The following is a 72,089-nucleotide window of genomic DNA, read 5'->3' as shown; positions in this document are numbered from 1 at the left end:
TGGCTCAGATGGTAAAGAATCTGCCTGAGATGTGGGAGACCCAGGTTCAGTCCTTGGATCGAGAAGATCCCCTGGAGAAGGAAATGGAAAGCCACTCCAGTATTCTTGCCTGAGAAATTCCATGGAGAGGAACGTGATGGGCTATAGTCCATGGGGTCGCAAAGAGTCAACGTGACTGAGTGACTAACACATTAATTCATAAACATGTTTCAGGAAACAGATGAGGAGAAACTACTTCTCAATTCATTTTATGAAGCCAGTATTACTGTAATTTCAAACAGATATTTCAAAGAGGAAAAGAGAGCAAAAGCAACAGATAAGTATTTCTTGTGAACATAGATGAAAAATCCCCAACAAAATTCTAGCACATTGAATTCAGCAATATATAAAAAAGATAGCATATTATGACTATATGTGATTTATCCCCCCCCCAAAAAAAAAACACTATGCTGTAGAAATGTGTCTATTTACATAGAAGTACATTGGCAAAGAGACTGGAGAAAAATATCAGGCCACAAAGAGTATCTCTTAAAGGGGAAAATATATAAATGTGTACAAACAGAAAAGAATCTCAGTGACTTCCATACGTTTGATGGAACCGTCTGATTCAAGACCAGAACAATGACATTCCATATGAACATAACTATTGGAAAGACATTGTTAAGCTCAACAATAAGATGTACTAGAAACACAACAAATGTAAAGTTATGAGTGTTGGTTAAAGTCAAAGATGCACTTGGCTCTGGATCCTGAAGCACATAGTAACAGCTGAAAGTCTGTTCCTGGGAAGTAAAAGGAGCACAGAGTTTCATCTAATAAGTATCACTGCTAAGTCACTTCAGTCGTGTCCAACTCTGTGCGACCCCATAGACGGCAGCCCACTAGGCTCCTCTGTCCCTGGGATTCTCCAGGCAAGAATACTAGAGTGGGTTGCCATTTTCTTCTCCAATGCATGAAAGTGAAGTCGCTCAGTCGTGCCCAACTCTTAGTGACCCCATGGACTGCAGCCTACCAGGCTCCTCCGTCCATGGGATTTTCCAGGCAAGAGTACTGAAGTAGGGTGCCATTGCCTTCTCCAGGAATAAGTATCATAGTACTGCATAATCCGCGGATGGTTGAATCCAAGGATACAGAACTTGGGATAAAGAAAGTTGACTGTAGAATTAAATGTGGATTTTCCATGGTGTAGGAAATCAGTGCTCCTAACCCCTGTGTTGTTCAGGGTCAACGGTAGTTAGAAATATTGAATATAAAAAATAAATACAGTCATAAAGGAAAGAAATGCAAAAGATAGAATCAACTCTAAGTTAACACAAAGAGAATATCAGTTCACTATAATGTGCTGGGAAGCTCATTGAAAACATAGCATAAAGAGACAAAGACCTGAATAATTAAGAGAGGAGATAAGAGACATGAAAGATAGGTTGTCAAGCCTCCAAAGAGGAGAGAGAAAGAGGTAATAGTAGAGAAGCAATATTTGAAAGAATAAGAGCTAAGAATTTTCTATGATTGGAGAAGAAGCTGAATCTTCACATTTGAAATTTGAATGTCAAGCAGGATAAATAGAGATAAATCTACCCTTTAGGCAAAATGTGGTAAAATTGTATAACATTAATGATAATTAAAAGTATTAAAAGCTACTAAAAACAACCCAGTCTACAGCAATATTGATTTCCAGAAACAATAAGGTAATTTCTTCACACCAATAAGGAAAAATACCATTAATTAAAAATTTTTAAACAGTTAACAATTAGTTAAGTGAAAGGTAAATTAAGACATTTTTAGACACAAAAGTACCAAGAGAAACTACCTCACCAACCTCAAGAACTATTAAAAGATACGTTTCATCAAGAAGAAAAGCAAACCCATAGAAAGAAGGTCATTGACAAACACAAAACTTATAAAATATGCCAATAAACTTAATTAACTAATAACTTTTATTTTAAAATTGTATTTTGCTTATTTTAGAAGGTAAAAATAAAACTTCACACAATACAAACAAGGATATATTCCTCACAATATATGAGGAAGACGCAGTAGATAAATGTAAGGCATGCTTAGTTCTGAGTCTTGTCTACTATGAAAAAGTAGACATATAAAGCATTGATAAACTTTGAGCTGTCAGAAAAAATTTACACGTGCGTTTGTATGGCAAGTTGTAATTCTATGCAACAAAGTTTTTTCTTCTTGTGAGGTTTCCCTGCCTTTAAAATAATAATACTTCTCTGAATTACTGACATTAGGCTTGGTCATTGGACTTCTTTGACCATTGCAATGTATTTGGTAATAAGATACATTACTTCCAGAACCTTTCAGAACCACTGAAAGGAACTTTCAGAACCATTGTGTACTCCATGACTTTTTTTCCCTCTGCTTTCTTTTTTATTTTTTTTCCCCTCTGCTTTCAAACTGGCATTGCCAGATAAATTGCAGTCTAGCCCATTAAATTTGATTTTCAGAAAAAATAACCTACAAGTTTTAGTATATGTCCCATACAATATTTATTACATACTTACACTAAAAAATTACTCACTGCTATTTGAAATTCAAATTTAACTGACATAAATATCCTTCCCTAAAATTAACTCAAATGTATCACAGAATTAATGTAAAACACAAACTGTAAAATTCCTTGAAGATAATATAGAAGAAAATCTAGACAACCTTGGGTGTGGTAGTGACTTTTAAAATGCAAGATCAAGGACCTGATTTGTGAAAGAAATAATTAATAAGTTGGACTTCATCAAAACTTAAAACTTGTGCTCTGAAAAAAACAAACAAACAGTGTCAAGAGACTACCAAGACAAGACACACACTGGGAGAAAACATTTGTAAAAGACATTTCTGATAAAGGACTGTTACCCAAAATATACATAGAACTCTTACCAACAAACAACCTGATTTTAAAGTTAATCAAAAACCTTAACAAGCATCTAACCAAAGAAGATACATAAATGACAACTAAACATATGAAAAGATGCTCTACATAATATGACCTTCAGTTCAGTTCAGTTCAGTCGCTCAGTCGTGTCCAACTCTTTGCGACCCCATGAATCGCAGCATGCCAGGCCTTCCTGTCCATCACCAAATCCCGGAGTTTACCCAAACTCTTGTTCACCGAGTCAGTGATGCCATCCAGCCATCTCATCCTCTGTCGTCCCCTTCTCCTCCTGCCCCCAATCCCTCCCAGCATCAGTCTTCCAATGAGTCAACTCTTCACATGAGGTGGCCAAAGTACTGGAGTTTCAGCTTCAGCATCATTCCTTCCAAAGAAATGCCAAAGCTGATCTCCTTCAGAATGGACTGGTTGGATCTCCTTGCAGTCCAAGGGACTCTCAAGAGTCTTCTCCACCACCACAGTTCAAAAGCATCAATTCTTCGGCACTCAGCCTTCTTCACAGTCCAACTCTCAAATCCATACATGACCACTGGAAAAACCATAGCCTTGCTCAGACAGACCTTTGTTGGCAAAGTAATATCTCTGCTTTTGAATATGCTATCTAGGTTGGTCGTAACTTCCCTTCCAAGGAGTAAGCGTCTTTTAATTTCATGGCTGCTGTCACCATCTGCAGTGATTTTGGTGCCCAAAAAAATACAGTCTGACACTGTTTCCCCATCTATTTCCCATGAAGTGATAGGACCAGATGCCATGATCTTCGTTTTCTGAATGTTGAGCTTTAAGCCAACTTTTTCACTCTCCTCTTTCCCTTTCATCAAGAGGCTTTTTAGTTCCTCTTCACTTTCTGCCATAAGGGTGGTGTCATCTGCATATCTGAGGTTACTGATATTTCTCCTGGCAATCTTGATTCCAGCTTGTACTTCATCCAGCCCAGCATGTCTCATGATGTACTCTGCATAGAAGTTAAATAAGCAGGGTGACAATATACAGCCTTGACATACTCCTTTTCCTACTTGGAACCAGTCTGTTGTTCCATGTCCAGTTCTAACTGTTGCTTCCTGACCTGCATATAGGTTTCTCAAGAGGCAGGTCAGGTGGTCTGCTATTCCCATCTCTTTCAGAATTTTCCACAGTTTATTGTGATCCACACAGTCAAAGGCTTTGGCATAGTCAATAAAGCATGTGACATTAGGGAAATGCAAATCAAAACAAGGAGATATCACTACATTTCTATTGGAATGGCCAACATTCAGAACACTGACAACATCAGATGCTGACGAGGCTATGGAGCAACAGGAATTTCTATACATATAGCTGATCCACATTATCATACAGCAGACACTAACAGAACATTGTGAAGCAATTGTACTCCAATTAAAAATTTTTTGAAAATAAGTTGGCCAAGATTAAAGTGAGGGAGAGGAATGACTAGGCAAGCAAGAGATTTTTAAGGTCATGAAAATGCTCTGTATGATAATGAATATATTTTATTATACGTTTGTCCAAACCCATAGAATGTACAGCACCAAGAGTAAATCTGAAGGTAAATGATAGACTTTAAGTGATTATGATGCATCAATATAGGCTCATCAGGTATAACAAATGTAACACTCTGGAGTATATGGGAAATCTCTGTACTGCCAATAGGGAGTCATCTGCATATCTGAGGTTGTTGATATTTCTCGCAGCAATCTTGATTTCAGCTTGTGTTTCTTCCAGCCCAGCGTTTCTCATGATGTACTCTGCATAGAAGTTAAATAAGCAGGGTGACAATATACAGCCTTGACGTACTCCTTTTCACTCAATTTTGCTGTGAACCTAAAACTGTTCTAAAAATATTCTTTAAAAAAAAAAAAAAAGCATGTACTGATTATAGATACATTCAGTTCAGTTCATTTCAGTCACTTAGTGGTGTCCGACTCTTTTCGACCCCATGAATCACAGCACACCAGGCCTCCCTGTCCATCACCAAATCCCAGAGTTCACTCAGACTCACATCCATTGAGTCGGTGATGCCATCCAACCATCTCATCCTCTGTCGTCCCCTTTTCCTCATGCCCCCAATCCCTCCCAGCATCAGAGTCTTTTCTAATGAGTCAACTCTTTGCATGAGGTGGCCAAAGTACTTGAGTTTCAGCTTTAGTATTATTCCTTCCAAAGAACACCCAGGACTGATCTCCTTTAGAAAGGACTGGTTGGATCTCCTTGCAGTCCAAGGGACTCTCAAGAGTCTTCTCCAACACCACAGTTCAAAAGCAGCAATTCTTTGGCACTCAGCTTTCTTCACAGTCCTACTCTCATATCCATACATGACCACTGGAAAAACCATAGCCTTGACTAGACGGACCTTTGTGGCAAAGTAATGTCTCTGCTTTTCAATATGCTATCTAGGTTGGTCATAACTTTCCTTCCAAGGAGTAAGTGTCTTTTAATTTCATGGCTGCAGTCACCATCTGCAATGATTATAGATACTTGCAAAGTTATACCCACAAATGGTTTCTATCCAGCATGTTATTTAAAATGCTTACAAATCAATAAGAAAAATAATCAATGCAATGAAGTATGTTCAAATGACCTGGCAATTTATAGGAAAGAAAACTTGAATAATAATAAATGTATGAAAATGTGCTCAACCTCATTAACATTTGTGGAATGCAAATTATAACAAAAATGAAATATAGTTTCACATCCCTCACATTCATGAAAATTCAAAATTATGGCAATGCCAAGTGTTGATGAGAACATGGAACAATGGTAATATTCATGCCTGTTGGTGGGAGAGTAAATTGATACCACTGCTTGAGAAACATATTTTGGCATCATCTCAGAGAAGGCAATGGCACCCCACTCCGGTACTCTTGCCTGGAAAATCCCATGGACGGAGGAGCCTGGTAGGCTGCAGTCCATGGGGTCGCACAGAGTCAGAGACGACTGAGTGACTTCACTTTCACTTTCCTCTTTCATGCATTGGAGAAGGAAATGGCAACCCACTCCAGTCTTCTTGCCTGAAGAATCCCAGGGACGGGGGAGCCTAATGGGCTGCCATCTATGGGGTCGCACAGAGTCGGACACGACTGAAGCGACTTAGCAGCAGCAGCAGCAGGGAACACAGAAGATATCTGTGCTCTCCAACACAACATTCTAGAGAAATTTTAACACATGAGTGCAAGAAAACATGTGCAAGAATACTTATTGCAGCTTTTACATGGGAGTAAAAACTTGGAAATAGTTTAAATATCTATGAGAAGGATGGGTAAACTGTGATACATAATGGAATATCATTCAGCACTTTAAATGAAGCTGAGAGAGTAGCGCATATATATATATAAGTAAAATATCAATTACAGAATGATATAGACAGCATAAAGCCATCTACATAAAATTTTAAATTGTGCAAAATTTGCTACTTACAGCTTAGAGATGGATACATAGATAGCAAAAGTATTAAATTCAGCATGAGAATTAAGGAGAGTGGTCACCTTTCAGAAGAGAAAGAAGCTAATAGGGGATAGGTACCCAGGGAATTCCATTTGTATCTGTCAATGTAATTCTTTATTTCTCTAAAAGAAAAAAGCCTATATGCTTCTTTGTATTTGAAATATTTCACAATGACTTAAAAATTCAGAAGGAAAAGTAAAATCAAGGAGTTGACAGTACTTCTCTCTGAGTATATGAATTTATCTTATTGTTGTTTTAGGATTTCTCCTTTTCATTGTTGTTCAAAGAAGCAAATTCTTTTTTTTCCTGAATATTAAATAATTAGGCTTTTCTCCGACCTGAATATTTTGGATGTGTATATGAGTATATATATATATGTGTGTGTGTGAGTATCTCTATATATACACACATACATATATGTGTGTATGTGTGATATAACATATGTATATATGTGTGTATGTGTGATACTACACATATTTTTTAATAGTAACAATGACAACACAGTTGGAGACTTTTTTTTCTCCATCAGTTTTCTGGAATGCCTGATGGAAAAGGATTTTTCTGGACCATGCAGATGGTAACCTCACAAAGGTCATGGCATGTGAGGAATGGCCTCACCCATGGTGGTTTCCAGGGTTTGGATGAGAACCAGTTTCTGGCTATTTCACCATCTCAGGAGAGGTGAGAGATGTTGCTCTGAGACACCCAGTCAGCACTGCTTCTACCTGAGAGGCCCTGCCCAACCTTGAAATCATTTCTGAAACTAATGAGATCAGCAGCTTTTCACGAAACCATGAGTCATCTCTATCAGTGAAGATTTCCAGGGGCCTGAGGAGAGCCTTCAAGTGCTGGCTTCACCAGGTGTGCTAGAATCACCAACCCTTCCCCAACACCTAGTGCCACATCCGGCCCATTGCCCACAGTCATGAGGTCACAACAGCCAAAGAAAATTTCTTGGATTTCAGGTGAAGACTGTAAAAGTAACGCAATCCCAATAAAAATTCCAGTCAGATTGTTTTTCAGGAACTTTATCATTTAACACTTACATTAGCTCACAACTAATTAAGACATTACTAATTTTAAGACACATTAGAAGACCAGTAATAGAAACTGTATGGTATTCAACAGAAACAGACAAATCAGTCAGTGGAAGAGAAGAAAGTAGTGTCATATAAAGACAGATAGATAGATAGTCTGAAAGATTTATTGAGACACTTGCTTAATAAATAACATCGAGAAACTAGAAAATTGACTATTATAGGAAAAAATACTGAAGCTAGATTACTAACCCCATTAATAAGGGTAGATTTTAACAGATAAAAACCTCAGATCTGCAGATGACACCACCCTTATGGCAGAAAGTGAAGAAGAACTAAAGAGCCTCTTGATGAAAGTGAAAGAAGAGAGTAAAAAAGTTGGCTTAAAACTCAACATTAGGAAAACTAAGATTATGGCATCTGGTCCCATCACTTCATGGGAAATAGGTGGGGAAACAGTGGCTGACTTTATTTCGGGGGGCTCCCAAATCACTGCAAATGGTGACTGCAGCCATGAAATTAAAAGACACTTGGTCCTTGGAAGAAAAGTTATGACAAACCTAAACAGCATATTAAAAAGCAGAGACATTGCTTTGCCAACAAAGGTCCATCTAGTCAAAGCTATGGTTTTTCCAGGAGTCATGTATGGATGTGAGAGTTGGACTATAAAGAAAACTGAGTGCCAAAGAATTGATGCTTTTGAACTGTGGTGTTGGAGAAGACTCTTTAGAGTCCCTTGGACTGCAAGGAAATCCAACCAGTCCAGCCTAAAGGAAATCAGTCCTGAACATTCATTGGAAGGACTGATGCTGAAGCTGAAACTCCCAATACTTTGGCCACCTTATGCAAAGAACTGACTCATTGGAAAAGACCCTGATGCTGGGAAAGATTGAAAGCAGGAGAAGGGGACGAGAGAGGATGAGATGGTTGGATGGCATCACCGACTCAATGGACATGAGTTTGAGTAAACTCTGGGAGTTGGTGATGGACAGGGAGGCCTGGTGTGCTGCAGTCCATGGGGTCACAGAGAGTCAAACACGACTGAGTGATGAACTGAACTGAAAAACCTAAATGTGACACTAAAACTATAAAATTAATAGACTAAACTATAGAATATGGAGAGAATTTAAAACACTATTATACCTATGCTACCCACTCCAGTATTCTTGGGCTTCCCTTGTGGCTCCACTGGTAAAGAATCAGCCTGCAATGCGGGAGACCTGGGTTCAATCCCTGGATTGGGAATACCCTGTGGACCAGGGAAAGGATACCCACTCCAGTATTCTGACCTGGAGAATTCTATGAACTGTATAGTTCATTGGGTCACAAAGAGTCCCACATGACTGAGTGACTTTCACTTTCACTTCACTTTCATAACTAATGTAAAAAATAATTGAATGAGGTATATAATCAAACATAATTTACATAAAATAGAAGTAATACCCATAGTGTTAGTCACTCAGTTGTGTCTGACTCTACGATCCCATAGACTGTAGCCTCTGTCCATGGACTTCTCAAGGATACTAAAGTGAGTTGCCATCTCCTCCAGGGGATCTTTCCAACCTAAGGATCGAACCCAGGTGTTCCACACTGTGGGCAGATTCTTCACCATTTGAGACACCAGGGAAGCTCTACTATATAATTAAACATAATTTACATAAAATTGAAATAGTACACATACAATATATATTTGAAGAACACGTATTTTTAAAAAGATGTGAATGTGAAACACCACAAAAAACACATAGAATAGAATGGTTATTCATGGAAATGGGTATGAAAAAAAAGACAATAAATAAGTAAGTCAAGTAAAAAAGAAACCCTTGAGGGGCCACTAAAAATTATGTCCCATAAACTGAAAAGTGTGATTAACTCTGCAACTGAAGATACACTTGCCCTGTAAATGTTCATAGTCTCATATGGAAAAAGATACTACAAACATTAAAGAAATTGTATATGTATTAATGAATTCATGTGCCATCCGGCAAAGAAGAGATACTCATTATACAGATGCTCCTATTTAAGCCAGGCAGATTGTAATAAAAGCCATCATATAGGAGGTATTACAGCATAATAAAGAGTGTAAGTAAGTAAGTAAGTGTTAGTCGTTCAGTCATGCCTGACCCTTTACAACCCCATGGACTGTAGCCCACCAGGCTCCTCTGTCCATGAGATTTTCCAGGCAAGGATATGGAAATGGGTTGCTATTTCCTTCTCCAGGGGATCTTCCCAACCCAGGGATCAAACCTGGGTCTCCTGCACTGCAGGCAGATTCTTTATTGGCTGAGTGACTAACATCTTTTTTTTTTTTTTTTAATGGACAAAAGATCCTAGGTGTCTTCTTCTAGAAGTATATTAATGGAACTGTTTATTCAATAAAAATCTAAGCACAAATTACCTGAGGCAATGCATCACAGATGCATGTGTGGGAATTGATGGAAATGCATTAGGGTATTGCCATCTTCATCAGCACTCTGGATAATAAGTGACAGAAATGTGAGCCTATCCATCTTTTGCAGTATCGATAAATAGTATATTACTTACATTTATCTAAGTTTTTAGATTTTATTATTTTGTAGAAGAAAAAAGTACAACAAAGAAAATGAACCTTTCCTTTGTGCTCTTTTTTCTCCCATCTCTAGAATTTCTCCCCCATCATCTTCTAATACTTTTCCTACTTTAATTAAATAAGAATAATCTTAAAGATTTGCTGGGCTTCCTTGGAAGCTCAGACACTAAAAATTCTGCCGGGAGTACAGGAGACCCAGGTTCAAACTCTTGAGTGGGAAGACCCCCTAGAGAAGAGAATGGCTACCCACTTAAGTATTCTTGCCTGGAGAATTCCTTGGACAGAGGAGCTTGGTGGGCTATAATCTGTGGGGTCACAAAGAGCTGGACACAACTGGGTGATTTTCACTTCACTCACTTCATTCACAGTCCTAAAGGAAATCAACCCTGAATATTCATTGGAAGGCTGTTGCTGAAGTTGAAGCTCCAATAATTTGGACACATACTGTGAAGAGCTGAATCATTGGGAAAGACCCTGATGATAGGGAAGATTCAAGGCAAAAGGAGAGGGAGGCAGCAGAGGATGAGATGGTTACATAGCATCATCAACTCAATGGACATGAATGTGAGCAAACTCTAGGACATAGAGAAGGACAGAGGAGCCTGGCATGCTGCAGTCCATGGGTTTGAAAAGAGTTAGACATGACTTAGTGACTAAACAACAATAACAACCTTATTTAAATGGTAAAAAGGTTGAAATAACAAAAATACCCCTAAAATAGGAGAATAGCTAAGCCAATATGGTTCCCGTTTGATAGACTATTATAGACTCATGAAAATTATATTAAAGTAGAAGAGGAAGAATGAGCACTAAGGAGGGGTTGATGCATTGTGGCTGGAAACACAGGTCCATGAACAGAGCTCAGTTTCTCCCCATGAATTGTTCTGGCTGGAACCTCTGGTGATTTGTCTCATCTGCATTGCAAGCATTATTTAACAAATTCCACACTTCTACCAGTTCTTTAGGAATTCAGAATGGTTTTTGCTGACAGTGGGAGGTCATGCAGGAAAAAATAGTTTTTCAAAACTGATTGGGTGGACGAGGGCATAGAGATTTGTAGAGGCATCATAAATAATTCTGGCATAGCACTACTTAATTTCATCTGTGTTAATTGAGTGTAAGATACTCCATTATTTTATGTATCATTAAGTAAGAAAAACACTGTCAATTTAGCTATGACATAATAGAGCCCTAAAAAAAACAATACAACATTCTGGAAAGCTGGGGTGTATGTCCCAACGCTTCTACTTCTAGCTATGCATCTGTGAACACACAAACTAACCTCTCTAAGCCTCAGTGTCAGCATTTGTAATAAGAAAACAGTAATAGGATCCACTGAGAAGTCTGTGTAGAGATTAAACGAGAAGAAAACACAGTGTTTAGCATGGTGTCTAAAACATAATGAAACAATGGAATGGTTACAAATTAAGAAAGGAGTATATCAAGGCTGTATATTGTCACCCTGCTTATTTAACTTATATGCAGAGTACATCATGAGAAATGCTGGGCTGGATGAAGCACAAGCTGGAATCAAGATTGCTGGGAGAAATATCAATAACCTCAGACAGGCAGAAGACACCACCCTTATGTAAAAAAGCAAAGAGGAACTAAAAGAGGAAGTGAAAGAGGAGAGTGAAAAAGCTGACTTAAAACTCAACATTCAGAAAACTAAGATCATGGCATCTGGTCCCATCACTTCATGGCAAATAGATGGGGAAAAAATGGAAATAGTGACAGACTTTACTTTCTTGGGCTCCAAAATCACTATAGATGGTGGCTGCAGCCATGAAATTGTTGCTTGCTCCTTGGAAGACAAGCTATGACAAACCTAGACAGCATAAAAAGCAGAGATATTACTTTGTCAACAAAGGTCCATCTATTGGTCAAGGATATGGTTTTTCCAGTAGTCATGTATGGATGAGAGAGTTGGACTATAAAGAAAGCTGAGTGCCAAAGAATTGATGCTTTTGAACTGTGGTGTTAGAGAAGACTCTTGAGAGTCCCTTGGACTGCAAGGAGATCCAACCAGTCAATCCTAAAGGAAATCAACCCTGAATATTCATTGGAAGGACTGATGCTGAAGCTGAAGCTCCAGTACTTTGGTCACCTCATGCAAAGAACTGACTCATTTGAAAAGACCCTGATGCTGGGAAAGATTGAAGGCAGGAGGAGAAGGGGACAACAGAGGATGAGATGGTTGGATAGCATCACCAACTCAATGGACATGAATTTGAGCAAGTTCTGGGAGTTGGTGAAGGACAGGGAAACCTAGGGTGCTGCAGTTCATGGGGTTGCAAAGAGTAGGACACGACAAGCAACTGAACTGAAATGAACCAGTCCATACAGGCCATTGATGTTTAAAATATATTAGAAATTTTAGGATGAATGAAAAGTTTGTAAGAATTTAGAATGTGCTCCCAGAGTTAGCATGCTCAGTCATGTCTGATTCTTTGTGACGCCATGGACTATAGCCAGCCAGGCTCTTCTGTCCATGGAATTCTTCAGCAAGAATACTGGAATAGGTTGCCTTCTCCAGAGGGTCTTCCTGACCCAGGGATCGAACTCGGGTCTCCTGCATTGCTGGCAAATTCTTTACCATCTGAGCCACCAGGGAATCCCCAAAAGTTGGTAATAATATAGTATGTGTTCATGGTATGATGTAATGAAAAAGCAAGAGATAACATTACTATAATCTCAACCATATTTTTTTAAAGTAATGTATAGGAAAAATACTGCAAAGAAATATGTCAAAATTTTCACATATGTGTTAACATATATAATACACATTTGGAAGGTAAAACTATGGATTGTTTTTTTTTTTCTTTTTGTATTTTTCTGGCTTCCTAACTTCTCTATAAAATTAATGTTAATGGGAAAAAGGTATTTGACTACTTTTATGATTTATTCCTAGGTGCTTTTTTCATACTTGGGTACCACCATTGAATGAGGAAACAAATGCACCCTCAATGTGGCTACAAAGCATCAGTCCTACCACTTCTTATTCTAGCCTGAGGACATTGCTAATTAAACAAAGCCTTCTGTGATTCTCACCCTGAATTCTAGTAATACCTGATATTTACAATCTTTAAAACAATAGTCCAGCTCTTTCCTTCTAATCAAAATAGTTTGAAATAGCACAAACTGGTAAAGCTATCTTTGGTCTCATGCATTATTCCTCCCCAGGATATTTATGCATTAACTATTAACATATTTGATCACTAGATCAAAACTTCAGGCTAAAGACAAAAAAGAAAAAAATCAAGGTGGAATTTTAGGAGGCCAATTTTTGGGAAAGGAGATTTGGAAAGAAGGACCCTTCAACTGCAACACCTTCATTTTCTTTTACCAAAAGACCATAGGCTTACCAGCAGAGTTTCATGTCTGTAAACCTCTGGCAGGATGTCAGATTTTCCTGAGCAGTCCTACTATTGAATGTTCTACCACTTGTGCTGGTCAGGCACTGTACTCCAACCTTGGTTTTACCTCTAAGATCCTGTCAACTCATCCCTTTTTATATTCCAGGCACCTGGCTCTTGGCAGATGTTAAATCAATTGGTTGCCCAGTGATCAATTTCTTCCAGCAAAAAAATAGACCTCTTCCCTTCCTAGCAAAGCCATAAATTTCCCCTCACTCACAGACTTTGTGCCTCACCTCTTCAGACCTCTTCTACCAGGATGGCACAGCCCACTCTGCCCGATGCGTGAGCTAGACTAGTCCTCCCAGACGTGTCCTGGAGCCAGTTTCCCAGCAGATGAGAACAGGTGGTCAGGGCCATGCCATGCCCATGCTGTGGAAAGCCACTGGAAATGACTGGTATGTGAGTCATATAGCTGTGTCACTGTTTGTTCACAGGGACCAAAGCTACATTTGTTCCAAGCCTGTAGATTCAGAGAAGAAGAAAAAAAAATCTCAGGAAAAAACCAGAGGCTCAGATTATTCCAAATTACCTACAAAAGGCAGAGTGATAGGCGGCCTGCAGGTGGAGATAAGACAGCTCTTGAAATTCTACTGAAAGACTGCAGGCACCTGTCCCCAGGTGTCTTGGGTAGCTGGCAGACAGATGTTTCCCTATGAAAAGACTGAAGAAGAAATATTGTCTTTGGTGTGCCCAGAGAGGGGGTTCTTGGACGGCCTTTGGAATTGTTGGTTGGTATGGCAGAGAAAACTTGTGACTTGGTTTCAGAAAGCGTGCATTCATTCTGCTTCTCTCGCCTAATGATGGTATGATCTTGGGTGAGTCTCTTAGTTTCCCTGAGTGTCACTTTTGTCATCTGTAAGCTGGTGGCAGTAATTCCAGGGTGCTGAGATAATTCAGAGAGTTTACATGACTCTCCTGGTGTATACGAAGTGCTCAGTGAAGGTTTCATTCCTTACGCATTCTCTTTCCAGTGTATTCAAGTGTGGAAAGGCTAGGAGAGATTCTGTGATTTGCCAAAGGTCTCCCACATCAATGGTGAATCAATGACTGACTTCCGTTTTCTGTCTGGAAAGTGGGAGAACTGGGATTCGAGTCTAGTTAGTTGCCTGTTTTAAAATCGAGGAATTTCCCTGGTGGTCTAGAGGTTGAAACTCTGTGTTTCTAATGCAGGGGTTTGGGTTTGATCCCTAGTTGGGGAACTACAATCCCAGATGCCATGCAATGTGGAAAATAATTAAGGTAAAAGAAAATTACTAACAAAAATAAAATCAAATGCGTTTTCTGAAAATTCTTTTTGCTCTTGCCAATCAGTGCCAACTGATGGAGGCCTAGTCAGAACCAAAGTTAAGGAGGGGGGAACACACATTCTTAGGGCCGAGAGGGGAAAAAATCTGACAGGCAGAGCTCACTGAAAAAGCCCTTAGTTCTGTGCTGCTGTCATCCTTAGCAGCCAGGGAACCAGGCAGAGGCAGCACATGGGAGCGTCCAGCCCAGCATCGTCACATGTGGGTGCTCCCTGCAGTCACCTGGCACTGCTGACCCAGGACCCTCTCACTGTAACAGCAACAACCATACAATGACAGCTCCCACTTACTGACTGCTTTCCGTGTAGCCAGTCACAGGCCAAACATGTCCCTTCTCAAGGTTGTTGTGAAGATGCAATAAGGTACTGTCTACAACACTGGCCAGAGCAAGTGGTCTATAGTAAGTGTTCAATTAATGGTAGCTTTGGGCACTTTATATACAGGCCCCTTTCATCTTTCCAATGACTTTATAAATTGCTTATTATCAAAGTCTCTGGGCTTTCCTGGTGGCTCAGACAGTAAAGAATCTGCTTGCAATGTGGGAGACTCAGGTATGATCCCTGGGGAAGATCCCCTGGAGAAGGGACTGGCAATCCATTCCTGCATTCTTGCCTGGAAAATTCCATGGACAGAGGAGCCTTGTGGGCTACAGTCTATGGGATTGCAACGAGTCAGACATGACTGAGTGACTAACGCTACCATTGAGGATATTTAGGCTTAGTGGATAAAGGAACTAGGTCACAGACAAAAAGCTGACCATCAGTAGAAATCAGGATTTAAAGTCGATATATCTGAGTCCAAAGCCTGTGCTTTTAAACATTAGGACATAGTAGCTCATAGGTCAGCTAGTGAAAGTTGTGAGTCACGGGATAGTCGCAGTGTAATGTTGCCAGAGTTCCCTCTTTCCCGGGGAAATTGTGCTGAGCCCTAAACAGCACAGCAGGAGGGCAGCAAATGCCAGGCCGGCTGGCTCCCTCCTCTGCATTGCAGGAGCCTCTCTGAGACTGAAGACTGGTGGCTCAGAAGGAGAGAACTGAACTGGGTTTTTATAGGAGAATACTTAGAGGTTTCCTGATCTCAAGGTCAGTAGACTGGTTTGTCTGTTCCAGTTTGATTTGGTTTGATTTTGCTTTGGAACACTTTGCTCAAATGAAATTTTATAGGAAAGTCTGAAGAGTGAAGTCAACAAAAGTGAAACCACTCTGTTGAAAATGAGGCCAGAGCCTCACCTCCTCCAAGGAACTCTGACATATGCACCTCTTAATGTAAGAAAGGAGGCCATGCATCTGGGGACAAAGGACCATGCCCTCTGCACATGGATGGAGACAATATGGGCAGTGCAATGGACATGGGGCTTTGAAATCAGATAGACCTAGGTTCTCATCACATCTCTCTTCTTTAACCTATGTCTGATTTGAGCAAGGGAAATCATCCTTCTGAGCATGTTTTGTCTCATGGAAAATGGAGCCCTGATCCCAACCTGAGAAGGTTGTTGAGAGAAAATGGAATAATCGGTGAAAATGGCCTCAAACAGTAAAAGACACAGAAAAGAAAGGAAACAACTGTTAGCTCTTGGATCACCAATCTGAGGTTTTGCTTCTTTTATTTTTCATGAAAGAAAGAAGACATTTTTATGGGTTAAAATGAATAAAGAAAATATACCTTTAAAAAAGCATATATAATCACAAAACCTGAAAAAAAAAATGCACATCCTGAGACTCCCCTAGTGGTCCAGTGGCCAAGACTTCCCAACACAGGGCACCCAGGTTCGATTCTTTGTCAGGGAACTAGATTCTGAGTGTTGCACCAAGAGATCTGCATGCTACAGCTGAGAGATCCAGAACGCCTCAACTAAAAACCCGGCATGCCTCAACTAAAAACCCAGCATGCCTCAATTAAAAATCCGGCATGCCTCAACTAAAAACCCGGCATGCCTCAACTAAAAACCCGGCATGCCTCAACGGAGATCGAAGACCCAGTGTCCCACCACTAAGACCCAGTGCAGCCGAATAAAGAAATAAATAATAAATAATAAATAAATAAATAATATGTTTAAAATCCACACCCTTGCCTTCATTCAACATTTCCCACGTGTGGTACCAAGATGGAACAAGGAATATGACTAGCGTCTGCCCCAGATCTTACAGTCCAGTGTGAGTACAGCTACACACACACACACACACACACACACACACACACACACACACACAGAGGAAAAATTTCCAAACTCGTCCCAGTGTGGCAAATGATGACAGTGCAGCAGCTTGAAGTCCTGAATCCTGGGAATCCCTCCTCTAGTTCTTGTCAGAGCAGGAAAAACACCAAAGCAGTGAACCAGACCATCACCCTCCCAACTTAGATATGGTAGAATTCCAAGACTTTATGTACCAGAACAAAGGCATTTTTCTACTATTTTTTGTCCAGCGAGACCAGAAAGGTAAATATAGATAAAATATAGTGACCATGCAACTCTTTGTTGCATTTGTTGAGTGCTCACTCTATGCAACGTGCAGACACTACATGGATTATCTTTGGGCGCCAAACTACTTGAAAGCAAAGAGTTTTGTGTTCCCAGAGACAGAGCAAAGGACTAGACTTTTCAGCTCTTTCCCGACTGAAATAATTTTTTTTGTCCCCGAAGAATTCCTTTCAGTATTTGTCTTGGTGTAGCCAAAAATAACTAAAATTATAAATTAAAATAATTCCATCTATATAACCTATCTATTCTTTTTTTTTTTTTTACTGAATAGCTCATCCATTAATAAAGCTTATATGTAAGGTTTTACAGTGAGAAATCACGCTTTCACCAAGATCCTCCAACCCCCCAAGTCCCAGCCCTTAATTTATCTATCTTTTTATTAGTCTAGAAGCCTGGAATGACATCCACCAAATGTGTACATGATTATTTGGAGTGGTAGGATTTGAGTTGGGTTTTTTTTTTCTTCATGTTTTTCCATACTTCTTTTTACAAATAGTGATCAGATATAATTTAAATCCCACTCTTCTGTGAAGACTTTGCTGACTGTGAGGACCAGAAATGACTTCTTTCTTCTCCATCATCCATATCGCTTACTCTGCAGCACGCACACATCATATACATACTCTCTGAGACCAATGCTATTTGTAGACATGCAATGCATTCCTGCTGTAGCAGCTCCCTGGAAGTCCAATCTGTGGTTCCACCATTAGCATTGAGTTCAGTTCAGTTTAGTCGCTCAGTCGCGTCCGACTCTTTGCGACCCCATGAACCGCAGCACACCAGGCCTCCCTGTCCATCACCAACTCCTGGAGTTTACCCAAACTCATGTTCATTGAGTCAGTGATTCCATCTAACTGCCTCATCCTCTGTCATCCCCTTCTCCTCCTGCCTTCAATCTTTCCCAACATCAGGGTCTTCTCAAATGAGTCAGCTCTTCACATGAGGTGGCCAAAATATTAGAGGTTCAGCTTCAACATCAGTCCTTCCAATGAACACCCAAGGACTGATCTCCTTTAGGATGGACTGGTTGGATCTCCTTGCAGTCCAAGGGACTCTCAAGAGTCTTCTCCAACACCACAGTTCAAAGGCATCAATTCTTCAGCACTCAGCTTTCTTCACAGTCCAACTCTCACATCCATACATGACCACTGGAAAACAATAGCCTTGACTAGACGGACCTTTGTTGACAAGGTAATGTTTCTGCTTTTTAATAAGCTGTCTAGGTTGGTCATAACTTTCCTTCCAAGGAGCAAGCGTCTTTTAATTTCATGGCTGCAATCACCATCTGCAGTGATTTTGGAGCCCCCAAAAATAAAGTCAGCCACTGTTTCCACTGTTTCCCCATCTATTTCCCATGAAGTGATGGGACAAGATGCCATGATCTTCGTTTTCTGAATGTTCAGCTTTAAGCCAACTTTTTCACTCTCCTCTTTCAGTTTCATCAAGAGGCTCTTTAGTTCTTCTTCACTTTCTGCCATAAGGGTGGTGTCATCTGCATATCTGAGGTTACTGATATTTCTCCTGGCAATCTTGATTCCAGCTTGTGCTTCATCCAGCCTGGCATTTCTCATGATGTACTCTGCATATAAGTTAAATAAGCAGGGTGACAACATACAGCCTTGATGTACTCCTTTCCCATTTTGGAACCAGTCTGTTGTTCCATGTCCAGTTCTAACTGTTGCTTCCTGACCTGCATACAGGTTTCTCAAGAGGCAGATCAGGTGGTCTGCTATTCCCATCTCTTTGAGAATTTTCTACCGTAAGCATTACAGGGACCAATCAACCTCAAGAAAAGATTATATCTATCATGAGTTTTGAGTTTCAAATTACACTCAGTGCCCCAGGAAGCTGTTTATATTTGCATTTTTGGCAAAATTTGACTTCCTGTTTCTAAGAAAGCCTACTCAACAAAAGAAGGGACTTTGCTCAGCTGTTTAAATTTTAGGATGTTCTTCCTCTAGCAGCTTATGGGTTCATGCAATAAGAATGTCATTGCTTGGGAGCTGCGTTCAAGTCCCAATTCTGCTACCCGGGCAAATTGTTTAATCATACTAAGTCTCCATTTCCTCCTCCCAAGGGAAAGATGGTAACAATGCTTTTTACCTACTTCATAGAGTTAAATGAGATCATATAAGTAAAGTGCATGGTACTCTCCCTATCAGAGTAAGCACTCCATAAATATCAGCCCTCACTGTTACCCTTGAGTCATATTCCCAGGAGCTGCTTTCCCAGGTGGAAATATACTTCTTAGATCCTGAAGGGCAGCTTTCCCTGGAGTTGACCACATATGTCCAAGGATCCAGGCTCTGCGGCTTTTGTCTCGACACCCCTCCCACTTTCACAACCTTACAAAATCATCAGAGATAATTTCACATTTACCTTAGTTCACCAATGCTTCCCAGGGCAGAATCATAAATACTTAAATATATTTCAGACTACATTCAAACTTACTTTTGTAAATTCTTGAAACTTTCTATTTGGGACAACCTCAGACGTGATCTAGTCCAACTTGTTGACTTACGAACGAAGAAACCAAAGCAAGAGCTTTTAAGAAACTTGCCTAAAGGCCCATGGCTAGTTAGTAATGGAGCCATGCCTGGAACCCAGGTCCCATCTTCCTGCAAGTCCCTATTATGGATTGCTTTGCCATGTAATATGTTGGTTAATTGGCTGTCTCCCCCAGAAAGTATAAGCACCAGCTTAGAACACCTGCTTGTTCATGAGGAAGCTGAGGTTTAGAAGTTAAGTCATAGGTCACCGAGGTCACCCAGCTGGTCAGTGAAGGTGTGAGATTTGGAACTTGGATTGTTCCCATTCAGAAGCCTGTACTTTTTATTCTACTAGCCTGTTTTCTAGTCTCAGTGACTCAAAGATATCTCCTTTCTCAAGAAAGAATGAACATCAATGGTGAATGCAGAACAGTAGTGTAGAACAGGAAGTCAAGTGGGCTCATACACTAACCTGCTGTGTGAGCTTGGACCAGTCCTTTGACCGTGCCTTGTACTGTGTCTTGAGCAGCAAGACTGTGGCAGCCTGTGGTGCAGTGCATGGCACCTGCGATGCCATGGAGATCCATATGGAGCTGAAAATTGTTGACTGTGGGAAGCCTTCTTCCCCCAGTACCACATAGTCACATTCTTTACTTCTTGTTTTCCCTCTCACAGGACACCTCAGCGGAGAGTCCATCACAAGCCCGGAATCCTGCGTCTCCCTCCCTACTCGGGTGAGGTGTGTCCTCAGGTCAAAATGAAGAGATCGCCTCTGTTTTCACAGCTTCAGCAAGGATCACCGGCTCTATCAAGTGTGAATACCCTGTTTGTTTTCCTTTTTGTCTCTCTGTTTGCCATTGGAAAAGTCTATTAGTGCTGAATGACAAGACTAAATAGTCAAAGGGAGAACAGTTGATGTGTTAATAACTCTTGGGTAAATACCATTTGTTATTGTCACCACTGAGGCTTTCAGAGAGATGGCACCATTCCGGGCCCTGGACTGGAACTGTCGTCTTGTCAGCTCTCCGTCTTTCAGCAACCTGGAAAGACAGGTTTGGAGAGGGAAGGAGTCTGAAAAGGATTGGTGAGCAAGAGGAAGGGAAGGTATGGGAAAGAAACAGGGACTCTGAAAGCGATACAGAGAGTGAGAGAGAGGAGGGTAGGCTCATATACATGCCCACACGTGTCTCAGCACATACACACACACAGTGATGCCAAGGTGCGACGTCAGAGAGCTGGTGATTAATGGAATTTTTACCAGATTTCATAATCTCTTATATTCCTTCCTTCCCAGTGCTAGGGATCTCTGCATTCATCACATTTTACCAGCTCTGACTTGGTTCCTCTGGTTCCACATCTGCTCTTCTACTGACATCCAAGATGTGCAGTTTGTCCTACTGAACCGTCTGGGACCCAGAGGGGAGGTGATGTTGAAGAACCAGTATAAGATTCAAAGGGTCAGCATAAGAAGGTCACATGGCATCACCATGAAGGTCAGGAGAAAAAAACTTTGTAAAGGATATCTCCATGTTGCGGGGGATGGTGGAATCCGCAATCAGGAAAGCTCACATTTGCATGAAAAGATATGTGAATAGGAAAACTGGAAAACTGGCTTCTGCTCTTAGTTAAGAGCCTGGGTGACCACCTTGGGTCTGTATATTAAGTTCTCTGCACTTTTATTATGGTGTGTGTGCTTGCATGCTCAGTTGCTCTGTCATGTCCAATACTTTGCAACCCCATGGACTGTAGCCTGCCAGGCTCCTTTTTCCATGGGATTTTCTAGGCAAGAATACTGCAGTGGGTTGCCATATCCTCCTCTGGGGTTTCTGATGGCAGTTTAAACCAAATGATCTTCCAGCTCCAAGCATCTCTGGGACTGAGATATTAAGTCAGATCAGACACTGAATACTCTTTGAATCATCATCTCTGGCTAGGGATGATCAAGTATGACTTTAACACAAGGTAAACTGGCTTGAAAACAACCGTGTTAGTTAGAGATCACTGGGTTCCCAGACTAAAGACCTTAAATATCTCTCTTAGAGTTGTCACAAATTTAGTAATAATTCTTTTACATTGTTTAGTGGTTCATTCTTTTCATAGCACTCTCCAAGACAGACAGTAGAGCATCAGGATTGAGACACCAACTCTGGACTCAGCCAGTGTGTGCTTGCAAGCTAAGTGGCTTCAGCTGTGTCCCACTCTTCACGACCCTATGAACTGCAGCATGCCAGGTTCTTCTGTCCATGGGATTCCCAGGCAAGAAAACTGGAGTGGATTGCCATTTCCTACTCCAGGGGATCTTTCTGACCCAGGGATCAAACTGGCATCTCTTATATCTGCCTGCATTAGCAGGTGGGTTCTTTACCACTCAGGCAGAGGTTCAAATCTCAGCTCTGCCACACACCAGCAAGGTGAAGTCAGGTAAGATTCTTTGCCTCTCTAAGCCTCAGTTTCCTCAACTACAAGATGGAAATAACAGTGAGTCTATCTCCTGGACAAAGATTTAAAGAATCAAATAAATAAATGCAAAATGTTTGGCAAAGTGCCTATCTGTATAAACCCTCCATAAATATTAGATTCCGTCCACTCCATTCCCACAGCACTGCTGGGAATTTAGTGCGTATTTCCATTTAGGAGACTAAGAAACTAAAGAACGGAGAAGTTAACTGACATGACCGCAGTCTCCAGCCAGTTAGAGTTGAAGCCAGGACCAGGAAGAAAATAGCCTGTTCATCCCTCATATCCTCACAAAGTCTCTAAACTGAGCTTTCGAGAGCCTAAGCTTTGAGGGTGAGAATGTAAAGAGACGAGGGTAAAGGCTAAGGATTTTATCTTGGGGAACACATGTCATTAGAAGGATGGGAAGAGTAAGAACTTGAGATTGAGGAAAGCAGGAGAAGAAAGCTGGTGCAGGAAAGGAAACGGATCTTTTCCAAAGTAGAGAGGGGGGTCAGCAATGTCAAAAATCATGAAGTCAAAAGAAAGTTCTTGGAATTTGAAAGCAAAAAAAGTCCTTCATTCACTCAACAAATATTCATTGAGCCAGCTACATATGTTCGGCACATCCTAACGCTAGGAATATGTTGGTGTACGTGGTGGACAAGATACCTGCTCTCTTGAAGCTCCCATTCCAGCAGGGAATGTAAATACTGTAAGAGTAACCTAATGTCCTAAAAATGTAATTTCAAGCAGTGATAGTTCTAAAAAGAAGATAAAATGAGGATAGCACAATAGCAAGTCATGGAGAAGGTGGGTGAGGAGCTGAGGCTCAAGTGATTAACAAAGGTGGCTTTAGGAATCCACCAACCACAAGACCATCAAAAATGTATTTTAGGTGAAGGGAACAACTGAAATCAAGTCCCAGAGGTATGGATGAGTTTGACTATGACCTTCAGGGGGCATTTTCAGTGTCTTGATATGAACAGAGGCCAGATTATGGGTTAACAGAAAAGAATTGAGACATAAGGAAATAGAGAGTCTATAGGTCAACTGGGCTTCCCTAGTGGCTCAACAGTTAAGAATCCCCCTGCTAAGGCAAGAAACACAGGTTCAATCTCTGGATCAGGAAGATCCCCTGGAGAAGGAAATGGCAACCCACTCCAGTATTCTTGCCTGGGAAATCCTATGGTCAGAGGAGCCTGGCGGGCTACAGTCCATGGGATCACAACTTAGTGACTAGACCACCACCACCATTGGTCAACTACTCACTCAAGAAGTTGGTCTTGAAAAGTAGGAAGAAAGTGGTATTCATGGCATTTATAGCTGACAGTGGGCAATACCAGCTATTCCTGTTTTGGATGTTTCATTTCCCTTCCCATTTCAGTGATATCTCCTCAATATCAAACTTTTCAACCAGAGAGCCACATTCTTGGAACATTCACATTATAGATGGGGAAACAGTGGGAACAGTGGCTGACTTTATTTTTCTGGGCTCCAAAATCACTGCAGATGGTGATTGCAGCCATGAAATTAAAAGACGCTTGCTCCTTAGAAGGAAAGTTATGACCAATCCAGACAGCATATTAAAAAGCAGAAACATTACTTTGCCAACAAAGGTCCATCTAGTCAAGGCTATGGTTTTTCCAGTGGTCATGTATGGATGTGAGAGTTGGACTATAAAGAAAGCTGAGTGCTGAAGAATTGATGCTTTTGTACTGTGGTGTTGGAGAAGACTCTTGAGAGTGCCTTGGACTGCAAGGAGATCCAACCAGTCCATCCTAAAGGAGATCAGTCCTGGGTGTTCATTGAAAGGACTGATGTTGAAGCTGCAACTCCAATACTTTGGCCACCAGATGCAAAGAGCTGACTCATTTGAAATGACCCTGATGTTGGGAGAGATTGAAGGCAGGAGGAGAAGGGGATGACAGAGGATGAGATGATTGTATGGCATCACTGACTCGATGGACGTGGACTCCGGGACTTGGTGATGGACAGGGAGGCCTGGCATGCTACGGTTCATGGGGTAGCAAAGAGTTGGACACAACTGAGCGACTGGACTGAACTGAACTATAAAGTATTTGTGGGATTTGGAGATAAGCATACTCAATTCCTCCCACTCCAAGACTCCACTGACAGCATGGAACTTGTTTGCACTCGTAGATAACTGTCACCATTCCAGCAAACACAGAGATATTTGCTTTGGATCTTTATTAATTTTTTGTTCTCTAGAATTCAGGGTCACCTCTGGTTTCTAAGGTTTAGAGGATCTTATTTCACTGTTGATTATTTTTGCTTACTGCCCTTTCCCCTTTCCACCCTTATCCCATCTTCCCAAGTCAGATTCTAGAGCAGTGCTGCCCATTGGGACTTTCTTTGATTATAAAAATGTTCTATATCTGTTTATCCAATAGAGAAACCTATAACCATATGTGACTATACATATGGGAGTTCAATTAACAAGCTACATTTTCATTTATATAATTTTAATGAACTAAAATGTTAATCACCACATGTGCCTAGCACCTATGGTTTTGGACAGACAGATATTTCTAAAGAGTTAAAATTCAGGAGAGTTCCTGTTTCCCAAAGAGGATACACTCTGCAAGCTCTTCATGATTACTGAGAAATATGTCAGTGCAAATATTTCCTAAGGCAATGAGGGAATTTCTCCTCCTTGGAAAAAAATGGAATTTATATAAAGTGGGCTGAGTTTGATGTGCTTGAATATTATCAGCATACTAATATGGCCTGAAAATGAAAATACTGCTTCTTGTAGCTCAGAGAGGTAATCTCAAAAGATCACTTCCCTAACAGTGTTCCAAAGGGTGCTGATTTCATGAAGTCTTCTTTGATGAAAAAGTTCCATTGCCAAATAGGCTTGGAGAATTGGGAATGCTTTTTTACCTCTCTTACAGATTCACAATGCACGTCATAACACAAAGGCTCTGGAAAATCCTACAGTAAATAACTCTGTAATACATCACTTGACTCAGTACTATTTCTTCAATGTCTTTAACCATGAAACTCTGTGTGTGTGTGTGTGTGTGTGTGTGTAAAACATTAGTGTTCTGACGCACTAAAGAAATGTTAGGGTTATAAGTATGGACTTTGGGGGGAATTCCCTGGTGGTCCAGTGGTGAGGACTCGGTGCTTTCACTGCCGCAGCCCCTGTTAAGTCCCTGGTCAGGCAAGTAAGATCCTGCAAGTTGCCTGGTGCAGCCAAAAAAAAGAATGCGGACTTCAGGAAAAAAAGAGCTGGGTGAACAATGCCAGTTCTACCAATTAGTACTAACTGTGTGACCTTAAGAAAGTCGTTTAACCTTTCTGACTGTCATTTCCTTCACTTGAACATTGGAGATAATATTTATATATAACAAGTTGCATGTAGGTTAAATGCAATCATGTATACAAAGAATACATCCCAGTTCCTGGGATCAACTGGTTCTTCCCCAAGTTATTTTCATTGTGACTTATGAACTAAAGTGACTGAAGGACTGAAGACTCTGCGCCCCCAGGAGAAATATGCTATGAACAGGTAGAACACATGTCCTGCCTGGAAATATTTTTAAGTGTGGTATTGGAAAGCTGGATGTAACAGTAGTCTTTTCTGCCTCCCTTTGTTCATCCTTCACTAAGAATGTACACTCAGCATTGAATGGCTTCCTGCAATATATTCTTAACAGAACAGCTAGAAGGATCCTTTCAAACCAGCAATGGAACACGGCATTCCTCTCTGGCTCCCCATCTCACTCAAACTAGAGACTTCAGCCTAGCCTCCAAGCTCTCTAACATTATTTCCTACTATTGCTGAGTCTATCTTGCAAACAGACTACCCTCCTTTTCTTTGGACATCTCAGGAACAGGTGTCAAGAACCTCAGGAACTTTGCATTTGCGGTGCCTCCAATAGGGTACCATCCCCTCCCCCGCAGCTATCTCCACGGTTCCTTTCTTAACCCTGCCCAGACTTGCAATCACCCCTACATACGAGCATACTCTACTCTTCCTTGCTCTGCATCTCTTGACTACACATCTGATATGCCATGTTGTGTTTGTCGATATTTTGTTTCTTGTCTATTTCCATCCAACAGAACATAAATGCCACAAGAGCAGAATTTTTTTGTCTCTTTCATTCTCTGCCATAATTCAGTGCCTAGGACAATGCCTGGCATGTAGGCGTAGATGCTCAGTAAATGATTATTGAGCAAACACATGCAGAAACTGCCTACATTGTGTTGCTCCAGACTAAGTGCATTCCTCTAAGCCCAGTTTTGGATGGCTTGTTGAAGCATGAAACACACAGTTACAGGCTGGTCTCTGTAGTTTTTATTAGTGTTTTCTGGGACCCATCAAACAAACAAACAAACAAAAAAACACCTGTATTTTGAAAAAAATAATTCTTTCATAAAACAGAAATACTCAGTTTGAATTTAACACAGTTTCAAGGGCAAGGTTTCTGATTGTTAAAAAAAAAAAATAGCGGCAGTAGGGTTGCTTCCCCAAAAAATGTCAACCCAGAAGCCAGATGGGAAGAAAAGCAAGAATTAGGCAGACAGTTACAGAAAGATAAATCCCAATTAAGCTAAACTCATGAAGGCTTACACATTTCAGTGGTTTGCGACACCCAGTCTCAACAAGTTTTTATTCAATGTTCTCTCTCTTATTCCAGAAATGGAATCCTGAGAAGCAATGCTGAGGCTAATTCAGCTCACGTACTTCCTTTCACACAGGAAGTAGCCATTCCATGGGCTCCTATGGAGTTTCTCTTACACCGCATATAGTTAGATAAACTCCTCCCAAAGATGGTTCCATGCTGTGCACACAGGTAGGCACTCAACAAACTTTTTTTTTAACTATAGAAGAATAACATAACTGCCTTTTTCTCTTACTATTTTAACTTCTCCTATATTTTATACATTTGAAAAACAACACACTTGCAAAGCTAAAATCTAACGTGCATGACTAACCTTATCAAAAGATCCCTCAATATTTTTCAAAAAGAAAAAAAAATACAAACCAACCCCAAAATACTAAAACTTACAACTGCTTTACACTTAAATAGAAATTTACATCATAGAAACATTCATAATCTTCATCGTTTAAGACAGGTTCAAGGTTCATGACTGGCTTCTCATATACCAGGTAATTCTCACAGTTCCCAGTGAGGTGACAGAATTCTCACACAACATAGGTTGATTCGCAGAACCAAATAACCTGTCTTGGTTTTATTTCAGCGCAGGTAGGAAGGCAAAGTAAAGAACCTCACAGTAAAATGTTCATCTGACAGATAGTAAGTCCTTGAAGTTTTGGCTGTTGTGCTCTTCGTCCAGTAAAGAAACAATTTACATCACAATTATGGATATGGGCTCCCAATCTGAGGAGTCTTCCAGAAGACATTTATTTATTAACTCATCATATAGTTTACTAAGGACATATCTCATGTAGGTATTGAAAAAACAGTATTGCTAAGATATCATCCCTGCCCTCACAGAGCTTACAGTCTAGCAAAAGAACAGTTTGAAAAAGAACAAGCACATTTCAAAGAAAAGCTCACTGCCCTGGTCTGTGCTGCTCAGAAAGCAACTTCCAGAAGTTGTAGGCATGTCGCTGGGGGTCAGAGCTTTGCTCTTTTCATCAAGTCAATTATCTAGAGGCCCCAGATGCTCTGAATCTAGTAAAGTCTTAGCACCTTCCTAAGACTTCTCCTACATTTCCTTCCTCAGGTTCCCATGCAAAAATAAAATAAGAGCCCAAGCCTTTAGTGTAAGAAGGGTTTAAGGAGGCCATGTGTAGTGATCATAGGAGTGTTGGCTCAGATGATAGCTTCTCAAATGAGAAGCTGTGAGTTGCCAAAAGAAGGGGGCTTCACCTGCTGCTGGCTTGTTGCTGAGATTTTGCTCTCCCTTGCAACATTGGGGTGGGAAAGATTCTGCTCACACCCCAAGTTGGCATGGCTCAATTACCTTGAGTTCTCCAAGTCACGAATAGCACATAGAAAATGCATCAAACTCAAGCCAAGACAATAGAGAGATATGCTGAGAACTTAATATGCCAACCTATTTAAGTAGGAACCAGGTGCCAAGAAACCGTCACTTTCAACAAATAACACAATCTGCTAATTATCTGCAGTGTTCCAGGCAGTACACCCCAGACTCACTACCTAGCAGGGGTTGCTCTTCAACAGAGAGGGTGAAGAAAGAGCCAAGACCAATTTGGAGGAACATGAGAAAGAAACTTACAGTTTTGAAGAAGGGAGAGCTCAGAGAATGATCCAGGCAGCTTAGATGATGAACAGGCCAAGCCAGAGGACAGCAGAGAGCAAATTAGCAGATGTCTCTTAATAACTGCGCACAGACATGCAAACGTTCACGTGTTTACATTAATTCAAATATCTGGAAGTTTAATCTTTTCTGCGGAAAGTATGGTCAACTGCTGGGAAAGCCTCAGTTCTATAGCCTTGCTTAGAGAGCAAGGTTTGTCTTTCTTGTGGGAATGTCTCAGATCTGTGCTGCTCATCATCCTTCTAAGGAGAGCCACGATGGCCAGTGACCTTGGGGCACAGCTTAGTGAGATGAATGACCTTCTGAAGGTACAACTGAGTTGTTTTTCTTTCTGCCTGGCTTGGTCACCTCCAGAGGTGCTACTCAGCATTGTCGAAGTACAGATACTGAGGAACATCTATAACTCTTTCCTGACCACAGCTCCTGATCTGAGTTTTCTGTTTTTCTCTCCCATCCTTCCCTTCTTTAGTCTTTTTGTTTGTTTGTTTGTTTAACATTCCTCTAGATCCAAATCTAGGCAAGATAGTGTTCACTTTGGAATGAGTTAAAATGAGACAGGAAGGTTATCCAAAAGAGGAAAGATTATAAGAAGCAATATCTACGAATGTATCTCCCTGGCACTAACCTCTCTCTGTCTTGTCTGTCTCCCTCTCTCTCCTCTGCGTTTCCTTCCACAATATCATTTTTTCTCTGTTTTGTCATTCTACTGAAAATGTGTTGTATTGTTAGCTCTTGTTTAAGCTATCTGATTCTAGCTCTCATCTGAGGTTCTGAAAAGAAGTCCCTCTAGCAATTTCAACCCATTGTCCCAACATTTTAAAAATGAAAAATAGGTTGACTTTAAAGTCTTCACTCCAGGGATTTTTGCTGCTGTTGTTCTAAGAGTAAATCACCATCTTCATCTTGACTAGCTAAACCAGTGGTTCTCCACCTACCCAACCTGGGGGACTTTTGGCAATGTCTAGAGACATTTTTGGTTGTGACAACTCTGACGACCACAGTGCTATTGGCATATAGTAGGTAGAGGTCATAGATATGCTAAACATCTCAAAACACACACTACAGCCAAAATAATACACAACGAAGAAGAATTCAGCCAAAAATGTCAATTGTGCCAATTTTGAAACCACAGACAATGGGAATACAAGAGAAAACTCATCATCTCCTTTTCCCACTTATTTTTTAAGCAATTAATATAAAAATAACCAAAGACAGACCTTCTCTTAAACAACCAAAAGTAAGCAGAGGTGGCAATTGAAGTTTTTCACCAATGAGTCGAAAAGGAGGAGGGAAGATAGACTTCACACCAGGTAAATCATTCCTGAATGAGTATAAAGCCCCCTGCACCATTATTCTTCTCTGATTTAAACAGGAAATTTATGTGATTATGCAGTGATTACAGTCCACCCTGGACTGCAGAAGTCCTCAGTCTCCACTCACTCACTCCTGAAGGTCAAGGTAAACATCCCAAGCATCCTTCTGGTTCATCCCATCAATCTGAGACCCTGAAGTTCATCCTGGTGACCACATCCACCTCACTTGAGGAGGCCACGTGAATGCTTACGTGTGGAGGACACGTCACCTTTTCCTAAATCATTTTGCATATAAAAACATTTAATGCCCTCTGATTATTTTTCTTTCTCTTAACAAGAAGCGCAAGACTCTGTCCTTCTTGCAGCAGAAAAGAACTTCACGATAGAGTCAAAAGTCACAACCAGACACAGCGCCATATTTCACAGAAAACTGTGTACGTTTGTTCCCCATATAGGACATACTTCAAAAGTAACAAAATAATTTTATCAACTGTCATGTTCCTTCTTCCTGTTAGAAGTAGATGTATTTTTTTCCCCCTTGTGGTACATAAATATCAGAAAACAAGTAGTCTTTGAAATATTTACGTCCGGGAACTTCATGGTTGGTTATCATTTGGGGGGGTATTTAGCTTTGTGTTCAAAGGTGTCAGCAGCTTCAGTTTTCATTTTCCCTCCACCCACGTGCATTCTTGCCAAATTTATATACCAGTCTTCGTCCATCTACACGTTCCAGAATTTCTCTTTTGTAGTAATATCTGTAACAAAAGACATTGTGTAAGGGGCCTGGTCTTATTAAGACGGCTGGGGGAATAAATGGTCGTGTGGTCTTATCATATTTGGAGACATGAAACTCCTAACCTCATGGCTCGGCTGAGTTTTTCGTAGGTCATGCTGCTGTTGTTTTTCTTTTTCCCCCATAGCTGAGCCACAGCCTCTGATTTCAAGAACCTGAAGATGCCCTCAGACCGGTCTTCCCACTTGATTAACCCTGGATTCTTGTCTGGGTTTAGCAGGATGTCGCGGATGAATTCCCATAAGTGGGTCCCTCGTGGATCTGAGGCCAAGTGGAAAAGAAGAGTTTATTCACAGCTTAAGTCACAGCAAAGAACAGCTCGCAGAAGCCTAGAGTTGAAACATCTTCCATCAAGTAAGAAATACTCAATACCTTGCTACCCACCTATGATACCGCATCACAGCATCTCCAGTATTGAGTTTAAGAATGAACTAGCACAATTTTTTAATTTTACAAATCAGAAAGCTGAAGCATGGAGAAGTTAACTGACTTGACCAGAGTCACACAAGCAAATTAGTGGCAAAGCCAAGACAAAATAATAGGTCTCACCTAGAGAACAGATTTGTGGTTGTCAAGGGGAAGGGGTTGGGGGATGGATGGAGTGGGAGGTTGGGGTTAGCAGATGTAAGCTGTTATAGATAAAATGCATAAACAACAAGGTCCTACTGTATGGCACAGGGAACTATATTAGATATCCTGTAAAAAAACCACAATGGAAAAAATATTTTTAAAAAGGATGCAGAGGGAGGGGATATATATATATATATAGATATAGATATGACTGATTCCTGTTGATGTACAGCAGAGACAACCACAATATTATAAAGCAATATCCTCCAGTAAAAAATAAATAAAATAATGAAAAAGAATGTGTGTATACATATATATGTATATGTATAACTGAATCACCTTGCTGTACAGCAGAAATTACACAACATCGTAAATAAATTTCAATAAAAAAACAAATTTAAAAAATCAGTCCTAGATCACCTAGGCTAGTGGGAGTATCTTCAAAATATGGTTAACAGATTGCTGGGGACTCATTTCAACTTGTTACTTCCCAGGAGAACAATGCTCAGCCACTTTTATTTATTAATAGGATCTCAACCAATTTGACAGCTGCAACCCAACAATTGTGTGTCAGCCAAATACACAGGGTTCTAGAACTCTTAGGCCTAGAATATATTGCGATGGGGTCTCACGGGGGTTGAGGGAGTCAATCTGAAAATAAAACAACAACTGTAATGACATTAGCAACCAAATTCAATTCTATCCCCATTGGATTTGTGACACACAACTCCCTCCCCAAGCCCCAGTTAGCGAGGCTGTGTTCCTTCAGTCCTTGAGGATGACATGGAGTAGCAGATAGCAAAGATGTCCAACCACTACAATTTCCAGATTATACCGCCTTGATCCCTTTTCCCCACCAACTCCACATCTCTGATATTTCATACACTTTCATAAGATTTTATTATGGGGGGAAATATAGCTCCACAAAAGCACTGCTGACGCTTAAGAATAAACAATATTTCTTGGAACAGTTACCCAACAAAAGAAAGAAGCCAACACTCAGCAAAAGAAAAAAGAAAAAAAAAAAAGAATATACCTCTTCCCACCTTTCTCCTCACCCCACCCTTTTTTTTTTTTTTTTTCCTGGAGAAAGGGAGATAGCCCACCACATGCCTGTAAGAAGTTCCCATTCGCAGAGGTCTCAGTGTTAGAACAAATAGAACAGTGTGAGGAGGAAATATCCATTGAAACTCTACTTTGAGAAACCACTGCAGAGGGGTTGCTTGGCCCGCAAGTGATGCCTCTCTTTCCACACCCCACCCAGTCTGAGGTGAAGAAATGCAGGCAGCAGGAAGAGGCAATGTTTGCCTTAAAACTGGTAGCTTCCAGCAACTCTCCGCTTGAACAATAAGAATGGCTGGGAGGCAACGAAAGCCAGCCAACTTACTGTGCTTTTTGGTGTGGGGCTTTGTCGGGTGGTCTTGCTCCTTTTTCATATCAGGTGATTCTGCTAAAGAGAAAAAAAAAATGAGAGCTGCTTCATTTCCCTGTCTCCTACAATTGTTATCTTCATTCATCCATTCAGTTCACCAGGATTTATTGCACACCCACTATATGCCTGGCACTATTCATGAAGTTGGTCATGACCAAAACAGAGCAGAGATAAGTGCTCCAGAGAAAATATTTCAGGATAAGAAAAAAAGGGTAGACATGTGGGAATGGGAATAAATTGCGATTAAATATAAGGTGGTCACAGAAGAACTGATAAGGGGACCAGAGGGTGTGAAGGAGACAGCCACACAGAGACCTTGTGGAAGAACCCACTGTGCCTGAGAATAGTAAGTGCAAAGGCCCTGAGGTTGATGTGCACAGAATGGAAGGGAGACAGTGGCTGTGAGCAAGGGGCAGAGGGCAAACAGTGACGTTCAGATCACTAAGGCCTTATAGGATATTTTGAGGATTTTAGTTTTTATTCTGTGAGAGATAAGAAGCCATTGAAGGATTTATGTCATCAGTTTTTTTTTTTTAAGTGAAATACCAAAATGTAAACATTTAAAACAAAGAAAGATGACTTTTAAGCCAAAGGAGTGCCTTTTTTTTGGCATGCAAAGTTACATTTTAATCAGCCAGACAAAGGTGCCATTGACTGGCCTGAGCTCAGCACAGAGGGCCACAGTGGACTGTGGAAACACAAATTAGTTTAACAAATGACTCATGATGCTGACCCTTGAGATTATCAACAAGAGAAAATGACAGAGGCAAATTTGTGAAATAAAACTTGTTAAAAAGAAAACTAAATGACTAAGCGGTATGTGTGTGTCTGTGTGTGTGCTTCTGTGTGTGTGTGCCTCTGTGTGTGTATGTGTGTATTTATATCAGTGGGCATGTCCAATATCAGGAGAACTAACGCAGATCTTACAAAAAAAAAAAAAAAAAAAAGCCCACCATCAAAAATCTGGCAACTTGAATACAGAGCTACTCGTAAGTGGTAGCCAATTCCGATCAGAAATTGGGTCAGTATATCACATCTCTTCTGTGAGCATTACATCAGAGTTCCCTCACTTAGAGTTTGCTGACCCATGTGTGGCTTTCAAGAGCATTTTAATCAGACCAACACTGCTGGCAAAGGAAGAGGATCCAAGCATTCGAGATTGTCAAGAGTGGTCCATTATTCAATAAGGTTTGAATATCATTAGATCCTAATGCAAATGGTAAAGACTAACTCTTTTTTCTTTAGCACTTACTATGTACCAGGCACCGTGGTCAGTACTTTACATGAAGCACCTTATGTGATTCACACAATAACCCTACGAGGAAAGTACTAGCAGGATCCAGAGGTTTTACTCATAACCACTATTCTTTGCCATTTACAAAGATGGTGCCGCATAACAGATTTCATAAATGCCTTCCCTGCCAAGAATCAGGTTCAGTTCTGCAACACTCTAGTCAGTGGGGAGAAGTCATTCCAATTTGATGATTCTGTATTTCCCAACGTGCATAGGCACATTCACCTATCTGAGTACCCAGATTGTCACAACTCGGAGCTCCCAGAAGCTTGAAAGTCATCGTGGGATGGATGAAAGAGTTTTAATAAGATCTGGTTAGAAGAGAAACCTCTTTTTCTGGTGGTTAAATGCACCACCACCCTCCACTACCCCTCCCACTTCCTCCCCATACAACAATGTCAGCAGGAGGCTTTGCACCTGACTCAGATTTCTCTAAAACTTGGAAAAACAAATTCACAGAAAATGCAAGGAGACTCCACTCTCTCTCTCTCTCTCTGTAGGTTTCGCAGTGAGGTTGCGACATCCCATCAGGATGTGACAATATTGCGACAGGTTGGCACCCACCCCGGTTTCCAAGTGATGCATCACGCTGACAGGGCCACGTTGTTCTGCAGACAAAGAGTGGCATTTACCCAGCAGGCCACAAGGAAAGCTTATTTTCAAATGGCATCCAGGAGTGGTGCAGGGCCATTATTTCAGAGCCAGGGTTGAAGTCAGAAAAACCCAAGTGTAAGTGTCTCTCGGCCTATTGGCCTCAATCCTTACTTAGGGGTTGCAAGCACATGTAATGCAAGAATCAATTACTTTGGGAGATTAAGGTATCTTCATGAATAAACTGGAAACCTTGGACCTTCTCCCCAGAAAGAGGCACATATGCGTGTGTACACTCATCAAATTCTGTAACAGTTTCAGGAGTTTGTGGGTCATTTAGCTGTCCATGGGTTCCAGAGTAAGAACCCCCAGACCAACTACACCAAGAGGAAATGTTCTTTTTAAGATGTCAACCATTTACCCAAGCTAGACTTCCATCCATCTTAAGGAAGAACCTCAGCCAAAAAAAAAAGCCCTCAATAAAAATGTGACCATCATCGTATGGAAGAATATGCAGCCACACGCAAAAAAACCACTCGAATTTCTTCCAGCCTCTTCTTCTAGTCCCCAGTGCATGGGGGGCAAGCTGTAGAATCACCCACCTGCCTCAGCACTAAAATCTTTTGATCTGAAACGTCACCTTAATACGATGGCCTCTCCCCCTGGCTCTTCCCCTGGCCCTCAAATAAAAGTCAGAACCTTTGAAGTTAGCCGTGTGGTTAGGTGACTCATCCTTATAAAATAATAGCTTGCTCTGAGGAAGTTGTCCAGCTTGGTTTTCTCCTGCTCTGCTTCCAGACACCTCAGGCCAAGGTCCAGTCCGGACCGGGGCAGCACCAAGGCACAAGTTTATGAAGAGCTCCAGAGCATGACTTCAGCTAAGCTGCTTCGCAAGAAGCAAAGATTAGAAGCATTTGCATATGATTCAGCTGTGAGCCATTTCTTTACGGGATATACAAATTTCAGTGTTATAATAGACCATGCCACCCTCGCTCTAGGCTCAGCGAGTCGCTGAATAAACACATCAAGCCTGCGTTGGCATGATTAGCTTGAGGATTATCGGGCAGATCAGGAACACTGGCGGCAGCCATTTTATGAAATGAGCAGATGACAGAGAAATCAAAACACGGCCCGCTTCCCCACCTGTGTTTATCAGTGAGGGCATCAGTTTATGTGTGGCCTCGCCTCAGTGTGGCTTGTAACCTGCATTAAAACACATAAAGATACCTAACTGCCCTCCATTTCATGGGAGCTGGAAATCTGAAGACTCAGATGAATAATAGGTCTTTGGGGCAGAGCTGGGGGGTTGCGGCAGGGTGAGGGGTGGAGGTTCGGGGGTCCTGGTCCCATTCAGTAGAGACTAAACTATTCTGAAAGGGACTGATCCTTACAAGGCTATAATTAACTATTCTACCTGGAGGGCTTGTTACCCCTAAGAATTTACCAACCCAGACACTGAATTGATTAAGTGATCATTCTAATAGAGCTCCTGAATGGCTTATCTCTTTTTTCAGCCTGTGTTACAATTTCAGGATAGGAATCCAGGATAAAGAGATTAAGAATCAATGAAGGGACTTCCCTGGCGGTTCAGTGGTTATGACTGTGCTTCCGCTGCAGGGGACGTGGGTTCAATCCCTGGTCAAGGAAGTAAGATCCCCACATGCTCAATACCAGAAAAAAAGAAAGGAAATTTCTTGAACTGAATAAAAATGAAAATACAACATATCAACTTTAAAAAAAAAAAAGAATCAAGGGGTGTGAAGGAGAGTAGATTTATAAAGCTCATTTTAAGAAGGACTATTCAAAAGTTGAGTAAGTGAACTCAGAAGGCAGTGAGTTCCCCATTACCTCCACGGGATCTTCCCTACCCAGGGACCGAACTCAGGTCTCCTCCACCTCCTGCACTGCAGGTGAATTCTTTATCCCTGAGCCACCAGGGACGCCCACAAACATGAAAACAGACATTGGTCCCTATTGATTCTGAGATTCTAGCAGGTAAGTCAGGATGCGAAGGAGAGCAGGGGCGCCTGGCGTGAGGGCAGCCAGAGCTGTGATGACTGCTTTTGATTTCCCAGGTGCCTTGAGATCTAACCACCCCTGAGGCTCGGGAAGTGGTTGGTTCAACTTCATTCTTAGCTGCAATCTTCTGCCCTAAGCCAAAGACTCAGGACATGGGATGTAATACCTTAGGAAGTGCGGCAGGAAGTCAGAGGGTGACGAGGGTGGTCTCTTCAGCTCTGAAAACCTTAGTCTTAACTGAGTGGCAACAAAATTTTACCCTGACTGGCTCAATTCCCCTAGAATGGTAAATCTACCGCAGAACGTTTCAGTGTTTGATCTAGTTCCCTAATTTCAGCAAATATTTAGAGTGACACACAATGGGATGGGCCACCGGGGCTCCGGAGGGGGAAATCAAAAAATGAATTGGCCTTCACTCTTCACCTCGATTCCAGAAGCATTTACCCTGGCTCCCAGCCCTGTCTCATTCAAGAGGCTTGAACTGAACAAAACCTCAAACCGAAAGCTTTCGTTTTTTCAGTTCTCAAAACACACTCAACAAAAGCCAAAAAAAAAAAAAAGAGAGAGAGAGAGAGAGAGAAAGAGAGAAGGGGTTGTTGTTTGACTCTTGCCTTTTACAAACACACTTTTAAAATCCCAGTTCTGAAGCTGCCCCAAATTAAGTTCCAGGAAAAGACAGAGTCACTTGTAACAGGTCTAAGCTCTACTTTACAGAGCCAGACAGAGCCACAAGCTCCCAATGAGATCAAGAGTTGGCATGAAACCATCTCTTCACCTTCCTTGTGCATTCATTCCTACCAATGGACCTATTTGTAAGTGAATGAAGAGGAATAATCTGAAAGCCCCTCTCCCAGACTCCCAACAGACCAACCCTCTCATTCAGTTTGACTTTGACTGAGTCATGGATAGATAGCCTCCAGACGAATCCAATCTTGAACACAACAAATATGAACATAACTCATAATGTGCAGGTGGTCTGACTAATTAGAGAGTCCTGATGAGCCTTCAAGTGCAGACTTTAAGACTGACCCATGATTCCCAAGGTTCTAGATGTTTTCAGCAGCTGCACCTTCAACCCAGAGACCATCTTCCCAAGTCCACTGACTTCTGGATTCCATTGTGAGACATTCTTTTTCTAAAGCCAAAGACAGCTTGTTGAAAATTAAATAGAGCCTTCTCCCCTAATATACCCACTTATTAATAATTTTATCAGATAATTTCACAAAAGCAGGTTTTTATTGAAAAGAGAGTTTTTCCTGTCACAAGACAGTGGTTTGGATTTACAGGAGGAAAATACTTTTCCTAGAGGCATCTTTGCTGATCATTTTCCATAGATAAATATGGACTCAAAAGCAGTTCTTTTATAAACTTTTCCCAGACCTTCATTGGAAAAGTGAAAGTGAAAATGAAGTCGCTCAGTCGTGTCCAACTCTTTGTGACCCCATGAACTGTAGCCTACCAGGCTCCTCTGTCCATAGGATTTTCCAGGCAAGAGTACTGGAGTGGGTTGCCATTTCCTTCTCCAGGAGATCTTCCTGACCCAGGGATTGAACCCAGGTCTCGCACACTGTAGGCAGACGCTTTACTGTCTGAGCAACCGGGGAAGTCCTTGAAGGACTCCAGCAAAGCTGGAAATGTAGAACATTGGTAATTCTCATTAATTCTCAATAAGCAGTTGTATATGGTACACTCAGCCTTGGGTGTCAGGACAACTTACCAATGGGAAGGTGACCAGTGGTTGTCATGGAGATCTGGGCCCGGCAGAAAGTTTTGCTGTCCAGCAAATCTGTGGCAGTGAAAATGTAAGGGACATTAAGATCCCCCTCCTTACAACATAAAGTTTTGGCTTTTGGAAAAACAGAATCAGAATGTAACAGGGGTCTTAAGTGTTGGGGAGTTAGTTACCTACTGTGCTACCATAGTTGGTGTCGTATAAATAGTTTTCTTCTTTCCAGGTGTTCATGATGGAAGGGTCTACAAAGGACAGAAAATGGAAATGTCAGCAGTCACCTTACCCAGGTGGGGAGTTTGCCTTTTCTTACTCATTGTTCATTATCAAAAAGGTGTGGGACAAGAAGGTGGTTTTCAGAGAGAAGAGATCAGATTCTACTTCAGTCACATGTGGATTTACAATAATGCTAGCCCAGTTTTTCTTCCAGCGCCCTGGGGGAGATGGACTTTGTTACAGCCTCATCCAGGTGTTCTATGCCTGTTGCATTTTGAAGGGCGTGAGAGCAGTTGCAGCAGTGGGATCCTATCCTAGCCCAGTGCTTTCCTGGGGATGTGTCATCTGCACTTGGGGGTGGGGGAGTTCAGGGGCCTGGCATTGTCATCCATTCTATTGCACTGTCACCAGAATACTTTTATACTAGTTTAAAAAAAAATGGTAAGGACAAAAAAATTTCATGATGAATGAGCATCTTTTCCTAGTAATATCTTCCTGGGAGAATTAATTATGTTTCTTTCGTAAAAAGTCTGCTCAGTCTTATCATAGAATCTTTATTGCTAAAATCCAGAGTGAAACTCTTCTTAAGCTAGGTGACAGCTCCCTCCCTCCAGGACATCTCCAATAGTCTTAAGGGGTGGACATAAAATTTTCAAAATAAAACTGAAGAGAAGAAGAGGAGATTGTATCTGAATCAAATAAACAGCTTTTAAGAGTAGAACCTCATTCGAATGGATAAAGAAGACGCAGTACATATATACAATGGAATATTACTCAGCCATTAAAAAGAATGAAACAGTGCCATTTGCAGCAACACAGATGGTCCTAGAGAGTGTCATACGGAGTGAAGTAAGTCAGAGAGAGAAGCAGAAATATCGTATGACATCCCTTATATGTGGAATCTGAAGTGACCTTACAAAACAGAAAGAGACTCTTAGAAACTTAGAAAATGAACTTATGGCTGCCAGGAGTAGATGGGATAGTTCGAGAGTTTGGGATGGTCATGTACACATTGCTGTATTTAAAATGGATAGGTAACAAGGACTTATTGTATAGCACATGGGACTCTGCTCAGTGTTGCATTGCAGCCTGGATGGGAATAGGGTCTGGGAGAGAAGGGACACGTGTATGTGTGGCCGAGTCCCTTTGCTGTCCACCTGAAACTATCACATTGTTCATTGGTTCTGTCCCAATACCAAATAAAAAGTTAAAAAAAAAAAAAGAGTAGGGCTTCATTGCTTCATCTTGGAAAAGAAGTTCTTTCTTTTTTCAGAGTGCTGGGTAAGCACATCTCTTGACTCTTTAGATTTCAGACTCAAAGGAAACTCCCCTCCACCTACCCCAAAAGCAGCCCAACTCCTACACACCCCCCACATCTGGCTGATCTCCAACAGAAGATCTCTTTTCTTCCTGGCTGGACAAGAGCTGAGCGATCTGGCAGGAGCTGTCACCTCATCCCCGCCAGGAACTACTTGCATGCCCCTCCTCACAGATAGAGATGCCCTCAGCTCCCTCCTGCCCAGCATCTGTTTCAGGGCTGGGGTGGTAAGCCACTGGCCGAGTTTCATTTTGTTTTTATAGCATAAACGGTATAAAATCTGACTCACTGGCTAAGTCCTCTTGTTTACAACATAGGGATTTAGCTGGTATTTGAACTAATAGCTACGTGCTTAGGCACCCCAAGCCCAATCTCTTGGGGTTACGCCCTCTCTCCTCGTTGGGTTGCCTCGTACACCTGTTGTTGTCTCTGAAAACAAACTGAACCAAGAGGTTTGGGGGTGTTGGCCCCTGCATGAGCCTCCTCTCCCCTCCTCCCAGGGTGCACCTTCTTCCCCACCCTTCAGCTCAGCTTTCCTGAACTGGCACCACGAGAATGTCTGGATGGTCGAGGAGGAATTGTCAAGTACTTGGGACCTCTCTAGTATCACCTTCTGGCTCTTCCACTGGGGCTATCTGTCTGGCCAATAGTGGGGGTTAGAGGTGAGGGTGTACCACCCTCTTGGCCGAGTTCTATTCCTGCCTCTAAGGCAGTCGGGCCCATAAAGCACAAACCATCTGAGTAACTCAAGCCCTGGTCTCTGAAGTGGGGGAGGCGGGAAGGGCAGGGCTGGAAAACCTAATTAACATGCTTAGCAGCTATTGTTTTTTCTTTAATAATGGTAGACCAGCCCCCTTATACAAGAGTAAATACCTGCATGGGGCCAGTTTCTGCCCCTAGTGACTCACAAATCACCCCAGGTCAAATTTTGTCCTTGGTGACTGGCACGCAAGCCTCAGGGAGGCCTGTGGCAGACTCTGTGGTTGGCCCATGTGGCCTGCATTCTCGCTGATGTGGGCACGGGGAGAGACCCTGGGGCGGGAGCAGTTCCTGCGGACTTGGGGCAACTTGCAGAGTTCTCCCTAGACTAAGAGGTCATAAAAGGGCAATATGCCAGGAAACTCTGATTGATACCAGGCTCTGGGGCACAACTTCTGGAGGCAGTTACTGTTCTCTGAAGATCCCCTGGTGGGGGGAGGTGGGGAGACAGAAAGTCCCCAGGAGAGAGAGTTCAGGACAGAGAAAGGAGGGATGATTGGGCAGAAGGAGGAGTACAAAGTGAATGTAATGGCTCTGGGACCGCAGACTCCACTCAGGGCTCAGAGCAGCAGCTTTTGTCTGAAAGTGCTCTTAAGGCAGGAGTTGGTTCCACAGCTGCTTTGGATATCCTTACAGAAACTCCAAGGTCCTCAATCTCTCCCCAAGCCCAGTCTCTTGGGGTAACACCTTCTCTCCTCGTTGGGTCACCTCATATACCTGTTGTTGTCTGTCGTAGAATCTACGACACCCAGGCCAGTGCTTCCTGCTCTTAACGAAACACACTCCCTCCAAGGGAGAAGGGGGAGAGGAGACACTGACACTTCCTCTTCTCTGCTCTTGCTTCTCCTGACTCGGCTAAGTCCAACCCCCTGACTCTCTGCAATGAAGAGGATGCGCGCTTAGACTCTGCATTTTTCTGGGCTCTTGGATCAGAGCCTGGATGCGCCCCTGACCAACCACGGGAAGCAGAGACGTGTGGGAGGAATTAGGCTCACCACCAGTCTAGAAGTCAGAAACAGTTGGCAGGCATGGTCCCAAGGACAAGGAATGAGATTCCTGGCAGGGTGGGTGGCCCATTGGAGACAGTCAGGGAAGAGGAATCCCTGGATTTCCTGCCCAAACACCGGCTCCATCCTGCTCCCACACTCTCCCTCACACTCCCTCCCAACTTGTGTTCCCCAGGCCTTTGCTTCCCAAGTTGGCTCCCTTCATCTACCACGACTCACCGGTTTGTTCAGTTTTGACAATGACATTGTGCGTGGACTGGAACAGGTCACTGCTGCACTGGCCTGTGAAGGGCAGATTGGGAAAGTCAGAGTGGGCCCACACGGAGCCAAAATGTGTTGCTTGGCTAAGGACAAAGCTGGCTTCATGGAAGAGTTTCTGCTAAGCCCACTGCCTAATCATTATCCTTTGCATCTGAGAGGGGGCTTCCCTCTCTGCATCTGTAATCTCAAGCCTGGGGTCCTTGGCCCAGAAAATCAGTAGCTGGGGCACCCACCTCAAATGGAATTATTTAGCTTTTCAAAGAGAAGATATCCAGTATAAGGGAACTAGAAGTTTAGATGTTAGAAGACCAGTTTCTCTACTAATAGCTGCAAGTCACTTCAGCTTTCTCGGTCTTGGTTTCCTCAACTGTAAATTTAGGGGATTAAACTAGATAAAGTCATTAGATGGCCTCTAAGGTGCTTTCCCATACTAAGATCTGACACAAAATGCAAACAAAAACACAAAGCCATCTTAATCCTTTTTTGATCTTAAATGTAACCCTTTTTGGTTAGATCCGATCTGTGAGACACGTCTAAGTACGTGCAGTGATTCTTCTCTTACATATGCCTTACAACTTCTCTTCAGATGTATCACACATAAAAGCATATGCATGCATGTGTGAAAAGTAGCTTCAGATGTGTCCAGCCCTATGGATTGTAGCCCGCCAGGCTCCTCTGTCCATGGGATTTTCCAGGCAAGAATACTGGAGTGGATTGCCATTCCCTTCTCCGGGGGATCTTCCTGATACAGGGATCGAACCCATGTCTCTAATGTCTCCTGCGTTGGCAGGCAGGTTCTTACCACTAGCGCCACTTGGAAAGCCCCATTAAAGCACATATATACAGGTAAATTCATTTTGTATGCTTGTCTTCCCCAGCCAGATTACAAACATCTCAGGAGCAGAGGTCACACTTTAACGTCTCTGACCTTCAGTTTTCCCAGATGAAAACTTCCCCTATCAAATGGGCACGATGTTTATTTTCTCATAAGGTCACCAAATGAATCTATTCACTTGGAGTCCTTGTATAAATAAATACTCAATAAATGTAAGTTAGAACGTTTACAAAAAGGCAAATGACAAAAACTAGGTGAGAAATCTGGCCAGGAGGCAGTCAGAGGCACCGGCCGTACACAGTGGGATCAGACAAGTCATGGAAGGCCAAAGATGGAAGGCCAGAGCCAGGAAGTCAAGGGTGACCACATCCCATCCCACGCCTCCCTGTCTTAAGCTTCAATCAGAGCAAAGCTTTAAAGGAGTGGATTTAATTGGAGGTGGGGAGGTAAGTATTTTTAATTCTTCAAGTATAAGTCTGCTCTTTCTGAAGACTCCTGGGTGTTATTTTTAGAGCCTTGTTTGGTTTGGTTCTAGTAAAAGAAAAATGAGCAACCACTTCTGAGGTGGGCAGGAAGCAGGGAGTGCCCCGGAGCTGAATGAGGTCATCTCAAATGGCCACCATGCTGCCAGCTCAGTGGCCAGACATTGGGTCTCTTCAGTGTTGATGGCAGCTGTCGGGGTCTGAATCTGGTCCATAGCCCTGGAGCCCACAACCCCAGCTCCACATCCAAACACAGGTTCTGCTTGGATAGATGTGCCCGTTCCAAAGTAGACAGGCAAGCCCACTATTCATACATATCACTGCTTCCCAAAAGGGTTCTCAGAGAAGCTAGTTTTTTAAATAACCATTATCAGAAGAACTTCAGGCCGGTGTCAAGGGCATTCTGCAAGATAGCTATCTCCCCTACCAAGCCTTCCAAGCCAGTGTAGCATGCATGCATGTGTGAACCAACTATCACTGATGGATAGCCTTTGAATGCTTCCTGTCTATATGCTGGGTGAGGCATCAGAAGGGACATCTGGGGCTCTAGGATAGCCCCAATCCCAGAAGTCACTGCAGAAACATACCAAACCTGTCCAGACCATTCATTCTAACCCTTTTCATTTAGGACCTTTTAAGAATCTGTTGTAATAACATAAGCTTTCTCTCCTCCACCAAAACAAACTAGATGTAATTTCACCTATTTTTTTGTTTTCCCATACTTACGTCCCATTGTAAGAACCTAGTGAAGTGAGGTCACTCAGTCGTGTCCGACTCTTTGCGACCCCATGAACTGTAACCTATCAGGCTCCTCTGTCCATGGGATTTTCCAAGCAATAGTACTGGAGTGGATTGCCATTTCCTTCTCCAGCAGATCTTCCCGCCCCAGGGATCGAACCCAGGTCCCCCGCATTGTAGACAGACTCTTTACTGTCTGAGCCACTTTTTAAAATAGCCATGGCAATCTTAACCAGCAAGTGATTGGGAATGAAATAATCAAACCCCATTTGTAAGAGAAATAAGTGGTTTTCTGAGAGCACCAAGTATTCTGTGACTACCCAGCTAACCCTTGTCTCCTTGGAAATTAACCATAAGAAGAGAATTACATTACCCTAGATTTGTATGGGATTTGGTACACCTTGTACCCTAGGCTTCAAGCCTGTCCCCTCTCATCTCCCTTCTACTTCCCTGTCTTGGAAAACAGTCATTTGGAGGTAAGACCATCCTCAGATGTCCCTAAACAGGAACCCTGCCAGTCACGGAGTCTCTGCCCTTCCCAGCTGGCTCCCAACAGGGTAGAGAGAGTGAAAGAGAGTCACCATTCCACTTGAGATGCTGCAGGTTGCTGTAAAGAAGCTGCCCCGCCGTCCCCGCCGCCCGGGTGAACTCCTGCAGACTCATGCTGCAGAGGTGCTCGCCGTTGATGTCAAACTCCTGGAAAGGGATGCAGCTGGCGTCCAGCTGGTTGGTGTCCAGGAGATGCTGGAGCCACTCCCACACCTGGTACTTGGTCCAGTACTGAGGATGGATTTCATGCCACTGGCCTCCAAAAAACCCACTGGAAACTGCAAAAGAGGAGGCAGCCCTGTGAGTGAGCCGTGTTTGCTTCTGAGCATGATCCCAGACAGGGAGGTGCACTGCCAGAAGTCACAGGGATGGCCCCCGAGGTGCATACGCATCAGCAGAGGGTGGATTTGGAGAAGAGGCTCTGGGAAATGCAATTCCTTCCCTCGTTGTGGTAGGAGCCAGTCATTCAGCCTCCCTACATCTTCCTATTGTTCCTCGTATACTCACGCCTGGGCTCTGGATAGAACACAAGACTTGAAATGCTCTGAGATCATGAGCTTCTTCCCCATCTCTCACAAAGTACCATGAAAGCTAATGCATTGCTGCAGGTTCAGCAACATGTTGGCTTCCTGCCCACACCCACAGAGTTCGCATGGTTCCCCCCCACACACACACACACACCTGTATACACACATATACCCCCAATTCAAACCATTTTCAACCAGAAGCCTGAGACTTGGGTTCTCCTCTTTATGATGCCTTTGTTTCTCCCCAGAGCGGTCCAGATGATTCATCTGCTCGCTGTGCTGATGTCCCCCTGCCCACTATGATGGTTATAACCACTGTGATGTCACTTCCCTACCCAGTCACCTTCAGCAACTTCCCTTTATCCACTGAAATTAGGTCCAAAACTTCCAAGCCAGGTACTGAGGCTCTTCACTATTTCTCAAGTGACCTTTTTTCTGTATTGTCCTTTAGGCCAGTTTGAGGCGTACCTATGGCTCCCTCCCTGTTGAATTCCTGCCCAACTCACTGACTCTGACCACCCATAAAGCCATCAGGGACCCCCCGACTGATTGCTGAGGGCTGCTGTCTCTAAATCTCCAGGAAACATACTTCCCATTTCTCCTCATGACTTCTGTCCTGTTTTGCCTTCTTTGATGAGTCTTTACAGTCCTATTCTTCATTGTAAACTGTATACTCAATTTACCCAGCCTTATATACGTTCTTACCCATCCTTGTATCTCCCATAAAAACTACTTAGAGATTTTGCCATTATAGGTACTTTCTCTCCACTTCTTCAGTAAGTTTATTGCTGAAGAATAACATTGGAATCTGGAAGAGCCTGTGAGATCTATCCACAGGATGGCTAATTCAAGTACCAGTGAAGAGGAATTCCTCCAAGTCAATAAATATTATTGAGCTCACTATGGACTAACTATCTATGTATGTGACTCTCATACTCACTTAAGAGAGCATCACTAAATCAACCCAGAGTCCTGGAGGGATGGAGAAGAAAGAGCCAGCTTCTGTTGTCATGTGACCAGGCTGAGAGCTCTTACAATCCCTTCTAAAGCAGGGACCAAGGGAGGGAGCACTCTCTTGGAAGAGGTGAGGGGTAGGAACAAGGGGGAGACCCTATTATAGCCCACCAAGCTGAAGAAGGGGAAATCTAACTGAGCATGACACACAGATATTCCCACCAACTCAAGGATGGACCAATAAAGGAAAATGTAGTGCAAGAAAATGGTCCCTTTTTCTTCAAGGTCCTGCTAGATCTATACTTCTCTAAACTCTAAAGCAATTATGAATCACCAGGGAATGTTGTTCAAATGCAGATTCTGATTCCATAGACTTGGGATGAGGCCTGAGATTCTGCATTCCTGGTGAGTGTCCCAGGAATGGGGATGATGATGATGTTTGTCAGTGGACACAGTTTGCGTGGCAAAGAGATACAGAGCTTCAAAAGGTCTGATCCCCATAATACCCACAGCCTGGCCCTCAACACTCCCAGAGGAGAAGCTCAAGGGGGAATGCTTCCAACCCACTCCTGTTTTTGCTCACCCTCTTGGACTTCATCCACTGCTCCCAGACTTAAGGATTGCTAAGAACAGGGAGTCAAGATCACGCGGGCACAAAGGTGCTGTCCTGGGTCATACCTGCTGCTCACATTAGGTGCCTTACTCCTCATACCTCATAACCACACAAAAGTAGGCCTGAACCCTCAGCTGGGGTCCTAAAGGCAAAGCCAACAGTGAAGGGGGAAGGGATAAGGATTGGGAGAATCTAGTCCCCAAATTTAATTACATAGAAATATTCCCAAATATACTAACACACTGAGCCTAAACAGGATGTCTCTCATTCCTCCCACTTTTTTTGGTGTCTCACCAACCAATACAGTTGTTGAAGGGTGGGCTATATTTTTTGAAGCTCCCCCAAGTCTCTGTTCTTTTATTTTGAAATTAATTGTTTTGCTAACTGTGCAACTCTGAGTTTGCAAACAAGAGACAACAACTCTCAATAACCCCACACCAGGCCTACAGTACATTCTTCTTTCAATGTCACATGATTCAGATGAGAGGAGGGTTCCTGATAGTGCAGCCTATTAGAACTTGGCAGAACCAGAGAAATTTTGTCTGAAGTTGAACAGGGCAGACTCCCCACTAGCCTGCAGAAGTTTGGGGAAAAGCATTGAAAAGCCTATGAGTTCAGCTTCTCTCTGGCATTCAACTGGTCTCCCCAGTCCCATCATTCAAGACCAGGAGCTTCTGGAAGTGAGAATGTAACAGTGATGAGTGGATTCTACTCCCTGCACAGCAAACAAGAGGAATGCTGCCATAATGGAGGGTCTAAGGGCTTGGGATGCAAAAGACTTTCCAGCCTGAAGAGATTTTCCCTGTTTAGAATTATCCTTCAAGGTCCCCACAGGGAAGCTCATGCCCAGAAAAGACAGCAGTTCAGGAGGACGGGTGATCAAATAAGAGAAGGTCTCCCCTTTCTGTTTTTCATGCTGTGTGGCTGGGGATTCCAAGTGGAAAGGTGGAGCTGCCCAGGAATCGGCTGCTTCTTGGAGAATGCAACCTTCCATTGGCATCCCACTTCTGCCTTCCAGACATTGTTCGTCAAGAGCCACTTCCCTGTTCTTCAAGGGAAGCAAGAGCAGCAGAGTCTCTAGGGAGGAAATTAGTAGCAGGCAGAGGGTGAGAGAAGGCCCAGACCTCCTTACACCTGCTGCGGTCCGGTGCATAGGAGGTTGCCCCAGCTGACTGCCTTCACAACAAGGTGCACGGCTCTGATTAGCAACCACTGTATTCAGCCTGGCTTCTATAGTAAGCCAGGGCTGGATCCACCCTCTGTAGGCCCCAGACTAAGCCCTCCCTCTTCTAATCCACCAGTCTTAGATTAAAGCACCACAGGCAGGCGCATGGTCTCCTGACAAATCTACCCACCCTTTATAGAGGGAAGTCACTGGAGAATGAAACTGAAGGCTCTCTCTTCTCCTTAACGTCCATGCTTCCACGTCTCACACACACACACACACACACACACACACACACGCACACACAGAGTTTTCTCTCCTATCCCATCTTCATATCCCAGTCAACACTATTAAAATGGCCTTACTTCGGGGTATCTCTTCTCTCACCCTCTCTGTCAGCTTGCCAACCTGGAACTTTGAATATTGAGAGGAAACCACAGAATATCTCAAGTGGGCTTCTGGCTGGGGCTCCAGGGACCTGTGGGGATCTCCTGCTTAAAGAGTTTTCTCCAGTCCCCCTGACCCCCGCATCCCCTGTATTTCCCACAGGCCTCCTGGCTCCCAGACCCCCTGTAAGCTTCATGAAGTTGGGGAATAAAGTCTAATCAGAGCAAAAGAAGAAGCTGGAAGAAGCTGCATGGGGAGGGACATATGCAGCCCCCTTACCATTGCACGTGGAGTAGCTGTCTGTCCAGGCTGGCTGCTGGTGGAGAAGATTGTTGCTGGGGTTGAGATTCATTACACCACTTCCTTCCAGAATCATGATCTGTAAGGGGATCAAAAAGGCCGTTCCGTCAGTGCCTCTGGGACAAACGTCATTTCAGAGTATGGATCATAGAGCAAATTTAGGAAGGAAGAAAGAACGTGTCCTCCCGACCACTGCCTGCCAAGCATGTTGCCACAGCCCTTTCAGTAAAAGCAAAACTGACTGGCAATTAAAAATTTCCAGGTTCAGTTTTCATATGCATGAGGCAAGTTTTTACAGCCACCCATTCATAAATGAATAATCTCTGATCGGGAATGAAACAGGAGGAAAATGTAATACCTGCTCACCGGGTGAGTCTGGCTAGCAGCCAACTTTTTCTTTTTTTCTACAAAAGTGAAAATATCAGAGAGATTTTGTTTAAGGTGGAATTGCCATTCAGTAAAATCCCAAATGGGTAGCAGAACAGACCCAGCACCTGTGTGGGAACCCTGACTTGAAATCAGACATGTACGGGTTCTGACACACCTGAGCAGCCCGCCCCTCAGCATCCAGTAAATTTCCTCAGTGAGGATATCTGCCAAGAGATGGGCTGGTCTCAGGGGATCTCAGCCATATTTGACCTAAAGCTTTTCAAGCACTTAGCTCTGTGATAACGTTATAAATCAACTGGTTTCTCCAATAAGACACTGACGCTTCCTTCTTGGTAAAAATTTTATCCTCACATTCCCTTTCCTTTTAGTTATCACCATTCAGTCACTCAGTCAATATCTGACTCTTTGCAACACCATAGACTGCAGCACACCAGGCCTCCCTGTCCTTCACCATCTCCCGGAGTTTGCTCAAACTCATGTCCGTTGAGTCAATGATGCCATCCACCTGGAGGATACTGCAGGCTTCACAGTGGACCTGAATGGGACTTTCTCAGTATGAGGCTCATTTTCTCAGTAAAGGATCAAGGAGAAGAGCCTTTCTTCCATGAGCCTGTTTTTGGATTTTTTTTGAACTGTATGAAAATTGTATGCTTTAGAAATATTCACCTCGGTCCTCCAGCACTTACAATGTTCTTACCCTCATGCCAGACTCAAAGCCTCAGAAGTGCGTTCAATCATTTTAAGGATGAACAGTCTGTTTCCAGAAGGTGACTGAGCCTTACCTGGGACCTCTAAGGGTAACCTGCTCCTTCTAAATGTTGGAGTGGGGAGAAGCCAGAATTACAGTAGAAGATCATGGAAAATTCTCTGCCTGTTTGGGTGAAAACTTGCATCTTCATGTGTCACCAACATCCCCAGGATGGAAATTGCCCAACCAGAGCCATTCCACTCCCTCAAAACCCCTTCCTCTAATTTAACTACTGCTCCTTTGGGTCAATGTAGGGCTTAAGAGGGGAGAAAAGGGGGTCTGGAAAAGACATAAAAATTCATTCATGTATTCATTCTTTCAACAGATATTTATTAGCCTTGCAATGGGTTGGGCACAGTTCTAGGAACAGGGAGTAGAGCAGTGATTAAGGGTTGAATTAGGCTAAACAGAAACATTTATGATGATCGTTAACATCATCATCCTGGTTGTTTGGCAAATAATTAGGCCTGAATCCAGCCTAAGTAGAAGGTAGGAGAAGGCAAGATGGGGTGGCAATGATGAGCTCTGTAACAGCCCACAGGGAGGGGAGGTAGCAGAGCTGAGGTGTATGCGGTGGTGCCATAGAGATGAGTTTTGACATCAGAAAGAGCTGGAGTTTATCCCAAGTTCCACCACTTAATACCAGCTAAGTTCTTAGCTGGTTTGTACTAAGTCAAACAAGTGATTAGCCTCTCTGAACCCCAGTTTCCTTGTATGTAAAATACAGGCCATTGTAGCCACCGTATGTATTGGTTGGGACTTAAGTGAGTCTCCATACCTCTAGCACTTGGCACCAAATAGGACATAACTGCATAGCAGGTATGTTATGATGAGGAGGCATTCTATGCCTATCAACAACCTGAACCAGAAGCAACAGTGGGCCTCAGTTTCCCCGGGCAGAAATTGAAGGGCTAGTAAATTCCTTTTGAAGTTCATCTCCAGAAATGTCTTGGATTCTCACTCTCAGAGAAAACCAACCCAAGTCAAACTTTCTTTTCTTTTCCCATTGAGCTTTCTAAAGCAATTGCCCTAAGCTAAGAAATCAGATGGGGGGACTTGAAGGCAAAAGAAAGCTTCCAGGTCCCCAGAGGGGTGGCTGGGAGAGGGAGAGGGCATGGCACCAAGCTCCTGTTTGCTCAAGGCTAGGCTTGTTCCTTGCCAGCATTTGCTCAACTACAAGCAGTAGAAAGGTTACTGTTTAACCCTGAAAGGGCTGAAGCTCAGAGCCCAGTCCATGTGCCCTCCAGGCTGGGGGTGGGGGTGGGGTGTGCAGGGGAGGCTTCCCTGAAATTCTTTCACAAGGGCTGTTTCAAAGTGGCTATTTCAGTGGAAGTCAGATCTTCTGGGGCCAACTATGACCCACTTCCTCAGCCGGCTGGCACAGGGCTTCTCTTTACCAATTCCCCAAAATCTAGAAGGCAGAGTTGGCTGAGGACCGAGCACCCATCTTTGGAGTTGGGGAGAGGTGGGCTCAGATCCTAGTTCGCCTGCTCCCTGTGGGTGACCTTGAAACAAGTTCAAGTCTATCTGACCTGAATCTTTCTGATCCTCACTTTCCCCACTTGTAAAATGGGAACAACCCAAACTCAAAGGGCTGTGGGCATCAAATGAGCTTGTGTGCACAGAGAGCTCAGCGGGTACTAAGAATTCAATAAATTTTGCAGGAACACATGGGCCAGACTTCCTCTTATGACTAAATGCCCCACAAGGCCCTCTCCTCCAGGCGGACATCATTTCTCACCATGAGGCATCCAGAACTACTCTCAGCCAGAGAGAAGTACTGAGGATTACAAGGTCACAGCTGCCCCATTGCCATCTGGGCCCCCAGGAGGCTGAGCGCACTCCCTGCTGGCACCCCCTTTCCAAGGGAAAGCAGCCAGCACAACGAGGGGCCCTTTTTTACAGGGCCCAGTAAATGGTTAGCACCCATAAAAGAGTTTATGTGGCTTATTCCTTAGTGAGTCAGAGTTCACTGAGCTCACCCAGGCTGCTGAGGAGAGAAGGTCGGTGTTCTCAACCCAGCTTGGGGCGACAGGGACCATGCCCTCAGGGTGGGCACGGAAGGCCCCTGGGGCCAGCACGGCTGAAGGCCTTTTACCAAGTTCTAACCCCTTGGAGACCCAGCTTTTCAAGTGTGAAATAAGGACATGTGCCCCCCAACAGCCTCACAAGATTGTTGAGAAGATCAAATGAGATAATAGATAATAAATCTGCCTTGAAAATGGTAAAAAAAAAAAAAGAAAGAAAGAAAGAAAAAGCATTATTATTATAACCAACTCACCCACACTCCCATATACAAATGTAGACTTTCCATGTTACATGGTGATTACCTTTTGCTGTGCTTAGTTGCTCAGTCGTGTGTCCAACCTTTTGTGACCCGTGGACTGTAGCCTGCCAGGCTCCTCTGTCCATGGGATCCAGGTAAGAATACTGGAGTGGGTTGTCATGCTCTCCTCCAGGGGATCTTCCCAACCCAGGGATCAAAGCCAGGCCTCCCACAGTTCAGGTGGATCCTTTACTGTCTGAGCCACCAGGGAACCCTGAGAATACTGGGGTGGGTAGCCTATCCCTTCTCCAGGGGAACTTCCTGACTGACCCAGGAATTGAACTGGGTTCTCCTGCATCACAGGCAGATTCTTTACCAGCTGAGCTACCAGGGAAGCCCAGGTGATTATCTGATGGAGTATGAAAAGCAATCCTTTTAATTTAGAAGTATTTAATGCTTCTCGTTAATCTTTTTACTTTACCTTCAGCATAACTTTTCTTATTTTCTTTAAAAAAAGTATCAATTATGGGAAGTTGAGACTTTGGAGACTTTGAGGGCTGGGTTGGAACCCAGACTCCCCATCTTTGTCTTTGAGCTATGTGACCTTGAGTGTGTTACTCCTTCCGAGCTCAACATCTTTACTGATTCCAAAGAGGGAGTCAGGGAACAGTGGATGTCTTCCAAGCTTAAGGGCTATTTGAAAGGATAAGTAATGCTATGAAGTTAAAGGTCCCTGGGCTTCCCTGGTGGCTCAGATGGTATAGAATCCACCTGCAATGCAGGAGACCCGGGTTCATTCCCTGGGTCGGGAAGATCCAAGATTGGAAGCAGTAAATTCAGAGCCTAAGGAAAAACAGTTCCACCCTTTGAGCTAAAAGCAAGCTGGAGAAGGATCCACTTCACCTCATTTCCAGCTAGAGAGAGAATTCTAGGGTGAAAAGCAGGGTTTCTCAGCCTTGGCGTGACTGGCATTTTGGTCCAGGATGGTACAGGTTGGGAGGGCTATCTTGTACACTACAGGATGCCCAGCTGTATCTCTAGCCTCTTCCCACTAGATTCTAGCAGCACTCATGCACCAACCCTGGAAGAAAAGCCCCAGAGCCAGATCACATCTAGCCATGAGCACCAGTCAAATCAGAGCCCATGGAAACAACAGCTCAGATTTTGTTCTTGCTGGGGGGGGACTTTGGACTAGCCTTTCTGAGCTGCTATATCCTCTCTTGGGAAACTGCCACCTAGGCTTGCTGGAGGACTGAAGGAGATTCAGGACCATGGGGCCCCAGGCACAATGCCTCATCATACGCATACCTGGTAAGTGCCTCCTAGGTGGAAGTTTATGAAAACTCACCGAGTATTGGACCCCCCTTTGTCTAGTCTCACATAGTATGTATTCTGGGAACACAGCATAAATTGTTACTTGGGGTACTGAAAAATGCACATCACAGAAAAGAAAAAAGTAAATTTTAATTCAAACCGAAAGATTGAAATGCACTGAGATACACAAGATTTTTCCACCTGCATTCTTTTCACTGATTCCTCCACATTCGCCCAAGATGTCACCCTTTGCACCACAATTCTAAGACTGACGCTTTGGATGACAGAAGTCTGCTCTTTATTTCTAGAGGAGGAACCATGGGTGGGATCCAATAAATTACAGCAGATGGTCCCTCATGCCAGCCTTCCAGTCAGACACTCTTCTATCCTAGGGAGCAATTCCCTGGGCCACTAGGGTTTGGCCAATCCAAACTCAATTTGGCAGAGAGGCAGCACTGTGCTCTGCTGGGGTGGCCAGAATCACTCTTTATTCCCCACTTGGTTAAGGGGCCCCTTGGGATTAAACACAAGCACCCGCAGTACCCCCAGCTGCTACAGACTCAGACTACTTCTGAGCCACTCACATATAGAGATGACCCACCACGTCTGTACCCACCCCACCAGACCTTCATCAAGAGTGGATTCCCTTCCAGCACCAGCTTGACCAGCATGCACAGGGAAGACCAATGGATCAGGGAGGGGGCCAGCAGAATGCCTAGCCTGACCCTAAAGTTTAAGAGTCTCACGTTTTAACTGTTGCTCAGCTGCTCAATTGGGAGTGGGTGAGACTAGTGGCAGAGACAGAATCTCACTAACATCTGGGTTGAAAGGACATACTCAAGGTGTGAGGAGCTTCAAACCCAGCCCAATGTTGCCATGCTTCTGGAGGGCAGTTCTCATGGTGACTCAGATGGTGAGGATTGAAGTCTTGATTCTGCTCCTTGGCAGGCTGTGTTGACCCTGGGGAAGTACCATCCTGTTAAAGTTTCACTTTCCCCCATGATAAAAAGTGGGAGAAATGGAGTTGACGTGTGGATCAAATGAGAACATTTGTAAAATTCTCACACAGTGTGCCACAAAATGTTAGCTGTCACTGTGGGGTCTGCCCAGAAGCTTCTCTCTGAACTGTGTTGGTTGGCCTGGGCAATATTCTTAGGGTTGAGGTAGACTCTTCAGAGGCAGGATGGTGCAATGGTGGGAAGCACCAGGCTGTGCAGTCAAATGGCCATGGTTCAATACCTGGTTTTGCCAACTGACTAATCACTTGGACAAGTGACTCAACTTCTTTGGGTCTCAGTTTCCTCGTTGATAGAATGGGGATGATATGAAAACAAAAGGGATACCAGTAGAATGCTTGGTACATATTACATGTATCACAATATACGTATTAAGTACTTGGTGAACACAAGCTAATTGGTGTTTGTCGCTCAGTCGTATCCGACTCTTTGCAACCCTGTGGACTGTAGCCCACCAGGCTCCTCTGTCCATGGAATTCTCCAGGCAAGAATACTGGAGCGGATTGCCATTCCTTTCTCCAGGGGATCTCCCCGACCCAGGGATTGAACCCAGGTCTCCTGAATTGCAGGCAGATTCTTGACCATCTGAGCCACCAGGGAAGTCCCTAATTATTATTATCTTTTATTTGTTGTGTTGTGACTTATTATTTCATTGAGTCTCCAAGGTGGAAATTGAGGGTTAAGTTCATTTCAAGCAAGGCTTCTAACTTCTACAGTCTACATCATGTTCAGCAGTCCCAGTGAGCTGGCACACTCTAGCCTAGGGCTGGACTCGGGCTCCCCAGCCCCATCCTGCTCTGCTGGGTGACACACCATTAGGCTGGGTGATGGACAGCATCTCTGAGCCCCTGCTCACAGAAGCCGTGCTCTGCCCCTCCGCCCGCTTCCTGCTCCCCTTCGTGCCACCAGACACACACTGCCTGAGGCTGCCAGCAGCAGTGGGAGGGCACACTTCTGTAGGCCCTGGGTTACCGCCCCAGCATTTTGCTCCCACACACCATGGCTGGTTTGCAGGTGCACAGGCGAGCAGCTCATCTCAGATGGGAGCTCCTGGCGGAAGATGGCCTGCGGATCTCTATCCTACAGGGTCCCTTAGCACATGAATTGCTCAATTACTAGAAGAAAGGGGTCTGGGATTTGACCTCTTAAGGACAGAAAAGTGAGCAGAAGGAGGTTCCCTTGGAACTTTGGCAAAGGACCAGAGCCAGGTCTTCTGGAGCCCAGGAGGCTCTGCCCAGCCTTGGGACTCCTAACAAGGCCAAGCCCTGCTCCACTGGTCTCTCTTAAACACACAGAGAGGACCCGCCAGCATAGACAAACACAGTCCACCTTGGGCTCGCTCATCTAGAGCAAGGTGTGTCTTTTGCTCTGTGGTGGGGCTACTGAGACCTAAGACCAAGTGCTGTACTGCTACTACTAATAGTAGCTATATACTATAGTAGCTAGGGCTTATTGAACATTTAAATGGGCTGCCTCTTTTCTCATAGTTTTAAATCCATTATCTCAGTCAATACTCACAATTGCTCTGTAAGGCATTATGCCATTTAGCAGATGGTTCATCTGTGGCTCCAAGAGGTTGTGTCACTTGTTCAAGCTCACACAGTTTTGAAAGAACTGAAACTAGCAGAGAATTCAAACTCTGTCTAGCAACAAACCCTGGGCACTTTCTGCTGAGCTGGGTGTGCTTTGCCAAAGAAGAAAGATGCCCTCAGCTCATCCTCAGCCCCAGCCCCATCCTACACACCGTCACAGCATTCTCCCTGTGCCACCTGGGGTCTCACACCTTTACCAGGTTTCTCCTGGATTTCAAAGCTCTCTGCGTCCATTCAATCATGCAGGGACCCTGATTGAAACATGTTTCTTTTTTGCCAGAGCAACCTGAAGTCATCTCTCTTCTCAATATATTCAAGAATTCTTTTTAGAATGAAAGGGGAGAATTCTGTTATCACTTTTCCATACTTACAGTATACTCAGGTAGGAATATTTAGGGCCAGTTTTATCTGTGATACTTTTGGCCATTAAAATAGATTTATGTGTGACAAGTTGCTTCAGTTGTGTCCAACTCTTTGCGATCCTATGGAGTATAGCCCGCCAGGCTCCTCTGTCCCTAGGATTCTCCAGGCAAGTATACTGGAGTGGGTTGCTGCGCCCTCCTCCAGGAGATCTTCCCCGATCGAGGGATCAAACCCAGGTACCATAAAAGGAGTATTTATGTATTCATGCAAATATATTAATCTATACATGTAAATACATGAATATATTTGCATACACATATGAATATTCCTTGCATGATTCAATAAAATGATTTTTAGTTTATATTTTAGAAATAAACCAGTTCACAATGCTTTGTGCTTCATCTGGATTAGAACTGAATTAGTTCAAAAAGTAGTGTTTTCTTCTGTTGGGAGGGTGAAGATACACCGGAAGCCACCAGGGCCACAGAGCAGATCATAAGCAGGGCTTCGCTTGCATTCCCTGCTCCCACCCCTCGGGGACCGAGAGTCAAAGCCACAGTCTGCCTTCTTCCCAGATCCTTGATTCATTCAACCACATCATCCCCAGACTGCCTCAGAATACTGTCTCATGTGGGTATTTTTACTCCTCAAGCCCAAGGAGCAATTAGGCACTTTAATCGCTTTTGCAATGACAGCACTATCCAGACCATTCTCAGTCCTTAATCAAAGTTGCCAGCAGGTGAATTCACAGCATTTGCCCAAAGAATGTTGCAACAGCTTACTGACTTCCTGTTTCAATATGACTGTCATTTCAAGAGAACTACTCCCAGTGAGGAGAAAAGAAAATTCAAGTACATGTGAAATCTAACTGAATGTAACAAAGATGATAATTCATATATTCCAAATGAATCAAAATATGAACCAAGCTCGGGGAATGTATTTGATCCTCTTAGGATTACATCGCAGGTAATTTCATACCCTCATAATGTGTTTCAAGACAGACATTTCATGTTCCCAGGGGCAGCATCGGAAGCACTATTCCTGGGCTTTCAAGCGTTTCCATGAGCAATGATGCCATAGTCGGAGCCCGAGAGTCGATTCATTATAGATACACTTTACTAACTATAAGCCAGTTGAAAATACACCTCTTATGCTGATTTCTATCAGTCTTAGTGACAGTTCAGACAAGAAACAGGCACTGACCGGAGACAGGAACCAAAATTGATCTAAAAACAAGATTCCCTTACATGACCTCAGGGGCCTTTATCAACTGTGTTCAGCTATGGCAAACTAAAAATAGGGCAAGCTTGGAAACATGAATGTCAAGGAGTCTTTTCAGACCTCAAGGGAAACTATGGTTCTCTCCTCCCCAGACTGCGTACTCACACCAAGTTTTGCGCATATTTTGTGCAAAAGTCCCGCCAAAGACCATCCACTGACCCCTACAAATCTATTGACACCGTGGATCTTTAAATCAAAATCTCTGTTGCACTCATGTAGGATTGAAATGAAAAGAAACCTTGTAGCAGAGTCAGGGTCAGAAGAAGAAAGTCTACCCCGACCTCTGAGAGAAGCCCTGAGAGTTTTTATTCTTGCTCTTTCTTGACGTGAGTGCTGCACAGTTTTCCCACAGTGGCAGTAGGAAGGGCCTCCCCTCTCCCTCTCCATCAGCAGCCGAAGGAGGGACCATGCTGCACCCAGGACAGTCATTCTGGACCTCTGTTCAGCAATGTAGTAAAAAATTCACCATATACCCCACCACCTTGAACCTCAGTATTTCTTTCCTGACCAATCCTTGATCTCTCTTCTAAAACACAGTAGCCATAAGCAACAGATAGCAAAAAATAAAAGCAAAAACAAACAAACCAAAAAAAAAAAAAAAAAACCCACCTACTTTTACAACAGAGGTCTCCATAGGTGTTTGGAAAGGCATAGGTATGGAAACTGGGAGATTACCTTTACAATGCTTATTTTCCTACTTTGCTGAAGAGGCCACACGATTGGTCTATGGGCCACTTGTATCATCAGCACCTAAGAAGAAGTTAAACTTGGAGTTTCCTGAGGTCCCACCTAGACCTGTGAATCAGAATCTATGCTTTTAAGACCCTACCTTCACCAATCCTTAAGCACTCTTGCCATTAAGAGCTTCTGGTTAAAGACTCATCTACTTGAGTTCTCTCAAGTTCCCAAAACAAGATAACGAACTCCAGCAGATATTGGCCCTAAAATAAACATCCACAAACACCAGGAAGTCCTTGTAAAGTCAGAGGCAATACATTTCAATCCGAAGAACTCAAGCTTCAGTTGGTCTGTGGAGATTCTCTCCCTGTCTTATTGCCTAACTTGAAGTAAAGCAGTTCCTAACATCCAATACCACCTTGTTCAATGCAACAGTGCTCAGCAACTTAACAAGTATGAGTCTGTGAAGGCCAAAGTCCACAGAACACAGCATTTGTAGAGGATCTTTGTAATGATTATTTTCATCAAGGGGATTTCATAGCTGGCTGAGTCACACCTTCTTCCATCCCACCCCCACCACAGCTCTTCCAAAGATTAACCACCCTACCAAAGAAACCTGGTATCTTAGCCTTCAATGGAGAGAAACAATCGTCAAGAAATGTTTGCCCTGCTAGTATATTGATCCCTTCCAATTAATAGATATTCATTGACGAGCTACTAGATGTTGGCACTGTACTAGGTGCTGGGGGCATAAGAGTGAAAAAAAACACAGAAGCTGCCCTGCTCAACTGGACTGTCCAGCAAGGGCACCACTTCTGAAAATGTTGTAATAGCTTTTTCCAAGGTCATCTGGCCTCACTGGCCATCTCCTGCTGGAGTTACAGTAGAACAAGAGCAGGGAGAGCCAGGTGACCTGCTTTGGCATTTGGAAATGACCAAGCTTGGAAAGAACTTCAGCTCCCTTAAAAACCAGGACTAGGGCAGGAATAAAGATGCTGATGTAGAGAAGAGACTTGTGGACACAGTGGAGGAAGGAGAGGATAGGACAAATTGAGAGAGTAGCGTTGACATATACATACACTACTGTGTGAAAAATAAACAGCTTTCGTGCTCTGTGACGACCTAGATGGGAGGGACAGGGGATTGGGAGGGAGGCTCAAGGGGGCGGGAATATGTCTGCATATACCTGGTTCACTTCATTGTACAGCAGAAACCAACACAGCATTGTAAAGCAATTATCCTCCAATTAAAAATAAATAAATTAATCAATTAAAAAGAAAAACCAGGACTGGTCCTCCTTTCTCCAACAACCCCAAACCCTTGCCTTCACAGGAAACCCTCACCAAGACCTGGAGTTGGCAGCCATGAGTTTCGCAAAGCAGCCTCAGCCAAAACCAGTCTCCACGCAGGACAGAATAAAGCAGCTGGTTGTCTGGATGGCTGCATGTCTCTCCCTGAGACAATAGTGTGTTTATGTGTCAGAGGGTTAGGGGCAGGTTAACATAAAACCCACCGTAAACAGAGCTGTTAATTCAGTTGCTGGCAGGGGCTTCTGTTATCTTCTGAATACCTCCCAGAGGGTATAAGCCCTACTTTTTCATTTGAGTTGGCAGCAGAGTTATTTTTTTGCACCTGTTGCTCTACTCCAATAACAACGCAGTTAAGCATTGATTTGTTGGAAAATAAACAGAAAAAAGCAAAGAAAGGCATCTGCCCAAACAGCCTGAGCTGGTTTGACAGAGCGTTCATGCCAATTTGTTTTTCCCATAAAAACCAAAGAAAAACCTGCGCTTTCAGTTTAAATGCTATCCTCCCACTCCCTAAGAAGAAAAGGTGGTATCGAAGAGACCAGCCAGAGCTGGCAGGGCCCAGGAGCCAGAAGACACTGTACTTTTCCATTGGCTGGCTCCACGAGGGCACTAAGGAGTATCTGAGATCTGTAGAATGGCATGGCCAGCCTCCAGCCAGCCCAGGTTAAGATCCTGAGTCAGATTAACAAGGCCAGAGAAGGGGCTGCCACGGCATGGGCATAACCCAAACCACGCTCTTCCAAATGGTTCATTTCCGAAAGTCAGTAAGTTCGGGGAGTAGGTGTGGTCTCTGGGTTACCTCCCCAAGCAGAGACTCAGCGTGGCTCTCCCAAAGGCTTCTTTCATCCAGCCCTGGGCAATGAGCATAATTTGAAAACCCCCAGTCCCTGGACCATAGCTTTCCCAATGGGGAAAGGAGGTTAGCCATACCTACCTCCAAGGCAAGCTGTGTAGACTCACTCATGTCCTGCCAAGTGACTTGAGATCCCAGGTGTCCTGTCGAAAGGACCTAAGATGTTCACTGTATGATGCCCACATTAATTCAAGCATCACCGCGCTCTCATTTCCCAACAGTTTGTCAATACCACATGATGTGCTCAAGCCAGAAAGGGCTACAAAGAGCTAAACAAATCACTCAAATGGAGATCATGACAACACTAATTAAGCAGTGGCATCATCATCCAGCCTTCAACACACTCTGTCAGGTGAAGCCTCTTAATATCTCTTATTTAAGCCTTGAGCGGAAAACCTGGGATGTGCAGGCAATGCGTGATGTTCCCCAAGATTACCACCTCCCCGCAGCTTTCTCTCAGCCATTGGGCATTCATTATCACCAGACCATTGGCTTAATGAGGAGGGGAGGTCACAGCAGTGGGGGGAAGCCTCCGAAACGCCTCTTCTCAAGGAGCGTTAAGAACAGAGTGTTCTGACAGAAGAGGGATATGGCTGGCTGAGCATTCCCAAGCATTCTTGTCATGAGCAGGACAGGGAGGGGACTGCCTCAGAACCAAATTGGGCGGCCAGAAAAATAAAAGATTTAACAACACCCTCAGTTGACTGAAAAATAAATAAGACCCAGGACGCAGGAATGCGGGAAGGGTGGAGGGAGGTTAAGAGGATGGAATCGGAGCCAGGGAGGGTTGGGATGGACTGGGACAATGGATTTGACCAGGTCGAGATTAAAGTTTCTTCCCAGAGAAAGACTGAGATGCCCCAGTCAGGGAAAGATCAACAGCCGCCGATTTGGGATCTCACAGATGGTATAATTACAAAACAGCAGTCAAAATTATTCTGACGAGGATGACAGTTTATATTAATTGAGTGTTTATGATGTGTTAAGCATTGAACTAGGCTTTACAGGAATTGTCTCATTCACTCCTTGCAATAACCCCAGACGTGGATACTAATATCTCCATTTTCACAGAAAAGGAGGCACAGAGAACTTGAGTGGCTTACTCAAAGACACAAAGCTAGTAAATGGTCGGATGTATTATAATAAATGTATTGGGGTGTAGGGGGAAAGTGCCATATAACTTTTTGTAGCTTTGAAAATGGACTCTTGTATTTCCAAAGACAAGGTGATTGTCTTTTAGGATTGCACACTTTTATTTTTGAAACTGAGCTCCTTTTAAGTGCAGCTGTATAATTTTTCCCCCAAATGTGAGCATGAAGCATACTAATCATCCTTGTGCCCTTAATTGAAAGTTATTTTAGTGTCCATCTGTGTGGATGCCACCGAAACACCCGTTCATGTCCACCCAAACCCATCTGTCAAAACTTCAGCCTGGCTTCCAGTTGAAAGCCCCAGATTGACTCAGCGATTGGGTTTGGCTGCTTAAAGTCACCTCAGACTTATTAGCCACGATAAAAGAGTGGTTATAATCACAAGGAAATTGAAACATTAAGGGGAAATTATGCCTCCTTTGGAAAAGCATCCGACGACTAAGCCAACACACACAGGTCCTGATGTCAGACCCACTGTGTCGTGGACGTCACTCCAATGAGGGGAGGGCTCTGGGAGCCTGCATTCCATCCCTCTGAGAAGTCTAGGAAAGTTTTCCCCGACCTCCGTCATACCCATGACCCTGCAAATGTTTGTAAAAACGTAGCCATAAAACAGACAAGACTTCACTAGACTCATTCCAGCATCATCTTTGCAACTTAAGAAACAAATAATACATGAATTTTCTCATGCATTAGAGCAACTCCTCTTTAGAAGAAGTAGGGTTTTCTCTTTGTACAGACAATCATTAAACAACCATAGACAAGAAAGTCGTATTCCTTTCTAGAGCCTTGCTGCAAGACCTATAGACTCTAAGCATACCAGGTCTCATTTTCTCTTCCAGAACACACTTCATTCTGCTTCCTCTAGCTTCCTGACCTGTAGAGTAAGCCCTCTGGAAAATAACACATGAAAATACTCCTTAGCAAGGCAAGTGACTTCCAATCAGAAAGGTTTTCCCAGGGATCAAACTCCTTCCAGCTGATTATTCATGTATTCCTCCCCTTGCTTCAGTGGACATCTTTGACACTCAAAATGATCAAATCAAATAGCTAAGATCAGCTAGATGAGCATGATAAGGAGGAGCCGGGGTTCTCCCTGCAGCTTCCCAGCATCAGGAGTTGTCACACATCTGAATAATTTCATCATATCCAAGGGAGCCCAGCTACGTGACTGGCAGGACTCAGTGCAAAAGGAAAATCCAGAGCCCCTTGCCCCAAATGTGTTAAGAACTTCAAGACAGCAACAACAGAGTGTTAAACCAAGCACAGGTGCTTTCTAAGTGTTGGACCCTGCATGACTGAGGTGGCTGTATTACGCTGACCCCAGCAGTGTCTCAAGGCGTCAGTCCCCACTCTTGCCTTTATCTACACTGTTGCTCTATCATCATGGAAGGCAGGGAGACACTTTGCTGTCTAAAGCTCCTAAAGGAGTTAGGAGAGTCCAACAAAATATGACATGGAACATGCCTGTAATAGCACCTGGCCTATGGCAGCACTCAACAAAGGTTAGCTATTATTAGCATGATTATTATTATTGTTATTATCTTCATGATGCCAAGGTCCCTTGACAACTCCAAAGCTACCCATAGACAAGAACGATGGGTGGGAAGAAAACACACCCCACTCTGATAGGAACTATTTATTAGCTACTGCTGTTCATTTCATCAGTTGTGTGTGAGAGAATGCTATAAGTTAGGGGCTCTTAGCCTTCTCTTTATACAGTGAACCCATCTTGCAGTCCACTGAGGATTATGGACTCCTCAAAATAACACTTTTGAAATGACAAAGTAAAATACTAAGATTAGAAAGGAAGTTTATATTGAAATAAAATTTTCAAAATACTTTTAGAAATAAATGTGCGATAACATAAAAATGTATGTGCTTCTTTGTTGTTCTTTAGTCACTCAGTCTTGTCTGACTCTTTGCAACCCGATGGACTGCAGCATTCCAGGCTTCCCTGTCCTTCACCGTCTCCCGGAGTTTGCTGAAACTCATGCCCATTGAGTCAATGATGCCGTGTGCTTCTTTATTAGTACATTAAATAAGAATAGCTAGTCCAGGTTCAATAACTTCCATGGTATCAAAGTAGTGATGAATATCAATATTTTAAGACATCTATAACAAGTGCAATGTGATATAAAAATATCTGTAATTTCTCTGCGTGATAATCAGTTACAGCTGTTGCTACTGAGAAGTTTAGTGTGCCACACTCATACTGAAATTGAATTGAATTCACATTGAATATTGAATTTTAAATTACTGAAAGTAAAAATTTTATTTGTTTTCACATCCAAGTCCACAAAGCCTCTGATTTCTCCCCATGGACGCTAAGAGATCCTTGGATCCCAGGTTAGAAACCTTTCCTGTTTTTGTAGCAAGGACTGCTTGTTTAATTCAAAGAGCCTCTAGCTACCACTTCTACATGGCCAGAAGCCTCATTTGAACAATTTATAGGAGGTAGACCCCATAGTGCCTTGCCAAAATAAGTAGGAATTTTTCTCAAAGCCTCTAGAATATCCAGAGCAATTAATGCCTTAGCTGCCCTGGCCAGTAAGTATCCGAGGACTCTCAAGAATTTAAGGGGTGGGCAACATACATAAAGTTGTGATTAGTCATGTGGACCGCAGGGAAGGAGATCAGTTTCTTCTGGAGGCCTATACATGCCAGGCATCAAGACAGGATGAAAAAAAAAAAAAAACGTGCTATGTACCTATCCCAGGTCTTCCCTGAGGCTCTGGTGGGTGGTGGTTGCAGCCAGCTCAACACAAGGCTCCACCAAGAGATCCCCCTTCACATGGCTCATCCTGCCTCCCTGCTGCCCACCTTCCCCGCTGAAAACCCCGCTGCCTTTCTTCCCCAAAGTCACAGTGCAGAGCCAACGTCGATCATTTTGACAAACAAAATCCCAGAATTATCCAGACACTCCTTCTCAAGAGAGACTCACTGAAAACACCCAGGTTGAGGACTGATCCTCCGATTCCATTCCACAATTACTAATTGTTTACTCACAAGCATGGGTCCGGATGCTTTCAGATTCTTTGTCTAATTTAATCCTTATAACAGCCTGTGCAGATGTTATTACCCCCATTTTCCAGATGAGGAAACTTATATTCTGGAGCTTAGATAATTCACCCAGTGTCACTCAGCTGCTCGGTGACAGAGTCAAATGTGAACCCAGGTGTTCTGACTTTAACCTCGTGTTTTTTCTACCGCATTCCAACTGCTTCCAGGCAACAAAAACCCATAGCCTCCTGCCTTTTGAGATGCGCAAGCGGCCAAAGTCTACACTTCACCCATGTTCCTCAAGCCACAGCCTCTGGTCAAGGGAGTTAGAAAGGTAAGCTAGGTGTCCTCTGATTTTCTCAGTGGACATAATTGAGACAGAGGCTGAATTGAGGCCAAATCTAAAGTCCAGTTGTGAAGAGAACAAGTCTTGTCAGTAGTTACCATGGAGACAGGCTGAAATAATCTTCACCTTTCAGGCCCCACTTACCTCCTCCAATAGAATATATCAGTAGTCGTTAAGAGAGAATTTTCTTAAAGTTTCCTCAAAGGGACCCCCAAAAATCTCTTTGAGGCAGTCATATGCTCCAAGCCCCATTGTCATATTTAGAAATAGAAGACCTCTTTCATATTCCAACAGAGATTTGATAGACTTTTGGAAGAAGTCTGCATCAGGTCAAGAAAGGGATGGCAGGTGAGCTAAAATTTCTCAAATCCACAATTGCACCAATAAAGGTCTAGCTCCAAAGGCCCTTTATGTGGTGTCTATGACATAGAGTGAGGGGTATGTGGCCGAATAGGAACTTTTAAATTTGCCACAATCACGCCTATAAAGCCCTAGCCCCCAAGGCCGTTTGTGTGGTGACTATGATACAGAGTGAGGGGTACGTGGCTAAAAAGGAACTTTTAAATTCACCACAATCACAACATCAAAAAAAAAAAAGTGTGCATCTGGAGAAGGACCTACAAAAGTAAAAATAAGTAGTTATTATAATAATGAGGTAGTCTAATAGTCTAGTAATCAAAATATTATAGTAGGCCTTTTGGCTCCTTTTGATTTGGGACTTGGTTTTCATCAGAGGCACAGTATGAAGCATGTTTAAAATGCTGGTCATATTTAAAATAAGTAAACAGATACCCTTAATAATAACAAAGATGCTGCTGAAAAAGGCCAGGAAGGAAACTCTCAGGGCCAAGGTGTTGGGGAAAATTGGAAGAGAATCCAATGAACCGGAACAAGGGGCTCAGCCCCGTAAAACAGCCCAAAGACAGAGTGTGGTTAGGTGCTAGTGAAATCAATTTTCAAAGGGGTATTTTACAGGGTATTTCTTTTTAAACAAGGCCAATTAAAGCCCTGGGAGCCTCTTTAAATGGGCCATCCTGCTTGACTCTATTACAAGCTCTGATTTTTCCAGACTCAGGCCAAGGGCCTCTGTAAAGACTGGAGTCTCTAGATGGGCTGCCCAGTGGCTGGGCCAGCCATGTTCCTCTTCTGATGACCCCTCAGGTCTTCCTCAATAGGAGGTGAGCCCACACCCAGCCAATCTACCCAGTAATTCATGGGCAATCAGTCAAGTGAGCTGACCAGCACCACACAATCTGAGTGGCTTCCATGGGGGCCTGAATATCCACTTTTCAGCCAGCTGCTTCGGGGTTTTACAGAAGAGGGCATTAGAGTGCCTACCCGGGTATGCCAGCGGCTTCCAGTGGTCACAAAACAGTCAGCTGCATCTGCTTCTATGCTCATGCTGACTTCGAATAAATGAGACAATTGATAAAGACGGGATATTGTCATGGGAACTGACCCCAGCACCCCTAGGAAAGTCTCCCGGTATCCAGTCTGCAGTACCTCAGCCAGGCATATCCCTGGGCCAAAGTTCTGAAGACCCCAAGGAAGCCATTTAAGACTTCCGACTGGTCTTCCTTCCTGTCTCATCCTTAGGAGGGCATCTCTCATCCCATTCTCAGCTTTCACAGCCTCAAGTTAAACCTGCTGACCTCTAGACGTAGCTAGCTTTCCCCAGTCACCAGATTCTGAGGACCGAAGTGTATCTTCAGGATGATCAGGTTTCAAAATGAGGGATCAAAAGCCCAGAGAGGTGGAGTATGCTGCTGTGGGCACATAGTTTTGCTGGGACTACAAAACCAGGTCTCCTGACTGCCAGTCCGGGACTGTCCTGCACCCTGCCTTGTCTACACCATGCTCCTATCACTCGAAACATGAGTCTGGGATTCTTCAAGGAGAATTCGTAAAGACATTTTTTTTCCTTCTGAAGTCCAATAATTCTTTAATCGAATAACTCTGAGGGATCCATGAAAACTTCTACTTCTGCACATCTTAGCTTCCTGACGTCAAAACCACTTGGCTTGAATATATGTTCCATCTGAACATGACCCATTCTCCCTCACTGCATTCTATTTCCTGCACAGCTTAATAGCCTGGACCTCTAAAGCCCTGTCTGATTTAAATAAACATAATAGTCACATATATCTAATAAGAGCACAATTGCTGCTCCTCAAAAGAAATCATATGATTTAAAATCCTATTATGAAAAATTAGATAAGAAAATATTAAACAAAGTTTATTATCTTCCCTGTCGCTTCAGTGATTGTGCAACAGATTTAAGAGAACCCACCAAGACAGGGCTGCCGTCCTGCCTCAGTCTTCAGACGACCATCCCCCGTGCATTGCCGGCGTGCCTCACCCCAGCTAAGAGCTCAGCACGGTTGGTTACCCAGTAACACAACCAGGGTGAGAAGCCAGGTCTCCAACACCAAAGCTGCATGGAGCCGAAGCCTCTCAACTGGGGCCTCTCCCACAACAGAAATGATTGTCACTTCAATTCTACCAGAGAGGGATCTTAACAAGAGAAATGGTCTGAAACGGCAGAAAAAGGTATCACCGAAAATCACGTTCCCACTTTGTATTTGATTCCTCCAAACCGTGGCATTGCTTCTCAAGTGTGTTAGCAGTTTCTACCACGGCGTTCTTGGTATCCACCCCACCCCATCTCCCAGAGGTCTTTGAAAATCCCATCTGTCCCAAAGGACTTAGGGAGGACTCTAACTGGAGGAAGCGAGGCAAAGACTGAATCACTTTTGAATGATTTGTGTAAACCTCTGCGACTGGGCTTGATGCTTGAACATTAAACAGGGTTCCTACACTGAGTTTTCAAAAAGCAAGATGGTCTAAAGAACACAATTCAGGGCTAACCTTAATTTAGGGGCGGGGAGTAGGTAGGGATGAGGAAGAAATATAATATTACAAGAATCCACAACACTAAATTCTACTTCCTAGAAGTGAACTTTGACCCACAGCACTCACATTCTGGCCTAGGACCTGATATGAGTTCCTTCCAGTTTCTGGTTAGTTAACTGAATGCAGTGGAGTAAATATTTTAGCCTCTCAGTTTCCATTTTGTCTCAGCCTTTGAAATCATCAAAAAGGTACTGAAAGAGGATCTGCATAAAGTTAGTAAATTAAAGGGAGCACAAATGTGGAATTGTGAGTGTGAACATAAGACTTCTCAGAGGTCCAGAAAGACCCAAGGCATTTCCATCTAAGGGCACTCATAGTATATTTATTTTTAAAAGGAAAAAAAAAAAAATCAAAAGGGCATTGTTTGAATTTAACAAATAGATGCTTTTTCACTCAAAAGAAAAAATATAATTGAATTTGAGATTTTCCATATATAGGAGGCCTGGATCTAAGGCATCATACTCCCCACAATCACCCGAAAAATTTCCGAATAATGCCGCCATTTTGAACAGTAATGCAAGAGAACAGAAAGCACAGTTGCTCCCTCAAAGTTACTTTCTTCTAAAGTGCCTCTCGAAAATAGTTTGGAAATATGGAGGATTATCTCCATTATATTTATTATTTTTTCAAATGTGATCACGAATTTTCAAATGACGTTCATTTCACGTTCCACTGTCTTTTAAAGTCTGTCCACATGAGCCATTAGTGATGGTGCAGAATAATGTAATCCTACCCGATTTCAGGTTATAAAAAGATGAATTTGATGAGTTATTGCATAGTCTCTGTACTCAAGTTCTCAAAAAGAAGATTAAATGGAGCCTTCTACAAAATCCAAATGCAGCTATTAAAGTCATTCTCCTTTTTTTAGAATTAAAGATTATTCACTTTTATAGGGCTACATAAAATCATTCTTAAAATCTCTTAAGAGCCTTTCCTGGTAGCATCCCTTACCCCTAAAATTCTTCCTAATAACACAACTTCATCTCTCCTGTTGGAAATCAACTCTTCCCTTGACTTCAGTGGAATTAGCACATGGCCACTCATGAGCCCCAACTATACCTTTATGCAGTGAAAAGCTCTATCTAAACACATCCTCACAACCATGCCTATAGAACAAACTCCTGAATTAGACCTTCCATTGAAAAGTTTTCCAGTCCAAACACTCACTCACTCTATCCCTGTTACTAAGGTCAGTGTGGTGAGACACCTATGAACTTAGGCCCAGAAGCTTACACTTCATCTTAACAAGGTCATGCTCCCACAATCCCAGCAGTATGCTAAATCTTGGCAAAGACAGATGGTGAAAATGTCACTTTCCTGACTCGGCATTGTCATTACCAGCAAAAGGATGATCTCCCCACTGTCTCCAGTTCTATCCACATGGAGGCCAATACTTCTCCACTGAGACCAAACAAAATCAAAAGAACCCCTGTCTTAGAAGACATTTGGTGCTGCTGACTCACGTCTGCCTGTCTGGTCACAGTATCCCGTCTTGGAACAAAGGGCTGGTCTGTCTCCTTATGATATGGCAAAACTCTTTGCCAAAATTGCTTTTGTTTTCTGGACAGAGGTGTGCAATGCTCCCCCATACCCTTGCCTACCCACACTGCCTGAACACTTTTTCTAATTTGAATGCATACACCTTTGCCTGTTTCCAGCCATTTTCCAACACCAGAATATACTGAAGATGAATCTACCTTTCCCTACAAATAATGGAACAAGTCAGGAAAATCACCAACAGAAGACATCTCTAGAAAATAAGAATGTGTGTTCTGAGCCCCAACAGCAATTTAGCCAACCAGTTCATCACTGAGAAGAACCTGTTTTAAAGTCTGTGGACAGACTTTAAAAAGCTTTCAGAATTTCACAATTCAATCCAGGGAAATGGCTTTGTCACAGAAAGAGAGGGAAACTAGGGGACTTTTAAATTCAGTGATTGGAAGCCCAGACTCCACCAGGGAGTTCAGATAGCACTCAAAGTCAGCCTGACGCCCTCCAAAATCAAATCCTAAGACGACCCAGTGAGATGAACACAGCTGAGGCGTGTTCACTTCCTGCCAGCTGCCTCCGGGAGTCTCTTTTATTTTCCTCTGTCCGATTCAAGGCAGGTTTCTCTTTCCACTCAGGTATTTGAATTCCAGACTCCAAAGAAGTTTTAAAAATAAGGACTTACCTCATCTACCTAAAGATTCTGGGTGGGAAATCCAATAGCTGTGGCAAATGGAGGGAAGACTGCTAGAAGCACTCACGCCCAGCTTGTACGGGGACAGGGAACCAGGAGTGTTATCACGTCTGAGCCCTCATCAGAGTGAAGATCAATGCACATGACAATAATTTTAAATCATTTTGTAGGATGTTAAGCAATAAGCCACCAACCGGGAATTCCCTAAGTCACTTCCCCCTCTTCTGATTGGCTGCCGGGTCCTTTAAAAAAATAAAATAAAGGATTACAAACATTTGCTCATTTGCATTTGGCCAACTCACACGTTAGTGTTCAAACAAAACAGGTCTAACCAGGTTATGCCTGTGTCTCGAGAACAGAGAGACAACCTGTTAATGGATGAGGAATTGATTCGGTGGTGACTGTTCTTTTCAGCTTAGAGGCTGTTTCAGGTGAAAAACACCAGGCTTGCTCCCCAAAGGCACCACCAGGAGGGGAGAATGTAAATGCAATGTGAGCAGAAGCTCAAATCTGGAGGAGATGGTGGTATAGGGGATTCAGGGGCTCTCTTAAACCTCTGTCTTCATGTACTAATTTATGTTCAGTCCACTCTGCTTCAATATCAAGAACTTTTTCCTGCCACACAGACACCAGGTTTTTATGGGGCTCCCGGCCAGGTTGCTGGAAGCATAATTCTCTCTCCAGGCACCATGATTACCTCCTTGTCATGGACCCTTGGTAATTTCAGTGGACTTTGAAAAGCCAATCCCCCCGGTCCCAGTAATGAGCTTTGGAAAATTTGAAGGAAGGGTCCTGGGAGGGAGAGTCTACCCTGAGTTGACAAAGTAGAAGAGTCAGTTGTCAACAACGCAGACGCCTGACTATCTGGTTGTCTGCTTAGCCAGATTCTTCCTCTTGACACTTCCATGGTTTTTAACTATAAATCAACCCTCCCTATAGGAGCTCGAGAGAGAAAAACCAAGATGCTGAAATGAGAAATACAACACACTTTGGGCAAGAAGATGGAATTTGAGGGAGGATCCATGGATTTCAAATATCCGCACAATTCCCACCCACCCTGGCCAGGGGCCTGCTTCACTGGCTCACAGACGCCCTTCCTCCAGTTCAGGTGAATGTCAGCTCCTGGCAAGGAAAAATACTATGAACTTTCTCTCTTGGGTCTCCTTAGACACTGGCCTGGCGGATTTCTTGAACTCACCAGGCCTCCCCTCAATGGGAGGGGAAAGGGAATTTGAGTTTTGGCAAAGAGACAAAGATTTTGTGATCAAAACCAAGAAGTTTCTTGTGCAAAAAAGGAAAGTCTGAAGAGAAAAAAAAAAAAAAAGGGAAAGTGTGTATATGGGCAACGACTTAATAGAACAAAAAGTAAGCCATTGCCCAACAGGAGGTGGACTAGTAAGTGGACAGTAGCCCTCTTTTTTCGCTGGTTGTCCTAGTGTGGGCACCATGTTTGCTGAGGTTCTGGAAGGTGTAAAAGACTTGGTGGGAGGGTAAGTAGGTCCAGGAGGGTCTCAGGACTCAGGCAGGACCTGAAGGTTTTGAAGGTTTTGTAAGTACAATTTAAGGGGGCTCTGAAAAACACTTCTATTTCCCTGGCTTTCACTAAACATTCCCACCATTCCTTACCTTCAACCTGCATGTTTTCCAAAGGCCTTGTTAAAACACAAATATCTGATAAACACAGTAAATGTCATTATTGCCTATTATCACATTAGCCCTAATTAGTCTATCAGCTCCAGATCTGAGAGCAGAGCCCTCAGGGAACAGACTGGGTTTTGCTTAAAGGATGAATCAGGAACAATCTGAACTAGCAGCCCCACTCACTTCAGTGGGGTGCTCTGTGTGTGTGTGTGTATGTGCAGGTGTGTGTGTTTTTGTGTGTGTGTGTGTGTGTGTGTGTGTGTGTGTGTGTGTGTGTGTGTGTGAAGGGGTGGTGGGGTGTTATGAGTACCAGTGTAACTCTGGGAAGCAAACTTGATCTTCTTTACAGTTTTGCCTGAAATTAACCAGGGACATATGTGGGAGGTAGGGGGTGTGATCAGGAAGTGGTTAACTTCAAAAACAACTCCAAAAGTGATGTGATTCTCAGGTCCAGTCCCAGCCACCTTTAATTGTAGGCTCTTTTATTAATATTTCTAGTTGAGTTCCAGTTACATCTCCAATGTCTTCATCCACTCTTACCCTGCTCATTTTCTATCCGAGGACTACTCCATTAAGGCACTCCTGAGAAGTCATTTGAGGATGGAAATGATGAAAGGGGAAGGAAAGATGTCACCTTATTCTCATAAACCACTTTTTTTGTGGAGTCTTTATGTGTGTATATATATATATATATATTATGGAGAAGGCAATGGCACCCCACTCCATTACTCTTGCCTGGAAAATCCCATGGACGGAGGAGCCTGGTAGGCTGCAGTCCATGGGGTTGCTAAGAGTTGGACATGGCTGAACGACTTCACTTTCACTTTTCACTTTCATG

At 43.2% G+C, this 72,089-nt stretch overlaps 1 protein-coding gene across 5 annotated transcripts; it reads right to left on the bottom strand.

Moving 5' to 3' along the window:
• Nucleotides 1-26,382: 26,382 nt before the first annotated feature.
• On the bottom strand, nt 26,383-69,738 carry EHF (ETS homologous factor). 5 transcript variants are annotated; one of them, XM_012096214.5, is made up of 9 exons: nt 60,097-69,738; nt 48,184-48,283; nt 44,291-44,536; nt 41,613-41,675; nt 38,270-38,338; nt 38,082-38,150; nt 32,416-32,478; nt 30,524-30,719; nt 26,383-30,420 (listed from the first exon to the last, which is right to left on the bottom strand). In XM_012096214.5, the coding sequence occupies exons 1-9, from the start codon at nt 60,124-60,126 to the stop codon at nt 30,321-30,323; spliced, it is 936 nt and encodes a 311-aa protein (XP_011951604.1). In that variant the 5' UTR covers nt 60,127-69,738; the 3' UTR covers nt 26,383-30,320. The 5 variants fall into 5 exon arrangements, with proteins under 5 accessions (XP_011951604.1, XP_027835418.1, XP_060255497.1 ...); XM_027979617.3 differs by having other exon boundaries at nt 32,416-32,475; XM_060399514.1 differs by having other exon boundaries at nt 26,383-32,478.
• Nucleotides 69,739-72,089: the final 2,351 nt, after the last annotated feature.

This window comes from Ovis aries, chromosome 15 (assembly GCF_016772045.2).
Source record: "Ovis aries strain OAR_USU_Benz2616 breed Rambouillet chromosome 15, ARS-UI_Ramb_v3.0, whole genome shotgun sequence".
NCBI lineage: Eukaryota > Metazoa > Chordata > Mammalia > Artiodactyla > Bovidae > Ovis > Ovis aries.
This window is presented reverse-complemented; position numbering and strand designations above follow the sequence as displayed.

Bases quoted from the DNA above. Each gene is read 5' to 3' on its own strand.
- EHF (XM_060399514.1), bottom strand. From the start codon at position 60,126: ATGAGTGAGTCTACACAGCTTGCCTTGGAG. The intron at 48,284-60,096 runs GTAGGTATGGCT...ATCCCCTTACAG, and splicing joins CTACACAGCTTGCCTTGGAG to ATCATGATTCTGGAAGGAAG. The intron at 41,676-44,290 runs GTGACTCTCTTT...TGCCCTTCACAG, and splicing joins GCAGCATCTCAAGTGGAATG to GCCAGTGCAGCAGTGACCTG.